Genomic DNA, 61,460 nt, shown 5'->3' with positions numbered 1-61,460 from the left:
TGGGAGCACGAGGCGGCGCCGATACAGTCATCAATGTAACGGAGGAAGAGGTGGGGTTTAGGGCCGGTGTAGGTACGGAAGAGGGATTGTTCCACGTAACCTACAAAGAGGCAGGTGTAGCTTGGGCCCATGTGGGTACCCATGGCCACCCCCTTTGTCTGTAGGAAGTGGGAGGAATTGAAAGAGAAATTGTTGAGGGTGAGGACGAGTTTGACTAAGCGGATGAGGGTGTCAGTGGAGGGGGACTGGTCGGGCCTGCAGGACAGGAAGGAACGGAGGGCCTTTAGGCCATCTGTATGGGGAATGCAGGTGTAGAGGGCCTGGACGTCCATGGTAAAGATGAGGTGTTGGGGACCGGGGGATTGGAAGTTCTGAGGAGGTGGAGGGTGTGGGTGGTGTCACGGACATAGGTAGGGAGTTCCTGGACCAAGGGGAAGAAAATAGAGTCCAGATAGTTGGAGATAAGTTCGGTGGGGCAGGAGCAGGCGGAGACAATGGGTCGACCAGGGCATTCAGGTTTGTGGATTTTGGGAAGGAGATAGAAGCGGGTGGTGCCGGGTTGGGGAACGATGAGGTTGGAGGCAGTGGGTGGGAGGTCACCTGAGGTGATGAGGTTGAGGATCGTTTGGGAGATGATGGTTTGGTGCTCAGGGGTGGGGTCATGATCAAGGGGGCGGTAGAAGGTGGTGTCCGAGAGTTGGCGTCTGACCTCGGCGACGTAGAGGTCAGTGCGCCATACTACAACTGCGCCTCCCTTGGCCGTGGGTTTTATGGTGAGGTTGGGATTGGAGCGGAGGTTGGAGTGGGTGAGAGGGTGAGTTTAATTTGTCAATTTTACCCCGTTATCTTTTCTGCCTTGACTATTTGACTTGCTCCCCTTATCTGCTGTACAAGCCTCAGCCTTTTTTAGGGGAGAAGGGAGGGTTGAGCCGGAGCGTTTGGGGGAGAAGGGATACCGAAACTAAAGAAGTAACCGCATAAAGAAACGATAGAAATTACCGGTGACTTTAGCTGCTCCTTGCAACAGAACGACCAAAGGGAAAACTTGCAATTTGACAAAACTAAGTGTCCTAATAAATGTTCAATTAAAAAAAGGTTATGATGCTGGAAACATTCATAGGTAGCATGTATTGAAGATTAAACCGGAATTATCTGTTCCAGTTATTGCAGTGAAGAGAAGGCACGATGGCCTTAAATTTAATCCTGTCTCTTTGCTACTAATGTTTCGTCTCGAGTCTGCAGCAACAATAAAAACGCCATCAGATTGCTCACATTTACTCACATTGAATAACCGCGACTTCCCAACATGGACAGCGCCATCTTGTCAGGCTCAAGATAATATTATTGACACTCTCGCGACATTGGTTAAAGCCCAAAAAGGTATCAAAATATGGCCTGAACGCTTAATTTAAATTTTTTTTTAAAAAAACAAATTAAAACACGCGAATCAATGTCCATAACAAATTCAAGGCGACATATAAGAATTCATTTCATCCAATAAACCGGTGCAGTCACTCTTCCTGCCAGTGAACCTAGATTAATTTCTGAGAAAGGGTCACTGGACCCGAAACGTTGACTTTGATTTTTTTCTTCACAGATGCCGCCAGACCTGCTGAGCTTTTCCAGCAGCTTTGGTTTTGTTTCAGATTAATTTCAATGGGTAATGGGTGAGCCTCCCGTCTTATTCGCCGCATTATTTTCCCAGTCACATGGCTGAACGTGCAGCTGGAAGATGGATGTACCAGTTTTTTTTTTGTAGATAACGAGGACAGTGGTAGAACAAGATGCTGCCTGGCGCGGGGAGTCTCAGTTTCGTTACCTTAGTGTTGTTGCAAAGTTGAGGAATAATGACGGCCGCGGGGTCTGAGCTCTGATGTCACTGGAATACGGTCTAAGAGATACATGGTGGAGGTCATGTGTTTCAGGACGCGCCTGCGTATTGTCCCCGGGTATGGAACTTTATGTAACAGTGTGGTTGAGCCAATCAGGAGGTCTGTGTGAGAATTCTCATAGGGTATGTTTATTGTGGTCAATTACTATTAAAACACATGCGTTCAAGAGATGTGGGATTCTAGGTTAAGCCATCTCTATTAGCCCCTGAGAAACTGATGCTGAGCTGTTTCCTTGAACTGCTGCAATCTGTGAGGGTAAGTACACCCATAGTGCGGTGAGGAATGGAATTCCAGGATAGTGACCCGGTAACAAGGGATGAACGGCGATATAGTTCCACGACAGGATGGTATGTAGCTTGATAGGGACCTTGCAGGTGGTCTTCTGTGCTGCCTTTCTAGTGGTACAATCGACGAGGTGTTTCGGGCACTGTCGTCACTGTAATGTAGAAAATGTTGATGCAGCGCAAGCTCCCAAAGACACTAGTGTGATAATAACAAATTATATATTTAGCCATGTTGATTGATGGGCAAAAGTTGGTAGGACACCAAAGAACCAGCGATTCATTAAGGTAAAAGGAAATTTTTCTGACATTTAATTTTTTTTGAGGAAGTAATGTGATATACAGATAAAGAAAATGCACAGAATTTGTATATCTGGATTTGTAAAAAGGTGTTTGATAAAGCATGTGTTGAAGTTTTGCTGATGGACGTTACACAGTGTTAAAGGAAGTGTGGTGCAGTGATAGCACCTTTTTGTCTCTGACCGAAAAGGCCTGGGTTTAAGTCTCATTCCAAGATCTGATAGCCATTGCACATGGCCAAACTATCCTTCTAACAGAAACCAATCGCAAGTCCTAAGAATGGGAATGATTCCTGGTAACCTATGTGATAGAAAAGAAAATTGGACCACTAACACAGCACTGCTCATTGTGCTGGTACTCTGAGATGTATGTAAAAGTGCATGTTGACACAACAGTTTGGACTTGCTAGAAACAAAGGTAAAAGTGGAATCCATGATAGTTTGAAAAATAAAAATGGATAAATATTGGAAAGGATAAGGGAACAGGACTAAGTTGACAGGTCTTATGAACTGCTTGACCAAGGTGGGAATATGGATTAAGTCACACATTATCTAAGTGAATGGCAGAACAAATGAATGGCCTATTCCTGCCTTATGTTTTTTCATAGAGCTGGGAGAAGCACCAAAGGCTGAATGCCTTCCTTCTGTGGCATAAAGTTCTATGAAATAAAGGAAGCTAAATTTGAATTATATGTTTCTGCCTGACTGGAAACAAGGAATTTTTTTGATCTGTTGGATACGTGATGCAAAACATGGAGTGTCTACAGTCTAATTGATAAGTTTTCTTGAAATGTATTATCAGATATTACAAGGTGTTTTGAGTTCCTACCCTGTATTAAAGTATGTTGATAGTACCTGTAATACTAAAATAATTTTAACCAGTGTTAAATTCATAGCAATAAATTAACCTGTAATGTAATTTATTGAATTCCTCGAGTGTTTGGATAATACTTAATAATAACTAAAGGGAGGAACTGAGAGGGATGACCTTTCTTATCAAGCTACAATACATTACAGTAAACCACTTGCACAGTGTATCTTGCTTCTCCACTTTCCCTCAGTATCTTTTCACTGTCCTGCACTAAACTTGACGCATCTACAAGTACTAGATATAGCACTTTGTGCAGCACTCGTGTGGCATTTGGGCGTTTCAAAAACAGACAAGTTGTTCCAGGAACCTACAGTTAAATTGCTTATTCATGATGAGTAGCACCACTGGGGGTGAAAATCCATGGCCTTTGTGGTATGTTTCTACCGTGAACTAGACAGGAAGACATCAAAAGGTTGGAAAGTTAAGTCAGGGCCCACGTAAAACTATACTTTTTAAATTATTCATTCATGATGTGTAAGCCTCACTGGTGAGGCCAGCATTTATTGCCAATCCCTAAGTGCGTTTGAGAATGTGGTTAGCTATTATCTTAAACCACAATCTACATGGTTTAACTATGTCCACAGTCCTGCTAGGCAAGGAATTCTAAGGTTTTTCTGAATGAGAGGTGAATATATATGGTGGTCGAGTTCCCAAGTCAGGCTGGTGTGTGACCTGGAGGTGGGGATTTTGTTGAGAGCACATTTTGAATAATGGATCACTGTATGAGAAGATAAAGTTCTGGATATTTCCCAATTTCACAATGGGGAATTAAACTAACAGGCAGAGGCCATTTTAGTTATTTGAATACCTTCACTGTTGCTGAGTCAAAATTCTGGAACTCCCTGTAACAACAATGTTGGTGTGCCTATATCGCACATGGACTGAAATAGTTCAAGAAGGCAGCTTACCGCCACCTTGAACAATTGAAAATGGGAAATTCTTGTTTATACTTGTGTGATGAAGCCATTGGTTGACTGAAGCAAGGTGAGAGATGTTAGGAGGATGCTACCAGTGGCAGAGACACCTAATGCTCAATGTTCCAGTTTCTCAAGGACAGGTAGATCATTGGCAATGCGTTGCTCCAAGTAAAATGCCACAGAGTGGTAGGTGTGGATTCTGTCGGGGGCAATTTGCGTATGATATGAGTTAACCTGTGAATCCACTTAAAGTTCCAACTGGCATTAGAATTAGGTAGGAAGTTTTAGTTAACTTCATAAGTAATGATCATATAAATCATTTAAGATTAATTTTTAATTTATTCTTAAGTCAAGAAAGTAGTCAGGTCAAAAAGAAAATTTAAACTGCAGAAACACAGATGCTGATGCAGCAGATACTTTCTGTGAAAATGCAGTGTGGCTGCACCGGCATTAACCCTGAGGCCCTATTTGGAAGTGGAGTGAGAGGATGATGCTGTGTCACACCAAGAAAGACACAGCAATGGATTTTAGTCAAGGATGGCAATGAAGCACAGGTTTTAGAGAGGAGATAGGACGTCAGTTGGGAAGGTAGGGAATGATGAGACCATGGGTAGCAGGTGCCTTGCACTTTTGGAATGTGTTTTTTTTTTCAGAAAAAGACGTTTTTCTAAAATGGACCATTTTGGAATTTAAGCAATGTTCTGTCTTTGAGATTTGCAATGTATCAGTATCTGATGAATCCTCAGTGCCATGCTTGGAGAACATCTTCTTTGTTAGTACCATGCAGTTTATAACAAGTTTGAATATCAGCCAGAAGGCTTATGCTTTCTGACGCCTTTTAATAAGGTATTTAAATTCATGTGGACTCTAACTGGAGGCGTATAGGTCTGCTCAGATGGAAGGATCTGAGCAGGGCTGGGCGCATACCAATGCCTGCTATTTCTTGGACATATTTAAATGTGTTTACCTTCTAGAAAGCTGTTTAAAAAGAAATTAAATGTGGACTGTTCCTGGAGGAAAAGGCAGTAGGGGGCATACATGGGCTTCTATTGCTTCAAATGCTAATAACAAAACCTGTGTCTGATACAAGAGATAGCAAGAACTGCAGATGCTGGAGTCAGAGATAACACAGAGTGGAGCTGAAGGAACACAGCAGGCCAGGAAGCATCAGACGAGCAGGAAAGCTGACGTTTCAGGTCGGGACCCTTCTTCAGAAATGGGGAGGGGGAAGGGAGCTCAGAAATAAATAAAGAGAGGAGGGGTGGGGCTGGGGCTGGGGAAGATAGGAAGATGATAGGTGAGTGCAGGTAGGGAGTGATGGGGATTGGTCAGTGAGGTGGGAGGGGTGTGTAGGTGGGAGAGAAGGTGTGTCAGGTCAAGGAGGCGGGGATGAGAGGGAGGGTTGGTCATGGGATGAGGCCGAGGGTGGGGAGATTTTGAAACTGGTAAAATCCACGTTTAGGCCATCGGGCTGCAGTCTCCTGAGGCGGAATATGAGGTGTTGCTCCTCCAGTTTGTGGGTGATGTCATTGTGACACTGAAGGAGGCCCAGGATGATCATGTCACCCAGGGAGTGGGAGTGGGAGTGGGAGTGGGAGGTAAAATGGTTCGCAACTGGAAGGTGGTGTTGTTTGTCACACACAGGTGCAGATGCTCCACAAAACGGTATGTCCCTTGACAACAGCCACTCCGCAAACCACCTTCTGGAAGCAGTGACTGCACTGATGCAGATCTTTCCCACGTCAGCCAATCAGCATTAGCACTCTGCTGCCCTCTTCCGGGTTTAAACTAGTTTAAATTTTTTGATGAAGATGGATATTACAGTACAAATGACTGCCTACTCAGTTGCTTCAGTAGATTTGTTTGAATTGTCTCATGTTAGGCAAAACGGTTCATACTAGTTCTGTGATGTACACATCCACAGATGGTTTGTGGAGGTTCTTGGAACAAGACAGCTGCTGTAATCAGAGACAACAAGGTGCAGGGCTGGATGAACACAGCAGGCCAAGCAGCATCATAGGAGCAGAGAGGCTGACGTTTCGGGCCTAGACCCTTCATCAGAAAAGGGGGAGGGGAAGGGGGTTTTGAAATAAATAGGGAGAGAGTGGGAGGCGGATAGAAGAGGGATAGAGGAGAGGATAGGTGGAGAGGAAACAAACAGGTCGAAGAGGCGGGGATGGGGCCAGGAAAGGTGAGTGTAGGTAGGGAGTTAGGAAGGGGATAGGTCAGTCCAGGGAGGACGGACAGGTCAAGGGGGCGGGATGAGGTTGGTCGGTAGGAGATGGAGGTGCGGCTTGAGGTGGGAGGAGGGGGGGATAGGTGGGAGGAAGAACAGGTTAGGGAGGCAGGGACGAGTTGGACTGGTTTTGGGATGCGGTGGGGGGAGGGGAGATTTTGAAACTTGTGAAATCCACATTGATACCATTGGGCTGCACTATCAGCTGCTGTAATCAACCTACTCCATGGAAGCATTTACACTGATACAGCAAGACAGTAATTATTGTTCTGGAGGACAGATCAGTGTCCAAAAATAAAATAGCCCAGAGACTCTCAGAGCAGAGCATCACTAGAATAGTGTAAACAGGAGTTGCACATTGGCACTTTGCAGAATCCCAGATGTTGCTGACTGTTTGGGAATTGCTAAGGAAATTGAATTTTCTGGTGGGAAGTTCTCTTCTGTCTGTAACCCTCTGAGAGAATCCATTTAAGTTGGAGAATTCAGAAGGTTCCAATACCTGGTATATCTGCTGCTGGACCCAACACACCCACCATTATACCTCCCAGGCCTGCCATACCCTGGCATCCTGACTCCCTAACCAACTGGCACCTTAATCCTACACTTACCTCACCACAGCAGCTGTCAAAGTGGCTGACTGTTCTGCTGATCATTGTAATTACAGAACACATTACAGAGACTATTGAAAAATGAAATGTTCTGTTGATTCTCTTTATTGCTAGATTCTTGGATTCCTGAGCAGGTTCATCACAGCCCCTATCCTAGAATCCCCAGTACAGAAGCCATCTGAAGTTAAGTGGGTAAGTTTTAGACTCATCAGGGATGAAAATACGATTTCTGACACTGGACTATCTGGCCAAAGGACTTGAATCTTCAGAGGAGTGATAATCAGCATCGTAATGTTGCTCTGCTCCTACATTTTTCCACTACCATCGAGCTTCACATTCCTGGCTGAGCATTCCAATAGCTCCTTCAGAAATGCACAGCATACCTTAATTGAATTTCCTTCCTTGCAGAGCCGGATTGTTGATTAACAATACGCTGGTTGTCATATTCTGGTATGTGTCACCAAGATAGTGTAAAATTCTGGGACATTTAAACAACTTTTCAATGTATTGGTGAACAAGTCTGGGTAAGTGTAACAGTGAGTAGGAGAATATGTAGACATGAAAGTAGACAGAGTGGCTGAGGTAAATGGCTAAGGGCAGCTGGATAGTGGGCAAGTTGTATAGAGTTGGATCATAGGGTCTAGTCAGGTTGGGTGGTTGAGGTTAGTCACGTCGGGTCTAGGGATATGGAGGGGGTTGTTGGTGGGAGGACTAGCAGTTGGTTCAGTTATGCAATTACCCAGGAATCAAACCAAGACTTTTTCATCTGACATTTCCAAAGATTCCAATTCAAACTGACAGTTGGGACCTTTCCCACATGTCTGGGGATCAAGAAAATTGTCCTTCAGAAGTTCAAAATTCCAAGGAAATTCCCACTCAGTCAATGCATTGGGACTTCAAAGGGGTCTCAATGGGCATCTTGTACCGTACCTTTTGTCTCTGTCAATTCAGGACCATTGTTATACAGTTGGGAACTCCAAATTTAGGCTTATGGTCTGCATGCTGCCTTGGAATTTCAACCGTCTGGCTGTCAAATCTGAGACAACACAATCCTATTAATAACAAAAACTGCACCTGTGAAAAGTGTAAAAAGGAACTCATCTCCCAAACCTATCAGTTCTGAAGAAGAGTCTTGACTTGAACCTTTTTCTCCCCACAGTTGCTGCCAGACCTGCAGTTTCTTCAGCATTCTGTGCTTGTTTCAGATTTCCTGTCTCTGCAGTATTTTGCTCTTTATTTAAATAAAATTAGTTCAATAATAAAAGTACAAGAAATGCTGCAGAAAGCTCAGCAGGTTAGATGGTGTCTGTATAGACAGAGAAACAGAGTTTGTGACCTTCCATCAGAGCTGGGAAAAGATGGAAACGTAACAGGCTTTGAGCAAGGGGTGAGTGGAACAAGAACAAAGGAAATTTGTGTGGAAAAGTTAGAGACAGACAAACTGAATAATAAAACAGCACACTGTTTGTTTGACTTTTTCAGTTATGCAAGTCAGTTGGTGGGGGTGGGGGGGGGGGGGGGGGGGGGGTAGGAGGCATTGTGAACTAGGGTCAAGAGCATGGAGGAGTAGAAAAGGGAATGACTAGGTGTCCTGGGAATGGTGCAAGGCTGAAGATGATGGGTGGTGGGCAGAGGTGGGGTGATGTTGAGTTTTGTGTTCACTTCACAGGTATTGCTTTCAGACAATCTTCTTAATGGTGTATGGATAGGAGGGCCAGGTCAGTCTGCTAAATTTGGGTATGTCACGCAGAGTGGTAAACACAACACTGAAAGGAACATTCAATAGGGGGTTAACAAAAGGCACAACACTTCTTCTTCCACAAAGAAACTGTCCTGAAATGTCCTGTAACTGAAAAGGTATGCCAGTATGTTTATTTCTGTCTGACTAAGCTATTCTCAACAAACAGCAACAATGAACACATGAATAAAGTAAAACCAATATAATGTGAATTACGTTCAAGTGAAATGTAAACTTAAAAAAAAACTCTGCCACCTTTGCGCTCTAATGTGAAAGGAAATGATGTTGAGTGTAAAAATTAGTCACAATGAAGAGCCTCTTTATTTGACCGGAAGACTTTTATTGCTAACCGTTACCTGCTATCTTGTCAGTTGATGGTAAGTTTCACCATCAAAATACTTCCCATACACTATAATTGCTCATATTTCATCTGTCAATACTTTTTCCAATTTTAATTGTGTGGGAAATGGGGGTTTAAAACAACACAAAATTGGAAGTGGTACCCCTTTAGTTCCATAATCTGAAATTGTACACTGCTGACAATGTTGCAGAATTTCAAAGAACTGTACAGTCATTCCTTCCCTGTGTTTTAATTGCCTTGCTACCATATGTAGTAATCCCAGGCAGTTTAAGCAGCCAGTAGCAATCAAGTAAACTAACACAAAGTAATACTTAGCGAAAAGCACAAACAGCAGTGGGAAGTGAATTCTTTTGAAGGCTTTTTAAAATTGGTGTTATGTTTTTGAAAGGATAATCCATCTCCTCTTGAAGAAGATTGTGGTCCCTCACACTTACCCACGTTGATTTCCAAATTATGTACGTTTATCTATTTTGCTAACCCAGAATCTCTTACTGAGATCTTTTAATTGATGCAAATTCTGCTTTCCCCTGGCAATTGTGCCAAATATCTGTAAACACAGATCTGGCAAAAAAATTCCCTGCAATATACCATACTTTTGGCTTCAAGTGCTTTTTCATTCTTTCTATGTCTCTCAAAATTACATGACATACTGCACAGAAAAAAGCCATTCAATCCAATCAGTACATGTTGGCATTTATATGCCATTCAACACTCCTCCGGAGTTCCTTTTAAAATATCCTCGTAAATTCAGAGTTATGAATGTATTGGAGTTCAGAAATGAATTACAAGAATAGTTTCAGGAATGAGAAACTTTAATTATGAGGACAGATTGAAGAAGTTGGGACTGCTTTCCTTGGGAAGAAGAAAATTAAGAGGAGATTTGATAGAGTTTACAATATCATGAATGGATTGGATAGAGTAGATAGAGAGAAGCCCTTCCTGCTTGTAAAAGGAACAAAAGCAAAAGGGTATAAATTTAAAGTGATGTGCAAGGATGATGAGAGAAAAATGTTTTTCACGCAGCAAGTAATTACAGCGTGGAATGCAATACCTGGAAAAGTGGTGGTTCAGCTGAAGCATTCAAAAGAGCACTGGAATGAAATAATGCAGAAGGGAATGGGAGATTGGCACAAGGTAATGATACTCATTTAATAAGCTGGAGCAGGTATGATCGGCCAAACGGCCTCTTTTTGTACCGTAACAATTCTGTGATTGAGTTCCTTCTAGATTTTATCATCAGACAGTAATAAACAAGAAAAGACTTCAGACCTTAAAAAAAAATACTAAATATTACTCTCAGCAGTTTTGACCTAATTGTGTGCACTTGTTAATTATGCAGACATGACCAGATTAGGGAGATCAAGTCAATAATTTCCTGTGCTTGGCTATGTGTATCCAAAGTTAAAGTGATATCAGACGGAGTTTCTTATAGGTGACACAAAGAGCAGGTAGAAAACTGACATCATTCTCGAGTGACAGAAAACTGCTGCCAGGTGTAAAATGAAATAACTTACACAGTTGAATAAAATTAATCTATTTTACTTTTTTCTAGTCGTCTCCCTCCATCTCCCATTTCTACTGCAGCATTTCAACCATTTCCCAACCTTCCAATGACTCCTAGATAAGAAGGAGGTTGGCTCTAAGTGCAGGCTTCACCCCTTACTCCCAATTCAAGAGCAAATGCTCTCACCTCCCATCCCCACATCCACTTCTCTGTGACCCTGGAACAGGCTTCGCCTCCATTCACCCACTGCAGGTAGCATAACCCACACCAGATCATTTGGAATACATATAAACTTTAACACTATATTTCCATTAATTTATATGTAGTCCCTAAGTCTCCATTGTATCAATTTAAATATCCCACATTTTAATAGACATGTTTAGATACATTGGAGTTCCATTTATTTTGAATAGGTCGAATACAAATTAGATCAACAAAGGCACAACTACCTCCAAAATAAATCTTTGCAATACATACCACTTAAGTGTTATTTGCCTATGTTAAAATGTTTTGGAAAATGATCAAACACTGTCTACAACGTGGCCTTCCTGTGTAGCTATGCCCTGAATCCTCCTCAGCCTCAGCCTCAGCTTTGCACTGCATCATTGCCTAACATTTACTGGATAAACGTTCCTGGTTTTGATACGTGCTGTGGGAACTGCCTGCAAAATACAGTGTGATGCCCAAGTTGACTCTTATGAAGATGACCCACCATATCTTCTGCCATTGGGCACTTATGAGCCTCCATCTGAAATCAGATTTTTAAAGGACAGAGCTCTTTCTGGCAGGAGCTGCTGGCCAATTGAAGGTCTGAAGCCACTGCACTCAGTGATGCTGCACAGATGCACACAGCAGCTGCCGGGAGAGGGGTTCAGGGAAATCTGTAACAAGGGCAGGACGTCGGCTGTCAGCAGCCACCCCCTGTCTCATATATCAGACATTGAGTGGCTTCGATCAAGACCTCCTCAGCCACCTACTACGCGGAAAACTAGCATGCACATTTCTTTTCTCTCAGGTAGGCTGTTTTTCGGCAGATCCACTGACAGCTGGGGTATTCCTATTTAAGGACCTTCTCTCCTAGAACTTGGTTCTGGCAATGGTGGAAAGGTGTCAGGAATACCTCTGCTCTGCCTAATTAAATGTCCTTCCCACCTCCTACCTCACCTCTTCCCAGACCCCCTGCCATGTCAATTGATTTTAATAAGACAACACTATTTCTGTCAGATTGAAGAATACGAGGTTGGGGGAAATTGCACAGCCGCGATAGTGATTTGGGTACAAGTACTAGTTGACATAGTGTTTCTCTTTTCAACTAAGGCATTTTGCATGATTCCTCAATTCGAATTAAGGAAGAAATAAAGGATGGCTAACTCTATTTAAATATAACAATTGATACACAATTGTACTTAACCAAATTCTAAGTGCTGGTTAATCTAATTTGCACATATTTCTAGCTGCTAAACAGCTGATGGATTAAATGATTCATATCACAGGTTTTACATTGACAGCAAAACATTTGATATAAAGAGAGGCCACGTATAATCTAACTCCATTGATTACATTTTTGTGTTTAATTGCAGCGTGCTGAAATGTTCGGTGTGGTTGTTGTTGGGATTGGCGTCGCTGGCAGAGTTCGGATCCGCGATCTGCTGAATCCACTGCCAAACAGCGCCGCAGAAAAGCTTAAACTCATGGGTTTTGTCTCCAGGTAAGAAATGTTAACGTTGTTTCAGTGCCCAATCGCAAAAGGTCGTGACGTGAAACTGTGAACTGTTCTGGCTAAATTGGGACCACATTTGTCAGCCTCAATTCAAAGTAAATGGTGTGATTTAGCAAGAGGTTTTGGGGGTCAAAATTCCTCGAGTATTGTCAACTCTCGTGCTAAGATTACAATGGTGGATCCTCCCTCAACCCGCCTGTCCCATCCTTCTGCTGAGAACACTGGACCCCTGGCTGGAGAGTCTTTGGAAGCTCACAGAGATGCCATTAAGGAGTGGAACCACTATTAAGCTCTTACTTGTCATCTGCAAAGAGACATGACAGCGGACATATCCCAGTGTTGAGAGCCCTTATGTCCATGGCCTACAAGAGGTGCAGCATAAATTCAAAGGCCAGTGTATCAAGGGACAAGAACAGCTTCCACCTCCACTGCAAGTCAAGGCCGCTGCAAATCCTAGGCTTTTTAAAATTGGTGTTATGTTTTTGAAAGGATAATCCACCTCCACTTGAAGAAGATTGTGGTCCCTCACACTTACCCACATTGATTTCCAAATTATGTACGTTTATCTATTTTGCTAACCCAGAATCTCTTACTGAGATCTTTTAATTGTTGCAAATTCTGCTTTCCCCTGGCAATTGTGCCAAATATCTGTAAACACAGATCTGGCAAAAAAATTCCCTGCAATATACCAAACCTTCTCCAATCAGAACAACAGCTATCCGCCCTAATTCCTTATTTCCTATCCATTTACGAATTTTCTATCTAGATTGCTGAATTTTGTAACACTTTCAAATTTCTAACAAGTCTCTTGTGAGATACCCATTGAATGATTTCTGAAAATCTATGTGATCCACAGACACTGATCTCCCCATACCTATCCACTCAGTCACTTCAAAATATTGAATTCCCACACAGAAACAATGTCGTGACATGCTCAACAAACTCCTTTATGAGGGTAAATCATAATTAAATAATGGAACCTCCGCAAACCTTGCAAACCTTAGTGGGGTCAGGGCAGAGGCCCAAATAAGCATAGTTAAATTGGGGTGCATCTTTGCTGTAGATATTATGGGATCCTCATTTCTTGCACACAATTGCTTCCTCATGCCTTATCACAATTTTCTACAGTGTCCATTATTTGCCAAAGCAATAAACCATCAGTCTTCCCGGCATTTATACTGGATTGTGATATTGACAAAGATTTACTACAGTCATTTCAAGTATAACTTTCTTACAAATTTTCTTGGATTTTCTAGGGATGATGCCTTTGTAACGATAGCAGTAAATCTTTGCTTTGTGAGTGTCAGACAGAATAAATCAACAGAATACATTGTCTTTATCTCAGCCCAGTTTAAAAGGCAGTTTAAGCCATTGTTTTCAACTGTGTTATTTATTGTAAACAACAAGGCACTTTTTGCAACACCCTTTTGGTGATTATATTTTTTCGTTTTTGTGTGTTGTTTTGGTCTCCTGGTCAAGGGCTGGATATGAAATGCCATTGCCAGGCATGTTTTTGGTGGCATAACATGTAAAATGAGGACGGTGCCCAGCCCACATCTTGCCACCCATTCCTGAGCTCAATCGCATAGCACGAAGGTTGGACAGGTGCTGAACTGCAGCCCATCCACTACATCTAAACAAATAATTATGTATTACTTCTTTTATTCACTCCCAAGATGTAGGCATTAATCACTACATCAGTGTTCATTGGCCATTCCTAATTGCCCTTGAGCAGATGATGGGCTGCTGCCTTCTTGAATTGCATCAGCCCTTGGAGTGTAGGGACATCCACAATACATAATGAGGGAAAATCATACCAGATTCACAATGTAAGCTCTGTTTCTCTCTCCAAAGATGCTGCTGAGCTTGTTGAATTTCGCTAGCATTCTCTGTATTTGTTAGTGGTTTTCTTTCATCATGCCAGTTGTATCATCCCTATAAATGAGTCTAATAATTGCTAATGAAAAGTGTGGTGCAAATCAAGTGAGGACAGAATTGGGTTCAACTATGAACAGACATAAAGATTGCTAATAATTAGGAACATAGGAAGATGGTCGTAGTTGTGGGCGGTCACTCATCTCAGGTCCTGTACATCTCCGCAGTAGTTCCTCAGGGTAGTGAACTAGGCCCAACCATCTTCAGCTGCTTCATCAATGACCGTCCCTCCATCATAAATTCAGAAGTGGGGATGTTTTCCAATGGTTGCACAATGTTCAGCACTATTCGTGACTCCTCAGATACCAAGCAATCCATGTTCACATGCAACAAGCTCTGGACAATATCCAGGCTTGGGCTGACATGTGGCAAGTGAAATTCACACCACACAAATGCCAGGCTATGACCATCACCAATAAGAGACAATCTAACCACTGCCCCTTGACATTCAATGGTGTTACCATCACTGAATCCCCCACTATCAACATCCTAGGGGTTACCATTGACCAGACACTCAACTGGACTCACCACATTAACACAGCGGCTACAAGAGCATGCCAGAAGCTAGGAATACTGTGGTAACTCACCTCCTGACTCCTTACAGTCTGTCCGCCATCTACAAGGCACAAGTCAGGAGTGTGCTGGAATACTCCTCACTTGCCTGGATGAGTGCAGCCCCAACAACACTCAAGAAGCTTGACACCATCCAGGAAAAAGCAGCCCACTCGATTGGCACTACATCCACAAGCATTCACTGAGCACCAGTGGTGGAGGGAGTAGCAGCAGTGTGTGCTGTCTACAAGATGCACTGCAGACATTCACCAAAGATCCTCGGACAGCACCTTCCAAACCCACGACCACTTCCATCTAGAAGGACAAGGGCAGCAGATATATGAGAACACCACCACCTCCAAGTTCCCCTCCAAATCACTCACCATCCTGACTTGGAAATATATCGCCGTTCCTTCACTGTCACAGGATCAAAATCCTGGAATTTCCTCCCTAATAGCATTGTGGGTCAACCCACAGCAGGAGGACTGCAGCGGTTCAAGAAGGCAACTCACCACCACCTTCTTGAGGGCAACTAGGGATGGGCAAGAAATGCTGGCCAGCCAGCGAAGCCCACATCCCACAAATGAATGAAAAAAAAAGGTGCTATTTCCTCAACTGGCCATTCTTTGTGAGGAGCAGTATTTGTGAGAGTTGGGCTCACAGTGCTTGATGTTCCATCTATTGACTTCAAGGGACAAAAATTCGGGTGTATTAGACCTGTGATTTCCTGACGACAGGCACTGCTCCAACCTTATCAGTGAATCAGCCACTTGTATCTAGCTCACGTAATAACAGTGGGCAGCATGGTAACTTCAATAAAAATCTAATCTGTGGCAAAGTTTAATGAGAGAACTGCAATGTTTTATTTTCTTATGATGTTGCATCAAATGTTTGATATACATGAGCACCAGCGGCACCGATCACCTACAGACAACGGCATCTGGCATCTGCCAATCCATCATGATTATCCGGATCACTGGCAGACTGCTCGCAAGGCGCAAACTTAGTTGCATAGAAGTATGCAGCAGCAAGGCTGAAGCCGGAAAAACTTTGCATAGAGGCACAAGCTCCCAGCTCACATTGAACCAGGCTGTATCTAAGGACTGCTTTGCTCTCTTCGCACTCACTCATTTCACACCTACCTGTATTCTTACCATCATCCTTGCCTTATCATGTTTTTCTCTGTAAGCATGTCGATGCTTCAGTCAAAGCCAAAGGCTGTCATCACTATTCTAAAGGGCTGTTTAGCACTGACACAAAGATTGCTCATAAGCATCAGAATGACTTGGCATTGGAAGCTGGGAACAACTTGCTGCATGGCACACTGAGAGTGCAATGTAATACCTTTTGAATGTGCCAACTGCCTGCATGGCAAGGCACATTCATTTAACAAAAGTGCTGATAACAAGGGGGCATAATCTTAACATGAAAATCAGAAGGTTTACAGGGGATTTGAGGAAAGATTTTATTTTGCCCAAAGAGTGGTGGAATCTGGAATGCAGTGCCTGGTAGGAAGGCAGGAAACCCTCATAACCTTTAAAATGTACTTGGGTTAGCATTGAAATGTCATAACGTTCAAGGCTGTACGCCAAGTGCTAGAAAGTGAGACTAGTGTAGATTTACAGGAGCTTTCCGTCAGCGCAGACTCAATGGGCCGAAGTGTTGCCTCTTCTGTTCGATGTGCTATTATATGAAAATGCACTAGGCAGAAACTGTTTGGGGTTAGTCCTTAGTTCGGATCAAGTGGAGTGTCACTGTCTGTCGAGGTGTCCCCATACCATCCATCACGGGCACAGTTCACACACAGTGACTTGCCTCAGTCACAGTTAGTTGTCCATTTGGGACACTGAAGCGATCCTGTTGTATTTCAGTGGTGGAAGGGTGGTGCTTGTTCATCAATGTGCTGGCCCTACAGGACTCCATTGTCAGGGGAATTGCCTAGCATTAGTCTAAGAGTTACAGGTACAGCAATCGGGACTGATCATCAAAAATGATCATGGGTTTCAGACAATTATAGTCTTGGTGATCCATGCATCCATATTTCTGAAGGGTTGGGGGGAGAGAGGGATCAATGACAGATGTGGATGTATGGACGGGAGGGTGGTGTTGTGCTGTAGGCACGTTCTCACCAACAAGTGGTTGATACTCCGTTGGCCTGGCACCTCAGCAAATTACAGCTCATCTGAGGTGGAATGCGGATGTCCGAGACCAGACGAGAGGCATAGATAGAGTGGATAGCCAGAGACTTTCTCCCAGGGCAGAAATGACTATTACAAGGGGACATAATTTTTAAGGTGATTGGAGGAAGGTATAGGGGAGATGTCAGAGGTAGGTTCTTTATACAGAGAGTGGTGGGTGCGTGGAATGTGCTGCCGACAGTGGTAGTGGAGTTAGATACATTAGGGACATTTAAGCGACTCTTGGATAGGCACATGGATGCTAGTATAATGTAGAATATGCAGGGTAGTTTGATCTTAGCAGGATAATAGGTCGGCACAACATCGTGGGCCAAAGGGCCTGTACTGTTCTATGTTCAGACATATCCCCCCCCATTATCTGCATCCAGCATAATCAGTAAGCGGGAAAGTATACATAGCCTCATCTTTAAGGTTTGCCACTGTTCTGACATTTAAGAAACTTTTTTGCTTCTTCTGTGCCCAAGTTTGGTCCATTACACCAAGAGTGCTGTGCTCAACCACAGCTTGGCATTGACCAACATAAGGTGAAGACACAAGCAGAAGGACCACAGCTGGCAACAAGCCCAGGAGCAGCAAGTTTCCTCCATGAAGGGTGAGGAGCAGCAAGAACAGGGAGAGCTTGTTGCTGTAGGGCCTCTCAGGATGTGTTGAGTCTGCAGGAAGCCCAGGGTTTTCTGACCCCGACTCTATTTCCTGGGAATGAATGAGGTGACTAATCAATGCAGGCTCCGTATGTCATGGGACTCTGTGCTAGAACTCTGCCAGATAATGGAGTGGGACCTGAGGGCTGCAGGAATCTGAGAGTGCGTCCTCCGAGTGCCTGTGAAAGTCACTGCAGCACTGCACTTCTTTGTAACTGGCTTCTTCCAGGGAGTGTTGGGTGACTGGTTTGGGATCTTTCCACAAATGCATCAGAACAGTGACCAATGCCATCTGTGTAAGGTCACTTTGGTTTATTTTATTCCCCAAAGACAATGTCAGTGTGTAGCCTCGGAGTTCTAATTCAGGGGTTTCCTGAATGTAGCTGAGTATCTCCCAGGGGCAGTGTGCCGTCGACTGAATGCAAATGACACTAAGAGAGCCTTATCACAAAGCCACAGAATTTATCACTAGGAAGGGGTTCCCCTTCATTAATGTTCGGGTGATCTGCGATCACTGTTGCCACTTCCTGGAGATGTTTATCTGCTACTCTGGCAGCAACCTTGTCTCCTACATCCTGGAGCACTCTCATGTACCTAGGGCATTTGAGGATCCAGAGGCCTTACAAGGCTGGTTACTGGGGGACAAAGGCTACCCACCATGGCTCATGACACCATTGCTCAACTGCTGACTGATGCAGAACACAGATATTGTGCTGCCCATCTTTGAGCAGGACCGTGGTAGAGCAGAATATACAAGCCAGACAGAACCACACTGACACTTGGTTCCAATAGAAGAGAGCTGGCAGCAGCAGATAATCATTGACAGTTTGGTTGTGATTCCTAAATCTGGTTGTAGAGACAAATTTCCATTTTGCGTTCTGCAAATAAAAGTTTACATTTCTATTTGTATTTGTCCAATCGTTTGCCTGAGTTTGACAAGCCCTCCTGGACAACGTCATGCTGTGGATCTACGTTGGTCAATGGGGACAGGGTAGCACTGACTTGGAGAGTGTTCAGATGGAATGTAGTTAGGGACTGGTGAACTGTGTAGTGTACTGGTTAAACAGTGAGTAGGGTGAGAGAATGGGGTTGTTTGTGCAAGGCAATATGCCATGAACAGTGTAGCTTTGTGCCTGCTGTACCATGACATTGCCAATGAGGAACAATGCCAGATTGCCAAAGATGGTATGGGTGTAAAGAAGGTCTGTTTTTGGACAGACATCCAGTGAGTGGTGAATTGTTCTGAAACGGCACATAGTACAATGGGGCCGAAATCGGATATGAGAGGTGCCATGGGGAGAAGGCACTTAATAAAGCAAGCAAGTTTGGTAAGATACAGCAAGAAATTTGAGCTTTCATGACCGTAAATTCTCAAACCCAACACAACTCAGATTTAGCTAAGAAAACATAAGAATGTGAATCTAGTCTTGGTCTCTTTATGGAAGGATACAAGTGCAATGGAGGCATTTCAGAAGGTTTACTCAGTTGATACCTGGAGTGAGTAGGCTGTCTTATGAGGATAGGTTGAACAGACTGGACTTGTGTTTTAGGAGAATGAGGGTTGACTTGATTGAAGTGTATAAGATCCTGAATGGCCTTGATACGATGAATTTGGAAAGATGTTTGCACTTGTGAGTCAATCTAGAATTGGGGACACTGTTTAAAATTTAGGTCAAAGTTGAGAAGTTGTTTTCCTTGTAGAGGGTTGTGAAACTTTGGAATTTTGTCTCCGAACGTGATGTGGGTGGAGTCACTAAATATTTTTAAGACTGAGATGAATAGACTTTTGTCAGGCAGGGGAGTCCAGGATTGAGGGATAGATGGGAATGTGGAATTCAAACACAAACAGATCAGCCATGATCTTACTGAATGGCAGAGCAGGCTTTAGGGGCCTATCTCCTATGTGGAAATGCAATGGTAATTTCTGTGACTGGGGAGTAGGGCTCCTACAGTCTGACTGCTTTTCATAATAATCATAGAATCCCTACAGTGTGGAAACAGGCCCTTCAGCCCAACAAGTCCACATCAATGATCCGAAGAGCATCCTACCCAGACCCATCCCCCTATACCCTGTAACTCACCTAATCTACACATCCCTGAACGCTACAGGCAATTTAGCAATGGCCAATCCACCTAAACTTTACATCTTTGGGAGGAAACCGGAGCACCTGGAGGAAACCCACGCAGACATGGGGAGAATGTGCAAACTCCACACACAGACAGTCACCCAAGGCGGGAATCGAACTCTGGACCCTGGCGCTATGAGGCAGCAGTGCTAACCGCTGAGCCACTATGCCCTGTCTTTTTTTTTTCCTCTCTCTTTTCTGGTTTTTTTCTCCTCTTTTCCTTTACTTACCGCTTATCATGCGCTCGGATGGCATTGGTGGTGGCGAGGGATCCCAGTGGGGACTTGCGGCGGTGAGTGAGCCCTTACTTATTTTTCTGGGACGAGCACGGGACCTGGCAGTGAGAGATGTGACACTGATGTTGATGGGTCTGGTGGTTAAAGATGGCATCTGAAGAGTAGCGACTTCAATGTTAGTAGAGACAGATAAAGTATAGAACCCCCAAAATACTTTGGTCCTTTAAAATTTTGAAAAGTCATTGGACAGAGTGAGCAGACAGCAAATGGCATGGTAAATCTAGAATAGAATATTAATTTGAGAGAGGGATATATTTTGAAGTTAACAAAATAAACATTTAGCACTGATAATAGGAAGTTCTTCACTGGACTAGTTACGGGTGGAGGATTCATATAAGTTTGATCACATGGCATTCTGACGACACAGCACTGAGCCATAAGATGTCTGGTTACATGAGAATTTGTTCCTATGATGTTTGTTCACTTGACTTTTACAGATGTTCTTTCAAATACCTTCTGGTAAAATCCCTTGTATTTTTTGCTTTCAGCTTTGCACTTTTGTACGAGCTGAGGTGTGGGTGGGATGGAATGCGCAGTGATTCCATGCAGCACAAAATTTAAGGCATTGAATTTCATTGGCTACTGGAAGCAGAGCTTTAGGGAGAAATGCTTTGTTCAGATAAACTCTGTCCTTCCAGAAGAGTTGGTGACTCTTGGTGTAATGAGCACCTAGAAGGGATTTTTGGATACATCAACTAAAGCGAAAACCATGGGATTATTCAGGAAACAGTTCAGATTCATTTTGGAGAGTGCTATCAATTGCAGGATGTGCTGAAAGGCTTTTCCGATCTGTATATACCTTACCATAAAATTCAAAACAAGCTTATGTGTGATTTTTGATACTTACCGATAATATACAAATCGCCTATTTGGTGAAACCTTTGGTTTAAAGCAGTACTGAGGCATAATACATCAACTGTCAAGCCAATCAAATTGACCTCTCACTCTTGTGCAGTGCATTCTAGGATCCCATGTAACGTTATTTCTTAACCCTTCAAAAATTTTCAATTTAAAGAAAATTATACCCTTTTCTCATCTGGGTGGTGGCAAACAGACCTGATTGCTTCTTCAGTTCATTCTTTGAAACTATGAGGTTACTCTTGATTTCGAGCTTGATTAAGCCCTTCAGGCACGATTAACTGTCCCTCCTGGGATGCTCTCATATGTGATGGATTGTTACCCAAAACCTGTTAAACAATCTGTTCCCTCAGCTGTCCTCTGCAGCAAGTGAACGCTTGCTTGTATTTTTGAGTTGCTACATACATATATATATATTTTTTTATGGCTGGGGAAGCAGTTATAGTTTGATGTTGAGCTTAACAATCTATTCCGTGGCTGCAGCTGATGCAATGGGGGTGATGGGCTGATCTGAATGATTGCAATCACAGTTTGAGTTGTTTGTGTGTTCTACTTGTGTGGTCATGCCTTCCCCGACCCCACCTCAACTGACCAAGGGTTGTCACAGTGTTCCATGGGAAGTTGAAACCTGGGACTTCAATGCCTACAATACATGAGGGTAGCAGGCTATTCCACCCTGTCCCACCAAAAATTGCCAAATCACCTGGCAAAATTCACTCACAGGAGCAACCAATGAAAGAAAAATCACTAAAAAAAAATCTCACTAGCAAACCTATCAGCAGCAAATGTGGAAGAGAAACAGCCTGTGACTGGGGTAGCATTAATCAAGGTGGTGAGGTGATGGTGGATGTGTTCAGAGGCTGAGAGTGGGAGGTCTGAAATAGAATGAGGTGAGGACCAAGAGCGGGGGCCTGAGGCCAGAGAGGTGAGAGGTCCAAGAGTGGGAGAGCTGACAGCCTGGAACCAGTTTAAGGATCTGGAGACTTCAAACACCCATCAATTTGCTGGGTACAGTTTGGGATACAAAGGGGTTGGGGTAAAGGGGGAGGCTAGTGAGAGACAGCAATGGAAGGGTGAGAAAGGCCACAAGGGGTTGTGGAAGCCACAAGGGGGATAGGAATAAGAGGAAGGCACAAGGGTGTTACGAGGAAGAAGGAAGCTACAAAGGATTGGGGAGAGACAGAGGCTGCAGGTAGATGTTAGAGCGACAGAGGCTGGAAAGGCGAGAACAATTTCAGATCTGTCAACAAAATGAACATAACTAACTAGAAACTAGGAAGACTTGAAGTCATTGAGGCAATAAATTACTTGGAAATGAATCCGAAATCTCTATCATAACATTGCACACGTTCAGCAGCTACTATAAAAAATGCAACGGATGTCATGTATTAAATTTAAATCTGGTAAAATTGGGATCTGAGATGCATTTTAAAAAGTAAATGTAGTGACTGCCTGGTTATTTGCTGTGTCCTCGCTGATCTAAAAGGTATTTTTAGGGTGGTGGCTTTTTGTGCATTAGAAGTGCATATCAGTTATTTTGGAAATATCTCTTGCTAACTTAACACCTACTATCTTGTACCAATTTAAATACTGTGGGGAATAGAAAATTAATGCTTTCTTTGTGTGTTGTGGCATTAATATTAATGGAGGGTTCATGATTACTAATGATCTTAATGAATACTTATAAATCTGTTTCTGTATGAATCCAAATGGCCCACATGTCCACACAAACACAGAAAATAACGCTACTGCGAGACTGCACCTTCTAATAAAGGAGTTTGTGAGAATAATAACATAGCCCCTGAAAACCAAAAAGTGGCTCCGAAAACCAAAATATAGCCCTCGAGGAATCCTTTAATAAAATAAATTATTGTATGTTCTGAATTTTTAATAGATCAGTTATCATTTTGGAGGACCAAACTTGGAGCTAATGCTGTCAATGCTGCAACTAGACTCTTGCAACTGGGCTCCCAATCCAAGATTAAAAACCCACATGAAAATGTATTCTTCAGGGACAACAAAACTAAGAAATAAGACTGACAACAAGAATATCCCCACTCAATGCTAAGACCTGTTCTAAGCAAAATGTGGCTATTAATTAAAGAACCCTTGACAAGAATATAAACATAGGTTATTTGAAGGGTGACTATTTTCTGGATCAATCCAGCCATCGAACATACTTTTCCAGTAACCATTGCAAGCAGGGATAACCAGACCTTTGGCCTAGCCATCTCAATCAGGAAATGCTGCAAGACAATAACTCTTGAAGTTACAATAGTAGCTGTAGGAAACTGAGAAGGTAAGGAAAAACATGAGGTAACTAGGATGGTTTTTCTTTAATGAATGAACTGGACATCCTATTACAGCAGTTAAGATTGTGGTTAGCTTGTGTAGTTTATCCAACTATTCAAATGTTCCCTTGATCTGAGTGGTAGGATGATGTCTTGGGGAAAAGGACAGGTTGGTGAACTGTTTAGATTCACGTACTGATTTTATTGATCTGTGTAGTCTCTTCAGATTTTATGGAAGGATCAGATGGTAATACATTAACCTTCCCACAACTCAAGAGGACTACATAGAGTCATAGGTTCACAGAGTAATACAACATGGAAACAGGCCCTTCGGTATGCACTAGCCAACCATGGTGCCCACTCAGCTAGTTTCAATTGCCTGCAATTGGTCTATATCCCTCTCAACCCTTCCCATCAATGGATCTATCCAAATGTTTTTTTTAAATGTTGCTCTTGTACCTGCCTCGACCACTTTTCTGGCAGCCCATTCCATATGCAGACCACTCTCTGCGTGAAGAAGTTGCCCCTCAGGATCTTCTTAAATCTTTCCCCACTCGCCTTAAACCTATGCCCTCTAGTTTTCAATTCCCATCCCTGGGAAATAGACTATATGCATTCATCCAATCTATGCCCCTCTTGATTTTATACGCCTCAATAAGGTCGCTCTTCATTTTCCTACATTCCAAGGAATAAATTCCTATCCTGGTCAACCACTCCCTATAATTCAGGCCTACCAGTCCTGGCAACATCCTCATAAATCTTCTTTGCAACTATCCAGTTTAACTATGTCTTTCCTATAAGAGGGTGACCAAAACTGCACACAATACTCCAAGTGCGGCCTCACCAACTTATACAACTGTAACGTAACATCTCAACTCCTATACTCAATGCCTCGACCGATGATGGCCAGCATGCTGAGTGTCTTCTTTACCACCCTGTCTACCTATGACACCACTTTCAACGAACTATATATTTGTACTCCTAGGTCCCTCTGTAACACAACACTGCTCAGGAGCTTACTATTTACTGCATAAGTCCTGCCTTGGTTTGGCTTTCCAGAATGCAACACCTCATGCTTATCTGTGTTGAATTGCATTTGCCCAATCCTCAGCCCACTTCCCCATCTGATAAAGATCCTTCTGTAATTTTTGATAACCTCCCTTGCTACCAACAGTACCTCCTAATTTTTGTATCATCGGCAAACTTACTAACCATGCCTTGTACATTCACATCCAGATCATTTATGTAAATAACAAATAACAAAGGTCCCAGCACCGACCCTTGTGGTAGACCACTAGTCACAGGCCTCAAGTCCGAGAAACAACCTTCAACCATCACCCTCTGCTTCCTACCATCGAGCCAATTTTGAATCCTGTTAGCTAGCTCTCCCTGGATCCCATGTGAGCTAACCTTCATGACTATCCTGCTGTACAGGACCTTGTCAAAGGCGTTGCCAAAGTCCATGCAGACAACATCTACTGCCTCTTCCTCATCTATCCTCATGATTACCTCTTTGAAAAACTCTTTAAAAGATTGAACACGTCTTGGAAAATAGATTGCAGTGTTGCTTATCCACTCCAAAGACCTGCAGAATTTCTTCATTTACAATGTGCTGCTTCTTGGGGTGACAATAACATCTAATCTATAGAAGGACAAATAAGAAGAATATGAAACTATGGAAAAGCTGGTGCTTGAGTGCAAAATCCCAAGGAAATGCAGTTGCTCTCGATAATTGCAATATTTAAAATTTCTATCAGTCTATTGATAGTGACATGCAACCATTTGTAGACACCAGAGAAATCAGACCAAAAAAGACCAGAAAATTTTGGTAACGCACAAGACATCACAGTTCAGACAACATATGTGGAGAGGACAGAGGGAATATGCCTTTGAGACACATGGTGAACAAATTTTTGACGATGAGGAGTGAAGTGCTAGGAAAATAGGAGAAACCAGTGTCAGGATTACTCTCCTGCCACAGCAAGGTGGGTAAGTGATTTTAAGTAATGAAGTGCCTTATTAGAGCAATTTTGTAAGGTCATCAAAAATCAGACTCCTCTGCTCTCTCCCCACCCATCAACTTTATGAATCATTAGAATCTCTACAGTGTGGAAACAGGCCATTCGCCCCATCAAGTCTGCACTGATCCTCTGAAGAGCATCTCACCCAGACCCATAACCCCACATTTACCATGGCTTAACCACAAGCCTGCACATCCTTGAGCACTACGGACAAATTGCCATCGCCAGTCCAACTAACCTGTACATCTTTGGACTGTGGGAGGAAACCCATGCAGACTCTGGGAGAACATGCAATCTCCACACAGACGGTCACCCAAGGCTGGAATCAAACCCAAGTCCTTGGCTTTGTGAGGCAGCAGGTCTAACCACTGAGCCACTACATGTCCAGGGGTCACTGAAGCCAAATGCTCAATTTACAAAAGTGAAGGCTGCATGGAGGGAATGCATTCTCACACCCCTGATGTTTCAGAGGAGGGGTTTCCCAACTTTACTGCAGGACCTTCTTGCTTAGCTATCCTAAATAATAAAAACAAAGTTCCTCTCCCAAGTTGTCTTCATTTTGAAGTGCCCTCATGTTCTTGTTGCTGTCTCAGCGATACTTGTCTTATTTTCAGGTACCAGTGCTGTCAGTATTTTGTATCTTCAGGTTAGCAACCACTGGTGGCTGTGGCAATTCACTGCCACCAAACCCCCCTCTCTATGCTGAGTGGGCCAAGCGGATCAATCAGCTCAGTTGGCTGGACGGATGATTTGTGATGCCAACAGCACAGGTTCAATTCCCATAGGAGCTAATGAAACCATTAAGGTCCTGCATTCACAACTTCACCCCTACTCTAACGCGTGGTGATCATCAAGTTTAACCCACCACCAGATGTCTCACTTTAATGAGAGAGCAGCCCTATGGTCCTCTGGGACTACAGTGACTTTACTAAGCTGAATCTAAGGGCTTCAGTACATATCGGTGATAGAGGATTGATCATTATAGAATCATTACAAGAAGAGGCGATTGTCTGGCATAACAAGATGCAGTTAATTTTTTAATAGCAGTAGATACAATTAACTGTTTAGGCATAATTACAAATATAAGAAGCCAGGAATGTCACATCAATCTCCATTGAAAACATATGCAAGACTGTTTCTTCACCCGAAGACCATATGACATTATTCCATTGGATGGAGCTCAATACAGTTCACTGGTACTACCTTATTAAAAAAAAACCTATCTCACTCAGCCAGCTTATGGCCACTTAAGCTTTGCTGTCCTCTGATCAGAACAATTGCAAGCCACGAGGCTGGCAAATTAAAAGGCTAATTCTGGGAATATGAGCCAGCCTCATTGCAGGCAATTGTTGTTGGAGCATTTTTCTCAAGTAGTAGCTTCTGAACAGCAAGACAGTGAAAGATAGCAGTAAAACACAGACTGCATATTCATTTGCAAGTGTTTCAAATCTGAAATGAAAAAAATGAACACTCAGTTAACCAGGAACTAGGAAAACTTGAAATCACTGATCTACTTCAAACTAGGTTCACTTTCAAGGTGATGACTGAAGCAGCACTTTGAGAGTTGCCAGTGCTTGAGCCCAACTTTGTACCTAAGTGGTTAACATTCTGGATAATGTGTAAAATAGAATATCAAATTCCTTTGAAATCAGGCAAACTGTATAATGGACAACCATTTTGTTACATTCCATTTTACACCATTGTCCAAATATAAACCTACCATTACTGCCTCTCTCTCACCCGTCAGGTTCTATTCTAACAATACTGTTACCCAAAATATTCCATCTTTTATATAACTCATCATCACTTCCTGATCATGTGCATTAAGTTGATAACATGACTTCCTTCAAAATAATGTAATACTTCTTGATTGATTTATTGTCATGTGTACCGAAATACTGTGAAGAGCTTTGTTAACAAGCAGTACAGACAGATCATAGTAAGCAAGGATGCACAGATCAAAATAACCTAGACAGAGGTACATGTTATATTGCACAGGGCGTGCGCTAGGCGAGATCAACGTTAGCAAGATCAATCATTATTTGAGGCTAGAGAGTCCATTCATCAATCTAATAACGGCTGGGAAGAAGCTGTTCCTGAACATGCTGGTGCATTTGTTCAGGCTTCTGTATCTTCTGCCTGACGAAAGAGGTTGTAGGAGATCATTACTGGGGTGCGATAGGTCTTTGATGATGTTGGCAGCCTTTCCGTGGCAGCGAGCCATGTAAGTGGAGTCCATGGATGGAAGGTTGGCTTCCGCAATGGTCTAGGCCGTGCACACCACCTTCTGTAACATCTTATGGGCAGAGCAATTGCCATACCACACTGTTATGCACCCAGACAATATTTTTTCAATGGTGCATCTGTAGGAGTTGGTGAGGGTGCTTATGGATGTGCCAAATTTCCTGAGCCACCTGAGGAAAAAGAGGCGTTGTTGTGCCATCTTGACTGTCGCATCTACGTGTGAACGCCAGGACAGGTTGTTGCTTATCATCACTCCGAGGAACTTGGAGCTCTCCACCCTCTCAACCTCAGTTTTCATTGATGTAGAAAGGGATATGTTCTCGTGCTTTCTTTCTGAAGCTAATGATCAGTTCTTTAGTTTTTCTAATGTTGCACCACATCACCAAGCCCTTCTCCAATGACCACCAAAATTTTTTAAAAATGTCCTTGCTACTGTTTTCCCTGTTGCACACTATTATATCACTGAATAAACAAAGAAACTTGTATCCACTCCTTCCACCACCAGTGCTAAGTAGCAGCAGCGTGTACCGTCTACAAGATGCATTGCAGAAATTCACCAAGGCTCCTTAGGCAGCACCTTCCAATCCCATGACCACAAGCATCTAGAAGGACAGGGAAGGGCAGCATATACATGGGAGTACCACCATCTGCATGTTTCCCACCAGGTCACTCACCATCCTTAGTTGGAAATATATCTCCATTCCTTCAGTGATATTAGATCAAAATCCTGGAATTTCCTCCCTAACGGTGTTGCATCTGCCACACAGTGTGTTTTAACCCTTCTATCCAGCAAAGAAACTGCAAGTTGACTCTTATTAGTAATAAGAAATTATCTTTATCTACATTTAATACTATAACAACAAAATACAGTACAAAATCACTATTAACACTATAAGTCTAATTAACTATCTTATACTTTAAATTAACTTTGAATGATCAAATACCACCACACTAGATTTTGGCCTTGATCCACGTGGCAATGATCGTCTGGTCTTCTTCTCCCAGTGGTCCTAGGGTCGTTTCTTCTTCACTGTTGTTAGTCTCAAATTATTGCTCCCGAGGATGGTGTTGCAGCAATTCTTATACCTGAAAGCTTTCACGCCCTTTTGGGAAGATCGTCGATTTCTACTAATGGATCGATTAGGGCTCAATTACTGTGACCCAATCAGGTGTTGATGTGTTGATGGTGGTGTGGTCCTTGGGTCTGCATTCCTGAAGGTGTTAGGGGCACGTAGGTCAGGTAGCCTTTCCCAAATAAGGGTATGAGGCGCCCCTTTGATCTGGAAAACAACTCAATGTTTCCTATTGTCCTGGCGATGGGCTGGGTCAATTGTATACTGTGCTGTCTGCAGCTGCAGCCTGTCTGGGTCTGTGGTTTGTTTGTTTCAGCACAAATACTTTTGGCCAATGCTTGGCTCAATTTCACAACGTGCTTTATTTATTATCCGGTTTATCGTAAGTCTGCCATTTGGAGCGGACCATCCGGCCACAATGACATTGTGAGTCTAGGTACAGAATATGGACTGCGCAAGGTTCTGAAGGTTCGACTAGGCAGCTTACTACTCTCAAGGGCAACCAGGGAAGGGCAATAAATGCTAGCCAGCCAGTGACACCTATGTCCCTTGAGTCAATTTTTAAAAACTCCACTGCACTTCTGTGCCATATGATCTTTTGCACCTATCTAAGAGGATGTCATGGTCTCACTTTAATAATTCATCATAGCAAACAGCACTTGCTTAGTATTGCATCTCAACTGCTCAAAGGCTGAAATGAGGTCTAATCCTACAATGTCTGACTAAATTGAGAGGGTTATCAATGATTTGTCATTGACACAAGGATAAACTGTTGTGATGGATAGCAACTTTGCCTTGTTCTTTCCTTATATTCTTTTGAGGTGGCAGTGTAACAGTCTGGAATACTGACCATTGTTGAGACAAGGGACCAGTGATACTATGCATTAAATGTTCTTCCTCCCTGTCCCACTGCATCCCCAGAAATGCATCACTTAACAGAAACCTGACGTACTGTAACAGATCAGAGACATGCGAGAGAAATAGTCACCACAGTGAGTAAAAATTGTTGCATTTCAATTAAGATATATAATAACATATCGCCTGCAAATTGCAAATCCATTCACAATAAATTACAATATTGACTTGTACAGAATGAACAAAATCACCCACAATAATTAAGCATTTTGTGGAATTATATTTTGAGTTAATAATGTTAATTTGTATGAGTTATATTTTTGCGGATTGCAAATCAGCAGATACCTTGGGAAAGCTTACCACTTAATTTGGTTTCAGCTATTCAATTCAATTGGTAAAAATAGGCATACTGCTAAGTGCAGTGAATTAATATGAATATTCCATTAATAAGTGCATGTCTGATTTATAAAGAAAAGTGCTTTTATGAGCTACAATTTTACACCATTGAAATTTCCAAACAATCTCTGAACAAACTTTATGGTGATATATTAACAACTTTTAATATAACTTCATAAATCATGTCCATTAATCCATTAATTCGTGGTTATAATACTAACTGCAGATTTCCATGTACCAGCCACCCCAGATTCAAACTATTTCAGGAGCTCACTACCGTATCAGATTACAACCACTTGAAGTTGCGGTTACATTCCACTTCAAAGTGTAATCAAGCATAACACACTATGCAAACGACCCCACTTAACAAGACCGACATTCCATTCAAAGGTGCAGTCAGGCGCGACGGCTAACAAAACCACACAGATGCTAGAAGATAAAACCTTTTTGCACTCCCACACCAAAAGTAGTGTTGTTTGATATTAAAATCTAACTGTGAATAGGTGCTATTACCAAACCCCTTATCTAAACCCCTCTCCAGCCAGAGTGGCTCCAAGTATCATTCAAAGATGATAATTGGATTAGCCCTCTTCCTTTAAAGTAAAATGTTATTTCCTTGCAGACTTTTCCTGTAAGTTATGTAATAAGGTACTTGTCCCAAGTTTTTATTCAATATGTATATAAGAAAACTTTACCCCACTAATAAAACTAACAAACGTTATGCAGTGTATGTAAGCAACCTTTAACCTACTAATAATACTAACAGCGCTATGTCCAGAACCGCGCGACCGTGAATGAATGAACGAATGAATGAATGAAACTGACAGCACTACTGCAACAGGTGTGACCACGAAACTGAATGAATGAATGATAGTAAATAGAACCCACAGATGGACACAACCATGAAACTAACTAAACGAGCGATAGTAAATAAAAACCACAGACAACCAAAACTGATAGGAACCCAGACTTTTATTTAAAAAAAACACAAGATACCTTTTTCCAACTTTAAAACTCTAACCTTGAAAATAACAAGACAAACACTTTTTGAATTGTGCAAGGACAAACCAGACAGACAGTCTAATCTCATTAAAATAACCATTAACACTGAGCAATAACCGCTAACATTTAGCAAATGTTTAAACCATCTCCAGTTTCCTGCAAAACGGTTTTTGTACAATATCTACTGCTTAACACTCAAGTGTTAGAATGTTAATGTATGCTTAAATTCTATATAAAAAAGGCTGTTTTTGAGCTATGATTTTGGGATTCTATTTCGCCTTACATCGTGCTGCTGTGAATGTGCAATAAAGAGGCGATTTTTGCCACTCACTGATCCTGGTCGTCTGGTTCTTTGAACACGATCTCACAAAGGATAATTAATAATGTTATATCCAAAACATATTTTCTTGCATGTAGGTTGACTATAGGTTCATCAAACTATATCAGGGATGCTTTTCCATAGGAGTTTGGGGGACACTTTAATTTGAATTGTAAGATCTATACTGAGTTTGAGAGAAGTAATCTAAAGTTTATTAAACTTGATTTCAGGAACAAATATGTCTTCACTAGATCTACATAATTTATTAAGTTTATCATTACAAAAGAAATATACTTTTCTAAAAGCAATGATTATCAGTCAGTCTATTTCAGGACACCATTTTGCAACATTGATTAGCTGGGCACAAGTCTCTTAGAACATAAGAACATAAGAACTAGGAGCAGGAGTAGGCCATCTGGCCCCTCAAGCCTGCCCCGCCATTTAATAAGATCATGGCTGATCTTTTTGAGACTCAGCTGCACTTACCCACCCACTCACCATAACCCTTAATTCCTTTACTGTTCAAAAATTTATCTAGCCTTGCCTTAAAAATATTCACAAGGTAGCTTCAACCGCTTCACTGGGCAGGGAATTCCACAGATTCACAACCCTTTGGGTGAAGAAGTTCCTCCTGACCTCAGTGCTTCATTTGCTTCCCGTTATTTTGAGGCAATGCCCTCTAGTCCTAGTTTCACCTGCCAGCAGAAACAACCTCCCTGCCTCCACCTTATCTATTCCCTTCATAATCTTATATGTTTCTATAAGATCTCCCCTCATTCTTCTGAATTCCAATGAGTATAATCCCAGCCTACTCAGTCTCTCCTCATAATCCAACCCTCTCAACTCTGGAATCAACCGAGTGAATCTCCTCTGCACCCCCTCCAGTGCTAGTATATCCCTTCTCAAGTAAGGAGACCAAAACCGCACACCGTACTCCAGTTGTTGCCTCACCAGGACCCTATACAGCTGCAGCATAGCCTCCCTGTTTTTAAACTCCATCCCTCGAGCAATGGCAAACAAAATTCCATTTGCCTTTTTAATCACCTGCTGCACCTGCAATCCCACCTTCAGCGATTCATGCACAAGGACACCCAAGTCCCTTTGCACAGCAGCGTGCTGCAATTTTTCACCATTTAAAACATAGTCCATTTTGCTGTTATTCCTACCAAAATGGATGACCTCACACTTATCGACATTGTACTCCATCTGCCAGACCTTTGCCCACTCACTTAGACTATCTATATCCCTCTGCAGACTTTCAGTGTCTTCTGCAAACTTTGCTCTAACACTCATCTTAGTGTCATCTGCAAATTTTGACACACCACACTTAGTCCCCAACTCCAAATCATCTATGTAAATTGTAAACAATTGCGGTCCCAACACTGATCCCTGAAGCACACCACTAGCCACTGACCGCCAACCAGAAAAAGACCCATTTACCCCTACTCTTTGCTTTCTACTGGTGAACCAATCCTCTATCCATGCCAATACACTACCTGTAATACTGTGCAACTTTATCTTATGTAGCAGCCTTTGGTGTGGCACCTTGTCAAATGCCTTCTGGAAATCCAGATACACCACATCCACAGGATCCCCATTGTCCACCCTGCAAGTAATGTCCTCAAAGAATTCCACCAAATTAGTTAAACATGACCTACCCTTCATGAACCCATGCTGGGAATTCCCAATGGGACAATTTATATCCAGATGTCTTGCTATTTCTTCCTTGATGATAGATTCAAGCATTTTCCCCACTACCGAAGTTATGCTAACTGGCCTATAGTTACCTGCTTTTTGTCTACTTCCTTTTTTAAACAGTGGTGTCACATTGGCTGTTTTCCAATCTGCGGGAACCACCCCAGGGTCCAGTGAATTTTGGTAAATAATTACTAGTGCATTTGCTATTTCCCCATCACCTCTTTTAGTACCCTGGGGTGCATTTCATCAGGGCCAGGAGACTTGTCTACCTTTAGCCCCATTAGCTTGCCCAGCACTGCCTACTTAGTGATGATGATAATTTCTAAGTCCTCACCTGCTATAACCTTCTTGCCATTAGTTTTCAGCATGTTATTTGTGTCTTCCACAGTGAAGACCGAACGAAATAACTGTTTAATGTCTCGGCTATTTCCTCATTCCCAGTTATTAAATTGGCCTTCTCATCCTCTAAAGGACCAATGTTTACCTTTGCCACTCTTTTACGATTTACATAAATCTTGTTCTGTTTTTTTGACTGAGGTTGCTTTTCTATCTTCAGTCTTCCTTTCTGTGCATCAATCCACCAAAACCCAGGCCTTAGGAATCCTGTCTAACAAGATCAAAGCCATCTTAAACTCCAGTTGACTTATTAGGTGCGTAAACAGAGCACAGACAGTTCATAGTCAGTCTTGGATTGGCTGAAGAAATGTACCCAATTCCTGATTCATTCTTTAAAACAAATGGTCATCTTTTTGATATTGGGTCCTACTCTCTCTTGATTCATTCTTTAACAATCACTTTGTACGATCTCCCTTTTTGTAACAGATTGTCCCCGTTAGTATACCAACTCCAAGATCTTTAGCAAGATAAAGTAACACCAATGAGCAATTTGTGTGTCTGCTTAGAATTTGCAATATCACCTCCTGATTAACTGTCATCCCAAATATTCCAAATGACACTTCTAAGAAGATCAAACTAACTATAAGACTACAAAACTCACTCCAGAGCCTAATTCCAATGTTATGTATATATGTATATATACTCTTCGGTATATATACTTACCGGCCTGTTATATACTTTATTACAAAACTAAACTGTTTAATACCAAGCTGGTCTTTGAGTAAGAGCCTTTTATCTCATAGCTTTCTCACAAGAGTTAGCCTAAGTCTAGCGATCAGCCAGAGCCATATATAGCAAAAAAAACCCTTAATTTAGACCTGAGCTATATAGCTTTTATCCTTACAGACTTGTTTACAGTACAATTTAATTCCTCACTTGCTTGATCAAGTCAAAATGATTAATTCTTGAAAAATAATTCAATGCTACATTTCTAGCATGCCACTGTGTTACAGCAGCACAAGATTCAGCAGGGAGAATCGATAGAAAACAGGCATTTCTGAGAGGCTTATTAAACCAGGGTATATCAACCAGTGAATTAAATTGAATCCAAAAATGCCGGAAATGCTCAGTAATTCAGAGAAAAACATTTCGAGTCAATTATCTTTCCTCAGAACTGGAAACAATTAGCAATCTAATAGGTTTTACACAAGTAATGACAGAGCAAAAAAGCCGAATTGAGGAAAGAATAAATAGAATGTCTGCAACTAAGTAGAAGGCAAGAGGGATGAAATGACCAAAGGGAGGATGGTGCAAAGCAAAATTGCTTGGTAAACAAATGGAAAGTCTGAAGCAGGTGTCAACGACTCAAGTTCTTAACTTCTTGGTTCTTGGCCTCTGACACTAACCTACTTTTTTTTTCAAATCAACCTGTTACAAGGGACGTAGAACAGTACGGCATAGGAACGGGCCCTTCGGTCCACGATGTTGTGCCGATCATGATGCCAAATTAAACTAATTCCTTTTGCCCGCCCTTGGTCCATATCCCTCTATTCCTTGCATATTCATGTACTTATCTAAAAGTCCCTTAAATACCCCTATCATTTCTGCCTCCACCACCACTCCTAGCAGAGCAGTTCTGACTCCGTATAAAAAAACTAGCCCCTCACATCTTCTTTGAACTTTTCCCTCCCACCTTAAATGTATGCCCCATAATATTAGACATTTCACCTCTGGGATAAGGAATCTAACCGTCAACCCTATCTATGCATCTCATAATTTTATAGACTTCTATCAAGTCTCCCCTTAGCCTCTGCCACTCCAGAGAAAACAACGCAAGTGTTTCTAGCCTTTCGTTGTAGCTCATACCCTCTAATCAAGGCAGCATCCTGGTGAGATAACAAGGTGTAGAGTTGGATGAACACAGCAGGCCAAGCAGCATCAGAGGAGCAGGAAAGCTGACGTTTCGGGCCTAGACCCTTCTTCAGAAATCGGGGAGGGAAAGGAGGTTCTGAAATAAATAGCATCCTGGTGAATCTCTTCTGCACCCTCTCCAAAGCCTCCACATCCTCCCTGTAATGTGGTGACTAGAATTGAATGCAATACTCTAAGTATGGTCTAACCAAGGTCTTTTAAATTTGCAACATGACATTCTGACTCTTGGACTCAATTCTCTGACTAATAAAGGCAAGCATACCTTACGCCTTCTTTACCGTTCTATCCACTTGTTCAAAAGATGTTATTACACATCTCTGGAGCAGAGGGACTTGATCCTGGGCCTCCTAGTCCAGGGATAAGAATTCTTCCACTGCCCCACAAGAGGGCCCTCCCTACTTAAGCTTTTTGTTAAACTTATTTTTCTAAACAATCTATAAGAGTTGTTATTGCACACCTCTAGAGCAAGTGGGACTTGAACCTGGGCCTCTCAGTCCAAGGGTAGGAGCACTACAAATGTACCACAAGAGGGCCCTGGCTTCTGACATTAAAGCACAATAAAAAATTAGGAATGCCTCATCTTTTAAGTAGTTAACAGCCTTCTGGACTGAACATTTGATTCAACAATTTCAAGCTATGGTCATTATTTTCAGGCAGCACCTATTCACAGAATCATAGAATCCCAACAGTGTGGAAGTAGGCCACTTGTCCCATTGAGTCCACATTGACGCTGCAAAGAGCATCCCACCCAGACCCACCCCCTGTAATTCCCATGGCTAATCCACCTAACCTACACATCCCTGGACACTAGGGGCAATTTAGTACAAATAATCCATCTAGCATGCATATCTTTGGATTGTGGGAGGCTACAGGGACAATGTGCAAACTCCACACAGACAGTCACCCAAGGATGGAATTGAACCCAGATCTCTAGTGCTGTGAGGCAGCAGTGCTAACCACTGAGCTATCATGCTGCCTGTTTTGGAAATAACTCTGCTATTACCACACATGGTTTAAGTTATATTGTGTAATTTAACATTGTGCACATTCATGCAATTTCCTAGAGCATTTGCCTAATAATTTGTTAACCTTGCTAATGTCAGCAATGCTCCATATTTCTACATTAGGTATAAACTGTATGTACTGAAAGTACTTTTCTACATGTCATTCTTTTGTAGAGTTTCATATTATTTTGTTAGAAGGACACTCCTGGTGTAATTCCCTCTTAGGAGGGAACTTCCCTTAAAGGAATTGAACTGTTCCAACTCACTGTGTACATAGTTACATTGAAAGGCCTAATGAAAATGCATGCCATGAGTCATCCTAAGCTCTTTCAAATAATGAGCAAATGCAGCCCACAAGCTCTTACCCTATAAGCCATAGGTTTGGAATCAAGAAGAATGAATAAACAAATTTTGAACTGAAAGCAAAAGAGTGCAGACTTATCCAAGTTTAGTCATCAGTGAAATAAACATTGCCCTGTGCTGATGAGAAAAGTAACAGCTACATGGGCTGGAAATCAAACTCATTTGTGATTCTGATTTCACTCAAGCCGTTTCAGACAAGTTTCTGACATGTTGCACCTCTAATAATTTAATATTTTGTGAGATATGAGGATTGCTGGCAATTTCAGCATCCATTGCACTCAAACTGAGAAGCTATTTCAGAGTGTCGACCATACAGGGTTTGAAGTCATAGGTAAGGATGACAAATTTCCTTCCCTAAAGGAAATTGGTGAACCAGAAGGAACAATCACTGACAGTTTCATAGTCACCGTTACTGAGATGAGCTTTCACTTCAGCATTTTTCCTTTCTGTTAATTGAATTTAAATTTGACAATCTGCAATGTTGGGGGTTTGAACCCATGTCTCAAAAAAGTGCCCGAGCATCTAACTTACTAGCCCAATGATGTTGCGACTATGCTACCATCTCCCCATAACGTCCAAATTGGAATCAAAATTGCCCAAAAATACAATTCAGCTTCTTTTGTTATAAACATTGATTTTATACCATTCATTTTTATTTGGCCATTTATTATAAGTTCCCTTCAAGTAACCCTAGTGGAACGATTTGCTTTTGTTTCTGCTAACCTTCTGTCAGACTTTTTTTAGTTTTGTTTCAGAATGATGCAGTGGACTGCACATAGTGCACGGCTCTTTTACAGTGTTTGGAAAGAAGGATACAAGAAAATTAGGAAAGCTCCACTTACTCCATCTTGTTCCACTGTGTAAATGTGATTAACCATGATCAATAAGATAATGCATTATTATCTCTATCATAAGTAATATAGAAAATGTTCCATCATTACTATCCGTAAAGGATAGTCAGCATTGACCAATCTTGTTGAATTTTTGGTGAATAAATGAGAGAGTCGACAAGAGTAATGGTAGTAACTATAATTTACTTGGATTTTGAAAAAGCCTTCCATGTAGTACCACGTAATAAAGTAATCAATTATAGATTCGTAGATTCGTACAGTGTGGAAAAGGCCCTTAGTTCGATTGGGTCTGCACCAAGATAACTACTACGAGAAGTTTAGGACAGAGAATATGTGATCATTGGAGACATAGCAGAATGGTAAGCTAGTTGGCTTCAAAATTAGGAATATGAGGAATGGGTAGTTATTCAAAGTGGCAAGATCTGGTGGATGATATTCTACGAAGATCAGTGCTGGAATAATTATTCACTATTTATATTCATGATCTAGGCTTCAAAATTGAAAAAAGAACCTCTGCAATCTGTTGCTCCATTAATGTTTGTATAAAGAACATAGAATTGTAAAATTAATTCTATCATAGATAAATGCAAGGTTTATACACTGAGCAACATTAAAATCAATTTGACCCAATTTTCTCATTCATATAATCTCTCTTTGACATTTCATGCTTCTATCTACACTTCATACAATAACACTTACCTTTGTCTCATCAACACACTCAAATACATTGGCATTTTGTTCCATAATCTTACAATGAATAATTGAGGCCTGAACAGAGATGCTTTTGGACACCACTAGTTACATCCTACCAATTAGAGTACTGATTCCTACTCTCTAGATGGAATCTTTACCTCCCAAGAAGTGGCAAGGAAGGTGGTGGAAGCAGAAAATAATCAGGTTGGCATCAGAGAGGTATCTGTACCATAGAAATTAAGTTGTGGGCACAAAGGCCCAAGCTCGACTTTCTTGACCAGCTACCAATGAAAAGACTCTTAAGTGATCAGTTAACAGTGACTATCCATAGTGGGAGTCTTTTTCCCAGGGTAGAAATGTCAATCACTAGGGGAGATAGGATTAAGGTAAAAGGAGGTAAGTTTAAAGGAGATGTGAGAGGCAAGGTTTTTATATAGAGGGTGGTAAGAGCCTGGAATGTGTTGTCCAGAACATGGTGGAGGCAGATACAATAGCAATACTTAAGAGGCATCTTGACAGAAACATGAATAGGCAAGGAGTAGAGGGATACGTGTAAAGGCAAATGGTTTTTAATTTAGAAAGGCATCATGTGTTGGCAAAGTCTTGGGCATATTGTCTTAATAATTGTGATAATCTTGCCAAAGGGCTTGTTCTTGTGCTGTCTTTTTTTTGTTCCTGGCAGGTGAAAATAATGGCAGACTTTCTGATGTGTAAATTTGGAGTATTGTGTTCAGCTCTAGGCACCTTATTTAAGGAAGGATGCTAAAGCCCTGGAGAAAGTTCAAAGAAAATTTACTAGAATGATACCAGGAAGGAAAGATTTTAGACACGGGGAAAGATCAGAGAGATTGGGCTTATTCTCCTTCGAGCAGCAAAGATTAAGAGGTGACTTTATTAAGGTGTTCAAAATTATGAACAATTTTGATAAGGTAAGATAGGATATTCTGTTTCCACTATGTATGTCAGTAACTAGGTGTCACAATTTCAAGGTTGTCAGCAAGAGAGCTTGGAGTGAGATGAGGAGAAACTTCTTTACTCAGAGTTGTTAGAATTTGGAATGTGCTGACTGGGAGAGAGGTAGAGGCAGATTCCATGGGAGGTTTCAAAAGAAAAGTGGATATATACTTGAAAGTGATGAAGTTAGAGGGCTATGGAGATAGGGCTGGACAGTGGGACTAGCTGGTAGCTATTTCAGGAGCCGGTACAGAAATGATGGGTTGAATGGCCTCCAGTACTGTAAAATTCTATGATTCCATAAAATGGAGTGGTTACCTGCTGGGTCTGAGGGGAAGGCCTCGATCTTCTCCAATCTAGATATGATCAGACGTGGATGGGAGACAGTAAGGACTGCAGACACTGGAAGCCAGAGTCAATAGGTGTGAAGCTGTAAAAGCACAGCAGGTCAAACAGCATTTGAAGAGCAGGAAGGTCAACGTTTCAGCCCAAAACACTGACTTTCATGCTCCTTAGATGCTGTTTGACCTGCTGTGCTTTTCCAGCTTCATGTCTATTGAGGTGGATGGGAGTTGAGTTTGTGTGCTGAAAACCACACCCTGCCCTTGCTTACAACATCACTGACACCCCTCATCTGTGCTGCCACCTGCGATTCTTCTCCTGCGAAGTCACCTACTTTGTCTGCTGCTCCCAAGACTTGGTGGTTTTGTGCAGCCAGCAACCTCAGCCTCTGAGGTGGCCTCTGGCTAATAGGTTCAAGTAGGGTGCAAAATTACTTTTTCAGGAAATGAGGCACTGAAAGGCCTGCCAGATGGCCACATGGGTGCCTGGATAGGCACAAGATCTGGCTGGCTTTCTCTGGAATGGGGACGGGAGGAATCCTGCATGTTATCATTTCTGCCATCACACTTTGAAGAAAAATCAGCAAATCCCAGCACTGTCTCCTACTCAGATAAATTATTTGCCTTCAATTCCTTCAATTTAGTTAGCCTCCTCTTAATGGAGTCTTTATCAAATGCCTTCCAGAAGTCCATGTAAAGATCATCCACAACAACCCTTGTTCACAGTGAACTCTTGAAAACAATTTAAACAAGTTCATCAGCCATGAAGAACCATTAGGAATCCATGCAGTTTCTCTTATTCAACTGAAAATTTCCAAGGTGTTCAGTCACTTGTCATGATCCCAGCTGATGTTATTTTGACAAGACAGATTGCAGATTGAAATTTGGCATGGTAGATTTTTTTTATTAGAACTGAGAATGACATAAAGAGTCTTCAGGTTAAGCAAGTGGCAAGAACTTGGTAGATGGAATATACTGGAGGAAAATGTGAGGTTATGCATTTTGCCAGGAAGAATAAAAGAGGTGAATATTATTTGAATTGAGAAAGACTGCAGAATCATAAAAAGCTCGCATCCAAGTTCAGCAGGTAACAGAGAAGGCAAATGTGACCATTGGAAAAGCTGACCTTAACCTCAACTCTACATTCATGCACATCCCAAATAATCTTTCATTCAATCAAGAATCTATCTACCTCTGCCTTAAAAATATTTAAAAATTCTGCATCTTCGGCCTTTTAAGGAAGGGAATGTTGGCCTTTATTTCAAAGGGAATGGAATAAAAAAAGTAGAGAGGCTTTGCTAGAACTGTATAAGCACTAGTCAGACCACAACTGAAATACGTGAACAGTTTTGGGTCCCTGATCTAAGGAAAGATGTATTGGCATTGGAGGCAGTCCAAAGAATATTTACTAAGCTGACACCATGCATGGTGTGTTGTACAGGCAGAGAGATTGAGTAGATTGCTACCACTGTGCGGAATATAGAAGAATGAAAGGCAACCTTTTTGAAACATACATGAGCCTTGGAGGACTTGATTGGGCAGATGTGGAAAGTATGCTTCCCCTTGTGGGAGTGTTTAGAATCAGAGGACATAATCTTAAAATACGTGGCCACATACTTAAACAGAGTTGAAGAGGAATTTCTTCAGTCAGATGGTTATAAATCTGTAGAATTCTTTACCACAGAGGGCTGTTGATAGAGAATCCTTAAGTATATCAAGGCTGAGATTACTTTTGAAAATATTGTCAAAGGAATCACAGTTACTGGGAAAAGACAAGAAAGTAGAATTGAGGATTATCAAATAAGCTATGATCTGATTGAATGGAACAGCAGACTTAATGAGCTGAATAGTTTACTTCTATTCATGTCTTATGGTCTTATTGGATAAACTAGTCTTTCACTGATAACACAAACATGCAATTCTGCACATTTGGTTTTAACAATAAAATGGAAGTTTAATTTCTTTAAAAAAAGTGAAGATAAAACAAAATAAATCAAACTAATATAATTTAAGAGATTTGGAAACACACAGAATCCGATCTATAGTTTTGACTTAACTGTTTCTTTCCATTCCTGGTCTAGAGGAGTTTTTAGACTCTTCCTTGATTATTCAGGCAAATGAGCTTAGATTTTCTCAGCTTCAGTTAACCCCTTCAGGTTTCAAGCTGAACTTTTCTTGAGTTGAACTGAAACCCTTACACTAAGTTAACCTATTTTGTAACTTTTCTAAATTAACTCCATCAGCTAAGAAAAGCTGTTTTGTACACCTAACTTCAAATAGGACATATGTGAATCGAAACCAAAAGCTTTCTACCCTACAGGTTTTCCCCTTGCAAAACAAAATCAGATTCTTCTAACTGAAAATAAGTCAATGCTTTTCAATGTTTACTCTGTCCTATCATAAAACTTACACAATGCAAACAAATTCCCATTATCACTCCAGGAACTCTCTCCCACATACTGGTTTCTCCTTAAATACTGATAAGGTGCTAAAATCTATATGCCCTGAGTTCAAAATTCAAAATCTGAAATAAACGATATTAAAACATAAGCAAATCATACACCTCACATAACATCTATCCTTAATTTATTGTCATTTCCTGACAATAGATTTGAAGTTAACTGGTCTATAATTCCATCCACACACACCATTTTTAAATAAATGAATGCACTTGCGTTTCCTAGGTAATACCCCATCACTTGAATACATTTAATACCCAATTAATAAACCGTTAACACATGGTTTCTTTACAATGTCATCACTTTGAACATTTAATTCTGAATATTAACACCTTAGTCCATTTCTCTGAGAGAGAAATAAGAGCTTTAAAATGTATTAGACCTAGAGAAACCATAGAAATGATACAGAACAGAAGGGAGCTATTCAGCCCATCTTGTCCATGCTGAACCAAAGACACCCAGGTGCCCTTTCTAATCCCACCTTCCTGCAAATGGCTCATAGACCTGCAGTTTACAGCACTTAAGGTGCAAATACAGGTATGTTTTAGAAGAGTTAGGGCCTCTGCCTCCACCACCAACTCAGGCAGCAAATCCTAGACACCCAGTGTCCTCTGCGTAAAAAAATTTTCTGCATGTCCCCTCTAATCCTTCTGCCACTTAGCTTGAATCTATGACCCCTGGTTTTTGAACTCTCTGTCACTCTGTCCACTCTATCTCTTTCCCTCATAATTTTGTATACCTCAATCATGTTACCCTCAACCTTCTCTGTTCCAAGGAAAACAACCCTAACCTCTTCAGTCTCTATTCATAGCTATAATTCTTCAGCCCTGACAACAATCTAGTAAATTTCTGCACTGTCTCCAGAGCAATTCCGTTCTCCTTGTAATGTGGTGACCAGAACTGCACTCGATACTCCAGCTGTGGTCTCACCAGTGTTTTATACAGTTTCATCATCCTTTCCCACTTTGTATTCTATACCTCTGCCAATGAAGGCGACCATTCCATATGCCTTCTTTACAGCCTTATTTATTTGTACTGCTACCTTGAGAGATTTGTGCTCTTGCACACCCAAATCTCTCACATCATCTACCCCTCTCAGTATATTCCCATGTATTGTGTGTTCCTTTTACTATTTGACCTTCCTTAAAACATTACCTCACACTTCCCAGAGTTGAATTCCATCTGCCACTTTCTTGCCCATTCCACCAACCCATCTATATCATTTTGGAGCTTACAGCTATCCTCTAAACTCTCCACTATTTGGCCAATTTTTGTGTAGTCTGTAAATTTGTCCCACCCCATTCCCCCCACGTTCAAGTCCAAAGCATTAATGTATAAAACAAACAGTAGGGGTCCCAACAGCAAGCCCTGTGGAACACCACTTGAAACAGCTTTCCATTTGTAAGGGCAGCCATTGACCATTACCCTTTGTTTCCTGTTACTCAACTATCTTTGGTTCCAATTTGACATATTATCGTGTATCCCGTGGCTTTTTACTTTTTTGACGAGTCTGCTATGTAGGACCCTGTCAGTTGCCTTACAAAAATCCATGTAGGCAACAAGTTTGCAGATAACACCAAAATTGGATGTGTAGTGGACAGCAAAGAAGGTTATCTCAAAGTATAACGGGATCATGATCAGATGGGCCAATGGGCCAAGGATTGGCAGATGGAGTTTAATTTAGATAAATGTGAGGTGCTGCATTTTGGAAAGGCAAATCAGGGCAAGACTTATACGCATAATAGTAAGGTCCTGGGGAATGTTGCCCAACAAAGAGACCTTGGAGTACACATTCATAGTTCCTTGAAGGTGGAGTTGCAGGTAGACAGAATAGTGAAGAAGGCGTTTGGTATGCTTGCCTTTATTGGTCAGTGCATTGAGTATAGGATTTGGGAGACCATGTTGTGGCTGACAGGACATTAGTTAGGCCACAATTGGAATACTGTGTCCAATTCTGATCTCCCTGCTGTAGGAACGATGTTGCGAAACTTGAAAGGGGTCAGAAAAGATTTACAGGGATTTTGCCAAGATTGGAGGGTTTGAGCTATAGGGACAGGCTGAATAGACTGGCGCTATTTTCCCTGAAGCATTGGAGATTGAGGCGTCACCTTACAGAGGTTTATAAAATCTTGAGGGTCATTGATAGAGTGAACAGATAAGGTCTTTTCCCTGGGTGGGTGAGTCCAAAACTAGAGGGCATAGTTTTAAGGTGAGAGGGTAAAGATTTAAAAGAGACCTAAGGGGCAACTTTTTCAGGCAGAGGATGGTGCGTGTATGGAATGAGCTGCCAGAGGAAGTGGTGGAGGCTTGTACAATTACAACATTTAAAAGGCATGTGGATGGGTATATGAATAGGAAGGGTTTAGAGGCATATGGGCCAAATGTGAATAGATTTTTTTTCATTATTCATTCACAGGATGAGGGCATCACTGGCTAGGCAGCATTTATTGCCCATCCCTAATTGTGCAGAGGGCAGTTAAGAGTCAACCACATTGCTGTGGGTCTGGAGTCATGTGTAGGCCAGACCAGGTAAGGATGGCAGTTTCCTTCCCTAAAGGGCATTAGTGAACCAGGTGGGTTTTTCCCAACAATCAATTCACGGTCATCATTGGATTCTTAATTACAGATATTTTATTGAGTTCAAATTCCACCAGCTGCTGTGGTAGGATTTGAACCTGGGTCCTCAGAATGTTATGTGGGTCTCTGGATTAACAGTCCAGTAATAATACCACTAGGCCATCACCTCCCCAGTGAGCATTGATGAGCTGCACTGAATGGTCTGTTTCCATGCTGTATATCTCTATGACTCTATGACTATAACATCCACAACCCTCATCATCCTTCTTGTGAGGATCCTCTGATGAAGAGTAATCTGATTGATTTTTGTTTACTTTTTTTTATTGTCACGTATACCGAAATACAGTGAAAAGCTTTGTTTACCAGCAGTACAGGCAGATCACAGCAAGCAAAGGATATACAGATCAAAAAGACTTAGAGGAATACAGGTTACGTTGCAGATTACATTATTTGAAACTAGAGTGCTTTCCACAGTCTAATAACAGCCGGAAAGAAGCTGTTGCTTGTGCGTGTGTTCAGGCTTCTGTATCTTCTGCCTGACAGAAGAGGTTGTAGGAGATCATTACCAGAGTGCGATGGGTCTTTGATGTTGGCTGCCTTTCAGCAGCACCAGGCCATGTAAATAGATGCCATGGATGGAAGATTGGCTTCCGTGATGGTCTGGGCTGTGCGTACCACCTTCTGTAGTTTCTTACGGTCCTGGGCAGAGCAGTTGCCACACCAGGCTGTTATGCACCCAGATAGTATGCTTTCAATAGTGCATCTGTAGAAGTTGGTGAGGGTCCTTATGGACATGCCAAATTCCTGAGCCACCTGAGGAAGAAGAGGCGTTGCTGTGCATTCTTGACTGTCTAGACTCAAAACATTAGCTTGCTCTCTTTCCATGGATGCTGTCTGACCTGCTGTGATCTTCAGCATTTGTTGTTTTCATCCCTGAGTAGTCCATGTCTTTCTAAGTGACATTTATCTGATCTCTCAGGATTAATTCTAACAATTTGCCCACCACTGAAATAAGACTAACTGGCCTGTATTTGTTTGGCATTTCCTTTGTACCCTTTTTAAACAATGGAACCACATTTGCATTCCTCCAGTCTTCTGGTACCTCATCTATGTCTAGGAAGATTGGAAAATAACCCTCAAAACATCTACTATTTCCTCCCTGAGTTCTACCAAGATCCTAGGGAGCAGTCCCTGGCAACTTATCTGATTTCAAGGATTCTAACTCATCTAATACTTCCTCACTTGTTATGATTATTTTGTCCACTATTTCACACTGCTCCTCTTGGGTTACTTTATCTACATCATCCCTTTTCTTTGTGAATATGGAGACAAAAAAAAAATTTAATATTCTCTGCCTTTTCACACAAGTTCCCTACTTCACCCCTGATAGGTTCCACCTTTTTCTTAACAATGCTTTTGCTCTTTATACCCTGGTAAAAATATTTTTTGAATTTTTCTTTATCTTGCTTGGTAATATTTTTTGATGCCCTCTCTTTGATTTCCTTTCTTCTTTTCTTTTTTTACTTAATCCCTGTACTTTCTGTATTCCTCTAGGCTAACTGCAGTGTTGAGTTTTTGTGACTATCATAAGCTTTCTTTTTCTGTTTAATCTTCCCCTGCATTTTTCCCAGCAACCATGGGGTCTAGATTTAGCAGTATCGTTCTTATTTTTGGAGGGGACATATCTGCTTTGTCCCCAAAGGAACTCACTCTTTAGTGCCTCCCACTGGTTTACCACTAATTTATCCTTTAGCAGTCCTATCCAGTCCACCTCAGCCAAATCACTTTTAATTTTGTAAATTTGCCTTCCCCCAGTATAAAATTTTTACTCCTGATTTATCTCTGACACCTTTCGTAATAATACAAAATCTAACCGAATTCTGGTCCCCAGTATGGTTTACCCACTTGCCCATCTTCATTCACCAGAACTAAATACAGAATTGCATCTCCTTTCTTTGGGCTTGTCAAATATTGATTAAAAAAATCCTGAACACAGTGCATGAACTTTTCACCTTCAACGCTCCTTATATTATTTGAAATCCAGTTGATATTAGGATAGTCAAAGTCTCCTGCTATTATTGCCCTCTTATTCCTACAGGCTGAAATTTGTCTACATATATGTTCTCTTATCTCTCTGCCACGATTTGGGGGTCCATTGTATTCTCCTAGTAGTGTGACTTCCCCTTTTTTAATCCTAACCCATAAAACCTCATTTGTTAACCCATCTAGTATATCATGCCTTCTCAAAACTGTAATTGATTCTTTAACCGATACTGCTACACCCCCTCATTTTTTGTCACCCACTCTATCCTGCCTAAAAACTCAGGGATATTGAGCTGCCAATTCTGTCCCTCATTTAGCCAGGTTTCCATTGTAGCAACGATATTGTGCTGCCATGTGACCAATTCATCTGCCTCTTTTGTAATACTCTTTGTACTGAAAGTATAAACAGCTCAACCCTAACAATTTCTTTTGCTGACAGTTTTTAATCCTCATTTCTTTTGTCTTTCTGAGTCACTAACTACATCACTAAGTAATGTTCTTCCTCTTCTGATCTGCATTTGACCCATTTAAGCCTGCTCTTTGGTTCCCATCCACCTACCGTACTAGTTTAAAACCTCACCAATGGAATAGCATGCGGTATCCTGGAAAAGGGAATATGTTGTTCATTGATAGTTCTATGATTTCTCCATTATGCTCATCACTGAGTCATAAATTCAGTGCAATGTTGAAGCACCCTTTATAATATTGCTGTCTTATTAGACTTAAATGTATTACTGTGCTTATTTCTTCAAATTGGCAGGCGGACATTAGGCAACATAGAACAAGTGAAACAGATCACACTGGAGGAAGCTCTACAAAGCAGTGAAATACAAGCAGCTATCATCAGTTTGGAGAATCGGTTTCATGAGGAGTATGTGAGGTATGATAAACAATGCAGCTCTTGAACATACACAGCAGTTATAAGCCCAATCAGTTTTCCACGAATACAGGGAATGCATAGCATGTGATTCAATATCTTGAAGAGAAAGAAAAGTCAATATCACAGGTGGTTTTTCTCATCACAGCTGACACAGTTACCAATGGGTTGGGCAGAATTGTGTTATGTATTGAGGTTGGGGGGTCAAGGTACAGGTCAAGTACTTCGATGTAGTCATTTCACAAAATAATGGTCATTTTTCCCAAAATTTCTCTAGCATTAGATAGTGGTGGAGTTGGGGGTGTAGAATGGAAGTACTGTCAATGTCATTTGCATGGTTGTGGTGAACTGGTCTCAAATAGCCAGTTGAAACATTGGAGCAATGCTGGGTATTCTCAAGGCTAAAACAGGGTCTAGTAAGTTGCTGGACGAACTCCAGTCATTCATTCCTTCTGCTTCCAAACACCAGAGGCCTTTTATTTTAAAGCCTAGACAGGAATCATGTCCCAGCTGCTGCTTTAGGTGTAAGATCTGCTGAGGCCTTTGGAGGTGTAAAGGGCAGACCTCCTACAGTGACTGCTGTGGAATGCTCCTAGCTGACACATCCACAGTTCCTACACTAGAATTTAATTAGCCATATGAATTTGGGTGTGTTCATGGCAGTCTGCCAGCTCAACATGCTCTCTCTACCTCAGAAATGTGTTCAGCTTTTCACCCTGTATCCTCATTGCTTATATTTTAATGCTCTGCCATTTCTGGTGAAATCTCAGGTAATGACTGACTGTTCTTTATTATCATTGACTGTTTCCATTTTAAAAGTCAGCATGCCACATTTGGAAATTTATCTCAAGTTATTGTTTCATTTTCTGGCATTTTGCTAGTAAAATTTCTATAAACATGTAGGATGTAGTTTTGGGAATCAGCCAAATGATGGATGCAATCACCTGGGAATTGATATTTGGATGACACGTAATGGAGATAAACATTTCTGAATCTCCTGTTCGATGGTGATGGTATTGCATTTCCACAAAGTTGGCACTTGGTGTAGGAGTTTAATATGGGTTGGGGGTGAAAAGTGGCCCAGAAATTCTGATCAGGCTTGGAAACCCTACTTCCAAGCCTGATTGGACTTGTCTTTTGATCAGTTCTGCCCTAGAACTTCCTAAACAGGAGTCTTTTGTTAGGAAACAGCTTATCCAGCAATGGGTGCATCACTGTAGAAATAGATTGTCCCTTTTACCAGCAGTAGGGGCCATATCTATAGTTTGAAGGTCCAGTAGCTATTTTATCAGTTACTGTGAAAAGGTGAATGGAATTGGACAGAAGGTGGGGAGGGGGAAAGTTTGGGGAGGGATGGTGTGGGGGTGTAGTTGGCAGGTGGATGAGGGTTTAGGGTGCTAGGTGGTAGGGGTATCAGGTATCTGAGGGGATAGGGTGGTAGCTGGGTGAGGAGGTAGGAAGTCAGGTAAGTTGATGAACACTTAGGGTAGACCAAGGGGTCAGGTTGGGTGCAGCTGTGTCAGATCCTGCAGAGATAGTAGGAACTGCAGATGCTGGAGAATCCGAGACAACAAGGTGCAGGGCTGGATGAACACAGCAGGCCAAGCAGCATCATAGGAGCAGGAAGACAGACGTTTCTGGCCTAGATCCTTCATCAGAAATGGGGGAGCGGAAGGGGGTGCTGAAATAAATAGGGAGAGAGGGGGAGGCGGATAGAAGATGGATAGAGGAGAAGATAGGTGGAGAGGAGACAGACAGGTCAAAGAGGCGGGGATGGACTGACCTATCTCCTCCCTAACTCCCCACCAGCCCTGCACCTTGTTGTCTCAGATCCTGCAGAGTTTGGTTGGTGCAAGCCTTCATAAGGTAAGAAGTGGGGATGTTTGTTAATGATGTTTGGACAATATTCAGCATTATTTGTGACTCCTCAGATAGGATGTAATGGATGTTCATATGCAGCAAGACCTGAACAACATCCAGGCTTGAGCTCATAAGTGGCAAATAACATTTGCACCACCTAAGTGCCAGACAATGACCATCTCCGACAACAGAGAATCTAAACATTTATGTTCAATGACATTACCATTGCTGAATCCATCAATATCAGCATCCTGGGGGTTACCATTGACCAGTAATTTTTCTGGAATTGCTAATACAATGGCTTGAAGCGCAGGTCAAAGGCTGGGAATCCTATTGTAAATAAGTCACCTGTCTCCCAAAGCTGATGCAGCCTCTCTGAGGCACAAGTCAGGAGTGTGATGAAATGCTCCCCACTTGCCTGGATGAGTGCAGCTCCAACATGCAAGAAGCTTGACACCATTCATGATGAACCATTTTGCTTGATCGACATCCATTCACCACCTTCAGCATTCACTCCTTTCACCATTGATGCACAATGGCATCAGTTTACAACATCAAAAGATGCACTGCAGTAACTTACCCAAGGTTCCTCTTATAGCACCTTCAAAATCTATGGTTTTTACCACCTTGAGGGACAAGGGCAGCAGATACATGGCAACATCACTACCTACTAGTATCCCATCACCCACACACCATCCTGTCTTGGAACTATATAACCATTCATTCATAGTTGCTAGATCAAAATACAGGAATTCCCTTCTAAACAGTAATGCGGGCATTCCTACATCCTAAGGACAGCAGCAGTTCAAGAAGTCAGCTCCATTACCTTCTCTAGGGCAATTAGGGATGGCCAATAAATGCTGGCCTAGGCAGTAATTCCCACCTCCTCTAGAATGTATAAAAGAGCATTTATCAGCTATCACCCACTAATGAATATGGTTGTCCATCTAGGAATTTCCATGTCACTGATCATAGTTTCTGTGGGTTCTCACATGACTGATGAGCTTGATCTGAGAGCCACATCTCCAATCACACATTTGGCAGTTGTTTGTGAGAGGTGGAAGTGGTCCTTGGCTTTGAGTGGTCTTTGGCATTCCTTTTGTGTACTGCATCTTGCTGACCAGAGTTCTCGAAGAATTGTGTTCCTTCATATTGGAGTTTCCTTCAAGCTGGTTTCTTCTAAACGAGGGTCTCCCATGCATTAACATCTATGTTACAGTTCTTGAAGGAAGCCTTCACGGAGTCTTTGAAACGCTTCCTTTGTCCTCCTCATGTTGGAGTGCCTTCCTTGAGCTGGGCGCAGAAGATTTCCTTCGGTAATTGGGACTCGGGAATTCTAGGCTTGCGGCCGGTCCAAAGTAGTTGGTTTTGGATGATAATGGCCTCAATGGTGGTACTGTTAGGTGCTTCAAGGATGCTGATGTCAGTATGTCTGTCCTCCTAGCTGATGTGGAGAATTGATTTCAAACAACGTTGTTGATACTTCTCAAGGGTCTTGAGTTGGCATTTATACGTAGTCCCAGGTTTCTGAGCCATGTAGGACATTACAAAGGATGACTGCCTTATACACAAGGATTTTGGTATCAGTCACAGTCATCCAGGACTGTCATCCTTAGGCATCCAAAGGTGGTACTCACAGATTTGATGTGCTGTTGAATCTCCACATTGACGTCAGCCTTCGATGAGAAGTTGCTTCCTAGATAAGGGAAATGTGCGACATTTGGGAGGATTTTTCCATTGATCTTAATGGAAAGATGGAACAGAATTTGACCTGGGACAAGTTGGCAAAGAATTTGAGTCTTCTTGAGATTGAGGCTGAGGTTAATTCTCCATGATGCTTCCATGAAGGCTCTAAGCAAGGCTTGAAGATTCTCGTCTGAGAAAGCAAATGTAACATTGTTACCTGCATACTGAAGTTCCACAAGTGAGGTCAGTTTCATTTACTACATTGATTTCAACCAGTTGAAGTTGAAATGTTTTCTGTCCATCCTGTAGACAATGTCCAAACCACTGGGAAGCTTGTTCTCGACAAGATGAAGGATGGTGGCAATGAAGATGGAAAAAAGGGTGGGGGTGATGATCCATCCCTGCTTGACCTTTGTCTTGACCTCATGGTATTCTGTCATATTACTGTCAGGAGGTCTACTATCAACATCTTGTTGTAGAGGAGACAGAGGATGTTAGTGAATTTCACTGGACAGCCAGCCTTTGATAGGGTCTTCCATAGCATCTTCTGATTAACTGAGTCAAAACTTTTGTTCTGGTCAATAAAGGTCACGGAGAGTGATAGGTGTTGTACTGGCATTTCTCTTGGAGTTGCTGAGCAGTGAAAATTACATCCATAGTTCCACAGTTTGGTCAAAAGGCACACAGGCTTTCAGGAAGAATTTCCTCAGAGACTGGGAGAAGGTGCCCTGGCAAGGATTTGGCTGGTAATATGCCCAGTGATGGAGAGTAGGAAGATTCCTTGGTGGTTCCTACAGTCTACATTGCCTCCTTTGTGTGATGGCAGCATCCCTGAGATCGGCAACAATTTCCTCTTTGTCCCAGATTTTTAGGAACGGTTGATGGAGATGACAGGTAAATTCTGCTCCCCTAAGTTTGAAAATTTCTGCTGTAATCCTGTGTACTCATGCAGCTTCTCCATTCTTCATGTATCTGATGGAGATTTCGACTTCTGTCACATGAGGTGGGAGTCCAAGTTCATCTTTGATGGGAGTTGGGGCATTTTCTCACTCTGAGGGCTGTTCAGTCATGAAGAAAGCTGCTAGGGACTTCCAGATCTCTCATTCATGTCCCTGTCACCTCTCACCAATCAGTACAGGGTGGGTGTGTGTATGTGTGTGTGAGTGGGTGGGTGGGTGTGTTTGGGATAGGGGTGGGGGAGGTGCAGTGTAATTCCTCTTGATGGACATCTTGTGCAGGTTGTCTTTTCACATGGGAATGCTATCACATATCAACAGGCACGTGATCCCTGACAGAATGTAAATCCAGTTCCAGTGGCAAGGAAACATCGATAACTGGGGAGCTCCCTGCTATTTCAGCCTTCATCCACCGTTGCAGTCACTGATATCACATGGGTACTTTCTGCCTGGATCGCCGCTTTATCAACTTTCTCCCCTCCAACCTTACCATCATACGTGTCCCTGTCAGGAGTTGAGAACTCCTGATGGTATTACTCTCAGAATCAATGCAACACGCAAGCCTTTCCAGCACAACAAGATGGCAATCCACAGAGATGAAAAAGCATTATATGAGTGATAAATAATAGACAATCCAAAATTGCAAAAGACCCTGAGTTTCTGCTGCATTCTCCCTGTTCTTATCATTTTTTCGCACTACAAAACCCCTCCTTCCGGTGGTGGCTCCATGTTCAATAGTCTTGATAAAATAGTAAAAGAGGAAATTGAGAGAATGTAATAATTAGATTTATAAAAAAAATACATTTTCTGGGCTAGATTTGGATTACTAATCGTGGATTTTGTTTTTGTGTGTTCAATGTTTTAATGATTCAAAAGGCTGTTTCTGGAGGCAGGGAAACATGTCTGTGTGGAATACCCATTGGCACTGTCAGTGGCTGCTGCCCAAAAACTATGGGATCTTGCTGATATCAAAGGTAACTGGATGAAATTGTTGCAGTAAAACAAAATTGTTTGTGACAATGACTGTATAAAGTGCTGAAACAGTGTCAGCTCCGATAATTAAATACTTATAGCATGGGATCTGAATCTGGGTCAATAATGGACATATGGATCTTTAAAGATTTGATCTCTAAAACCTTTCAAATACTGATCACATATAGTGTTTGTTTTGGTACCATTTAAACCGTGAGTCAGGGAAAAAATACTTTTTCTGTTTTTATTGCACTTTTTGAAGGATCCTTTTAATTAGTTTCAATATAAAATGAAGTTTACTTCGCAAAATTTAATGCCACTTTCAAGTCCCTAATGGTTGTACACACTAGGTCTGAGTGTGAATGTGAATTTCTATAATACCATTGTTATTCATACAAACTAAAGGGTTTTTTTGTGCTGGCGACAACTGATGAACTCTAACTGATTATTCAATAGTTAAATTGGGGAATACTGACAAATGACACTTGAACAAGTGAAATTTTCTGCAGTGCAGTTAAATGTGTCCTACTGGGGCATTATCCTTGTGTGCTTTATTGTTAATTTGATGAATGTAGTTTTATTAAACTTAAGACCCAACGGGAAAAACTGTATTAAAATTAAACTGAATATGATTTCTTATTTTCATTTGATCATGTCACAATTTAAATGTTGCTTCTTGGAGTTCTCCAGTTGCTCAACGAGACTGAAACCTTCTGGGAACATTAATCAACTTTCTAGAATCGAGGTTCCCTTAACAGAGCCAAATGTTTGGTCTGTTTTCAAATTTATCATTGAGATGTTGACCATGTTATATCTCAAGTTCCCACAGATATCCATATGCAACACCTATAATTATTAGATCACCTTTGAAATGCTGAACACAGATGACCATGACAATGACAATATTCAAAAGTAGATTTAATTCTGTTTTAAAAAGTAGGAGTATTTGATTATCCTTTGCAGAATTCAAGTTAGTGCTTTGCAACACCTACGGAATTAACCTTCTACTAGTTTTTGAATGTTATAAGATACAGTACAATAACCAAAATTTGCAGCTTTTATGAAGCATTTTTATATAATAATGTCCCTGCAGTCCTCAACTGTAAATGTAATTTGTCAGTCCTTCATTTACTATTTAGAAAAATATCAAATATTATGACAAGCGTACAGATATGCTCAAAGTGCCGATATTTAGATTAATTCCAATATGGGGACAAAAATGGACACAGGACACATGAGTGATTAGAATCTGACATCTACCTGTTACCAATCCTGTGGAAAACCAGGACACTCTTTGATATAATTATATAATACTAACTTATCATAACAGAATCATTAAACCCTCTGGAAAATGCAATGTATTGAACTGTCATAGTAAATATAAAATAAACATAATTTTTCATGTTTTCATTTTTTTGATTTAAAAACTATCCTGTTCTGTTAGTATAACTGCATTATTTTAATTGATATTTATAAACATATACATGTTGATTATATGGTAATTATAATGTATTTTATTTAAATGTGTTTTTTTCCTAAATGCAGGAAAAATTCTACATGTGGAGCACATAGAATTACTGGCAGAACCATATAAGCAGCTGAAACAGCAAGTGAATAGAAAAGAGCTGATAGAGGGTTCCCTGCATTTTACAGGTAGTCATAATAACAAAACACCTGAGACGGAAATACAGGATAAATGAACAAAGTGCCAACTCCTCAGTTGTCCTTAATATTATCTATTTGCTGATATAGCAGTTTTTAGAGGTGAGGGGCAGAATTTAATGCTTCCCTGTACAATTGCAGCAAGACATCCCTGCTCCTGTAATCCTGTCACTATGAAAGCCAACATATCATATACTTTCCCCACTGTCTGTTGCACCTGCTTGCTTATATTTTACTAATTTATTGCTGAGGAAGTGCCGTTTGACACCTAGGATGGCCATTAGCTGAATTATTTTTGGCCTGCTTTTTGTGGACAGCCAAACCTGCATAATGTTCAACATTGTCTAGTAGATGCTAATGTTATAGCTTTACTAGAACAACTTAGCCATGGATGTGGCTAGTTCCAGAGCATGCAACTTCAGCACTACAACTAAAATGTTGTTTTGGGCCCACAGCCTTTAGTGTAAGCTGTGCACTACGCTGTGTCTTGTTATCACACAGAGTGAATTGAAAAGACTGAAGACCACCATCCATGAGGTTAGGGACCTCAGGAGACTGAACTGAAAACAACAAATGCTGGAGATCACAGCAGGTCAGACAGCATCCACGGAGAGAGAGCAAGCTAATGTTTCAATGCTATCTGACCCACTGTGATCTCCAGCATTTGTTGTTTTCAGTACAGATTCCAGCATCTGCAGTAATTTGCTCCTACCTCAGGAGACTGAGTTGGATCATCTACTTGACACTTACAGCTGAAGATGGTTGCAATCCAAATGGATTGGTTGGTGATTGGATGGTTACAAATGCTCCAGCTTGTCTTCTGCACTCAGATGCTAGCCTCAACGACCATTGAAGAAGGAAACTTCCTCCTTATTTTAGTTGTTTATCTAACCTTCACCATCATTCACAACTGGATGTGGCAGGACTGTAGAGCTTTGATCTGATCTGTTAGCTGTCATATTGCTCCTATCTGTCTGTAGTATGCTGCTTCTGTTGTTTAGCAGGCATGTCATCCTGTGTTATATTGTAGGAAAGCTTGCCATTTCACAAACATTTACATTATTGATATCTTCTCAGCTTAACACAAACTACTAGATAGTTGTCAGCAGGTTCAACTTTGCAGATTGTACGTAATTTAATTTGATAATAGTGCAAGATAACTTTAGACAAAATTGTTATTTTCACAAGGAGAATGTTTATCATGACGTGTCAGACCTTAGGCTTTAACTTGCTTATATTAATTTGCTGCAGCAAAGCTTGTATACATAACCTATCATTCTCCAGGTGGGCCTCTAGATCGACAACGCACCGGATTCCCTGCCTTTAGTGGAATAGCCCGTCTATCCTGGCTTGTGGATCTCTTTGGGGAGCTCACTTTGAAATCTGCTACATTGGAAGAACAACAAAAGCAGCATTACTGGAAGATGACAACACGTTTCCTTACTAAAAATAGCAGGTTAGTGATACACTAGTTTTATATCAGCCTTCAGTTCTAGAAATTGTCAGGAGTCGGTGAGCTGTCTTGTCTGGATGGCTGTCCACCATTTTGAAAGGACTGAGGATTCTTTTGACTTTGTGAAATATATAACGAAAATGGGATCTATTTGAACTCAGCATCAATTTTAAAAGGCCTGTCTGAATTGGATTTCCTTCTTGTGGGAGTCAAACCCCATCCATTTCCTCTCCCAGTAAATATTGGATCTGTTCTGCCCACCATTTTATAAGGACTGAGGAGTCTTCCTGACTTTGCAAAAATCAGACCTTTAAATTTCACTGTATTGCTGACTGTATGCCAACATGTTCAGTGTAATCTATGGTGAGAATCAATAGAATAAACATTTTAGAAAAACTACAAAAATCTTGCGATGGGTTGTTTTTGAAACAGAAATGTTTTATTTTTGCCAAAGTATTTTAGACAATTTGTGAGCAGTATCTGGCAATCTCTCAAATTCATGGCTAGTGTCAATATTCACTCATCAGCCATGATCCTGTTGAATGACAGAGCTGGCTCAAGGGGCTGAACAGCCTACCTGAGTTCCTGCTTATGGTTTTATACATTCAATGAAGTTCTATTTTTCTCATCCCATCCCAAGAAACAATTTGGTAAACCTTCAATTCACTTCCTCTGTGGCAAGTATTTCTCTTCTTGGGCAGGGAGACCAAAATTGCATGCAATACTCCAGATGTGGCCTCAACAAGGCCCTGTACAGCTACAGTAAAACTTTCCATCTCCTGTACTATAGGCAACTCCCACTAATGTTTTCTGCCTCTTGTTGCTTTACTTCTATCCAGACTGATTCCACATCTAGATTTCCTCCCCAATATTCTTTCTCACTATTGTACTGATTTCATCTTTTGCTAAAAATGCAACCCCACCTCTCTTTCTGTTTTATTTGTTCTTCCAAAGATTATGTCAGCGTGAGTGAATGACACTTGATGCCAAGACACCAAGTCATAGCAGCATTAACAGTTGAGCTGTTAATATCAAGGAGATGTGTGATGCATTTACAATGTATGGTTAAGTACCTGCGTTTTATTGATTCTGTTTTAGACCCTTAATATGGACTGAGGAAAGAGGACCAGAGTTGAAACGCAAAAAACAAATAAATTTCCAGTTCAAATCAGATACTTTGGATCATCTTCCAGAAGCACCTAATACCCGTGTTGGACTATTCATGCAAGACCTCAATTTGTTTGCCCAGAAACTAGCAGGGCAAACACCCACTGAGCTCTCTGAAAAGAATCGCCTCCTGCACTGTCTGGACCTGGCGGATGAGATAAGAATTTTCTGTGAGCAGGTTCCACCAAGCTAACAATAATTGCACTTCCTCTGTCTTCTGCAAATAAAATTATTGGTTTGATAGATTATCATTCAGAATTACCATGTAGGCCTAGATTTTTAATTTCTGAGTAATACGATTGCCTGTTTTAGTCCTTTTCACCACATATTAATAATAATAACAAAAGATAATATATATCCTGGTTTTAAGGGATGAGATAACTACCAAGCAGTTGAATGGACATTTCTATCTGATTTCTCTGGACTGCTTTTTGTTTTGTTAAATTAAGTTGTTAATTGTTAAAACATCAGATCACTGCAGGTAGGATTTTTATTATTATGCACAAAGCTTTTATATTAAGTAATAAATGGAGAGAGTGTTACACGGAGTCATGCTACAAAAATATTTTTTCAGTCAGTATAACTCTACACACTCAACAGTTGTGCATTGATATTATTTGATTTCTTACACACACACACACACACACACACACACACACACACACACACACACAGTTATTAGGCAGGCATGTCATTGTTCTCTAATATAGCCATGCAAACTGTGTAATGTGCATGTTGGGAGAATAATAATTGAAAACCAAATTTTAATTTAATGCAAAAGAATATTCATCCCTGAATTTCAATAACATTCCAGGGGCTTCTCGTCATAATTTGCAGCCTCCACGATTTTGATTAAAATAGTTTTGAGGTAGCAACATACTTGATTCTTATCTTGTTTTCCTAACCATAAGATAGTTGTTTCATTTTGTTTAAATGTTTCCAAATAATTGTGTCAGCATGTCAAGGAGAAAAGGTGATTGCACTTCCAAAGTAATTTTTTGGCTTATAGTGGTATGCCCTGAGGAGGCACACCTGGGTATCAATTTTCTTACTGATCTTGCCAAAATGTCACTGCATCACATTCATGGTATTCTGTGGGTTTCTTCACTCTTCAAGCATTATATCATCTTATTCTATCACCTAGGCTGACTGAGAAGGAAAAGTGCATTGAGCTAGCAAATCTCATGACCTCAGGTATCCCAAAGTGTCTTACAGGCAATGTTGTATTCCCTGAAATTCAATCACTGTCGTACTGCAGGATATATGGAGTCAATTTAACAAAAGAACATAGCTGGAGGATTAGCATTCCATCAAAAACACATTTCTTGTTGGTTGTTTTAATTACATAAATTGTATGTGTTATATTCAAAGAAGTTCGAAAGAGATCTCATAAGGCCAGGAATTTCCTGAGCCAGATGAATGATCAGTTTCTTGGCCTGATCTTGGGAGGCAGAGGAAATGCTAAAAATAAAACTGCTACAGACCCCACACACCTACATTAACAGGAAAGAATTCTGCAACCTCCTGAGTTGAACCAGATTGGAAAAGTAGGAGGCTACTTTAAAGGTTTTGCCTCCATTGAAGAGCACAGGACTGTTAATGTGATCTCCTGGAACCTTTCAACATTTTTCTTATGCTGGCCATAGGAAGTGGGACAAAAAAAGAAACTTTGCAACCAATAAGGCCTTCCATTCCCATCACGATTTACATACAAGAGTGGAGAATGAACAGCCAATGGCAATCCTGTTAAGGTGAATGGAGGAAAATCCCATTTAGAGCTGTAATACAAGATTACACATTAAATCATTCCTCTTTATGTTATAATATTGCATCTTCTTGTTTGCACTGTCGCAACTATTAGGACCGTAACTAGTAAGAGGGGAAGTAGGCCATTCAGTCCATCGAATCTGCCCTTTCATTAAATGAGATCATAGTTGATCTGATATTCCTAACACCATGGTTGAAACCAACTGCTTGCTAGAAGATGGACAAAGATAATTTGAATAGAAACCAAAAGAACTGTGGACGCTGTAAATCAGAAACAAAAACAGAAGTTGGTGGAAAAGCTCAATAGGTCTGGCAGCATCTGTGAAAAGAAATCAGAATTAATCAGTTCTGAGGAAGGGTCACTGGACCCGCAATGTTAACAATGATAATTTGAATGTCCCAGACACCTCCACAGCTGACAAATTACTTCTGAAGTGCTGCTTCATTGTTTTATGCATATCTGAGCCTTCAGAATTGGACATTGAACCAAAATTGCTGCACTGGTTGAAGTACACTCACCAAAAGATGTGTTTGCATTTTATCTTGGGTTGATTAATAAAGACATATTAAAACATCAATCTTTATAAATATTATGAACACAAGATACCGAGAATATTGGAAATCTGAAACAAACAAAGAATGCTGAAGGGACTCAGCAAGTCTGGCAGGTCTAGCAGATCTGTGGAGAGAGCATAACATTAGAACTAGGAGTGGGAGGAGGCAATTCAGCCCCTTGAGACTACTGCTCCATCTCATCCTGGCCTCAACTCCACTTTCCTGCCCACTTCCCATAACTCTTTAACCCATTACTAATTTTTTTAAACATCTCTCTACCTCTTTAAATTTACACAATGTCCCAGCATCCACCACCTTTGAGAGAAGTAATTCCTCCTCATTTCTGCTTTAAATCTGCCACCCATTAGCCTAAACCTATGATCTCATATTCTAGATTATCCCACAAGGGGAAATATGCTCTGTATATCTACCTTGTCAATCCCCTTTAGTATCCTATATACCTCAATTAGATCTCTTCTCATCCTTCTAAATTCTAAACCTCTCCTCATAAACCAAGCCTTTCATCTTGAATTAATCCAGTGAACCTTCTCAGAACCGCCTCCAATGCAATTACATCTTTCCTCAATTGAGGCAATGAAAACTGTACACAGTACTCCAATGTGATCTCATCAATGCCTTGTACAGCTGCAACAGCACTTCCCTACTCTTATATTCCATTCCTTAGCAATAAATTCCAAAATTCCATTTGCCCTCCTTATTATGTGCTGCACCTACTTTCTGTGATTCATGCATGATGACACCCAGATCCTTCTGCACTGAAGTATTTTGAAGTTTCTCTCCATTTAGATGATAAGTTGCCTTTTTATTCTTCTGAGAAAAATGAATAACCTCATATGATAAATTCCATCTGCCAAATTTTGGTCCATTCACCTAACTTATCCATATCCATTTGGAAATTTCTTATTTCTTCCTTGCAATTTACTTTTCGGTTTTAGTGATCACTGTAAATTTAGATATAGTGGATTCTATCTCTGCATCCAAGACAGAATAATTGGAGTCCAAGGACTGAACCCTGTGGCACCCCACTAATTACAGCTTATTAACCAAAAAAAGACCCATTTATTCTGTTTTCTGTTGATTAACCAGTCCTCAGTTCAGGCTTCCATGTTACCCCTAGCCCTGTGTGATCTTACTTTCTGTTTTAACCTTTTATATAGCACCTCATTTGCCTGCTGGAAGTTCAGACATACTACATCTTCAGGAGCCTCATTATCCACTTTGCTTGATATATCTTTGAAGAACTCAAACATGATTTACCTTTCATTACCCTTCATAAAACCATGCTGACTCTGATGGATTGTGTTTTGGCTCTCTAAATGTCCCATTACTACTTCCTTAATAATGGATTCAAAAATTTCCCAATGTCAGATGAACTAACTGATCTATAGCTTCCTACTTTCTTCCTCCTTCAGTTTTAAATAAGGGTTTTACATCAGTATTTTTCCAATCTGCTGGAACCTTTCCGGAACCCAGCAAATTTTGGAATATTATAACCATCGCATCCACTATCTCTGCTGCCACCACTTTTAAGAAAGTAGGATGTAGGCCATCAGGCCCTGGGAACTTTTCTGCCTTTAATTCCAATAGTTTGCTCAATACCTTTTCTTTAGCAGTGGCGATTGTTTTAAGTTCCTCCTCTTCTCTAACCTTTGCAATATCTGTTACTATTAGGATGGTTTCAATATCCTCTAAAACTGAGGCAAAATATTGATTTAGTATCTTTAACATTTGTGTTTCCCATTATTAACTCTCCAGTCTTGTCCTCTTAAGAACCAGCATTCACTTTAACTGCTGTTCTACCTTTTATGTGCTCATAGAAGATTTTGCTATTTTTTTAGATCTTGTGCTAGTTTTATTTCATAACTAATCTTTGTACTTTTGTTGCATTTTTTTGTAACCCTTTGTTGGTTTTTAAAATTTTCCTAAGCTTCCAGTCTGCCACTGACCTTTGCAATATGGTATGCCTTAGTCTTTGCCTTTATGTTACTTTAACTTTTTT

At 41.2% G+C, this 61,460-nt stretch overlaps 1 protein-coding gene across 20 annotated transcripts; it reads left to right on the top strand.

Annotated features, from left to right (window-relative positions):
* The first annotated feature begins 752 nt into the window (after window positions 1–752).
* On the top strand, window positions 753–57,997 carry blvra (biliverdin reductase A). Of its 20 annotated transcripts, none has more exons than XM_048607048.1 (9): window positions 1,966–2,014; window positions 7,219–7,296; window positions 10,227–10,337; window positions 12,288–12,415; window positions 47,246–47,365; window positions 52,741–52,838; window positions 54,382–54,489; window positions 55,783–55,954; window positions 57,050–57,997. In XM_048607048.1, exons 3-9 carry the CDS (start codon window positions 10,308–10,310, stop codon window positions 57,309–57,311), a joined length of 918 nt encoding a protein of 305 aa, XP_048463005.1. In that variant the 5' UTR covers window positions 1,966–2,014; window positions 7,219–7,296; window positions 10,227–10,307; the 3' UTR covers window positions 57,312–57,997. The 20 variants fall into 20 exon arrangements, with proteins under 20 accessions (XP_048463070.1, XP_048463075.1, XP_048462978.1 ...); XM_048606989.1 differs by having other exon boundaries at window positions 1,977–2,147; XM_048607004.1 differs by lacking the exon at window positions 1,966–2,014 and adding an exon at window positions 3,635–3,715.
* The last annotated feature ends 3,463 nt before the right edge of the window (window positions 57,998–61,460 follow it).

Source organism: Rhincodon typus, chromosome 2 (genome assembly GCF_021869965.1).
Source record: "Rhincodon typus isolate 14 chromosome 2, sRhiTyp1.1, whole genome shotgun sequence".
In the NCBI taxonomy this organism is placed as follows: Eukaryota; Metazoa; Chordata; class Chondrichthyes; order Orectolobiformes; family Rhincodontidae; genus Rhincodon; species Rhincodon typus.
Note: the sequence above shows the minus strand (reverse complement) of the source record. Positions and strands in the feature narration are given on the sequence as shown.

Coding starts and splice junctions, on each gene's coding strand:
- blvra (XM_048606989.1), top strand. CDS start 2,109: ATGCTGAGCTGTTTCCTTGAACTGCTGCAATCTGTGAGG. Junction 7,297..10,226: donor AGCCATCTGAAGTTAAGTGG/GTAAGTTTTAGA, acceptor TTTTTCACGCAG/CAAGTAATTACAGCGTGGAA. Junction 54,490..55,782: donor GGGTTCCCTGCATTTTACAG/GTAGTCATAATA, acceptor ATCATTCTCCAG/GTGGGCCTCTAGATCGACAA.